Below are 72,089 nucleotides of genomic sequence, written 5' to 3' on the forward strand. Positions count from 1 at the left end.
TGGTTGTGATGGATATTGATTAATTGTTTGTTGGATTGGTGGAACACTCGATATAGATTGGTTAATGAGTGGTTGAGACTGATATTGACTGGATAGTTTATTAGATGAACCACCGTCTAATCTAGGTTGATTAGTAGATATTTGAGGAGTTGAAACCGGTGGAATAAAATTTGATGTTTGTTGGTTATTGGGTGCTTGTAAATTATACTGGCTTGATGTTGTTTGAAGAGGAGTGACAACATTTGATTTAGGTTGATTACTGAACAGCTGTGTTGGTAACTGGTGGTTAACAGCTGATGAAACGGTAGTTGGTGTATGTTGGTTATTAAATGGCTTGAATAAATACTGATCATTTGTTGATTGAATAGGACCAACATTTGATTTAGGTTGATTATTTAAAATTTGTGAAGGTAACTGACTTGCTGCTGAAGGAATAGGTGGAATCATATTAGATATTGTCTTGTTATTGAATGGTTGTGACGCATACTGATTAGATAATGTTTGAAAAGAAGAGGCTTCCGATTTAATTGGACCATTAAATATTTGTGGTTGAAATTGATTAGTAGCTGGTGAAGGCCATGCTGAACTCACAGGTTGATTTACAAGCGCCTTTGCTACGGTTTGATTATGTGACATAACTACTGATTTTGGTTGTTTATCAAAAATTTGAGGAGGAAATTGATTAATACCTGATGATGGTACAATAATTGGGTTTGACTGGTTACTAAACGCTTGTGTTGGATACAAATTTGATGCAGACTGAAGAGGTATAGTATTTGATGTTGATTGATTACTAAACAATGTTGGTGGCAATTGATTAGTGGCTGTTGAAGCAGTTGGAGTTGGATATGAGCTTGATGTGAATTGAGGGGGTGATACATTATTAGATACTAGTTGATTACTAAACATTGTAGATGTCAAATTAGTTGACGTTGAAACAATTGGTGTTGGATATGAACTGGATACAAACTGAGGAGGGGGTACACTATTAGATGTTTGTTGATTATTGAACATTTGTGGTGGAAATTGATTTGACACTGATGAAATTGATGTTGTAGTTTGTTGATTAATAAATTGTTTTGTTGTACATGGATTTGATGCAGATTGAAGAGGCTGTATAATATCAGGTTTTGGTTGATTACTGAATATTTGTGATGGTAATTGATTTGAAACTGATGGAATTGTTGTTGGGGTTTGTTGATTATCAAATGGTTGTGTTGTATACAAATTTGAAGCAGACTGAAGAGGCTGTATAGTATTAAGTTTTGGTTGATTATCAAACGTTTTTTGTGGTAACTGATTAGGTGCTGAAGAAACAATATTTAATGTTGGTTGATTAATAAACGGTTGTGTTGTATACGGACTTGAAGCTGATTGAAGTGGTTGTATAGTATTCAACTTTGGTTGATTGTTGAATATTTGTGTTGGTAACTGATTAGATGATGATAAAATTTCATTTGATGTTACTTTATTACTAAAATATTGTGAAGGAAATTGATTAGCTTCTAGTTGACCAACTACCTTATTATCTGGTATAATTTGATTACTTATTGACAGTGGAGAAACCTCATGGTTTATTGGTAAATCTGAATTTAATGATGCTAAATCTGTTTGTTTACTTTGTATTGATTGGAATTTGTTAACGACTTCTAAATTAGGCTCTGAACTGTTATTGTCTAGTAATGTAGTAGAAACGTTTTTAAATTCAATAGGATGTTCTTCTTTATCAAGAGATATGTCTTTTGTAAAGTAAGAAGTAGGTGTTGATTGTTCCTGAATATGAATTTTATTATCAGATATAATTTGTTGCTTATCAATAGCCATGTTGGAAAATTGATCATTGGGTATTAAAATTTCATTATTTTCTAATGACTCAAAATTCAAATTATTTGATTGAGCTGAAAAAGATTCTGAAAAATGTAAATTTTCCTTTGATGACAGATCAGAATCTAATTTTAAGCTTTCAGCTATTTCTGATTCACTTTTCTTCAACAATGGTTGCTGATTTGAAGACAACTTTATTGAGGTATTTTGTGCATTAGAAAATACTGTACAATTGTTTGATTTATCTGAAGTCGGAATATTTGAAACAATAGGTTTATCCTGTGTGTGTATATTTTGTAATAGACTACTAGATTGCAAATTAGATGACTGTTGATTAAATAAAAATGTATTATTTATATTTGATGAATCAAAATAATGGCTAACACTGTGACTTGTAGTTGGTACAGATTGTTGTACAGTCACATTTTGGTTATTAACTGATTGGGAACCAACATTTAAAGGTTTATTAGAAAATTTTATATTATCATCAATTATAGATTGTTGAGGTATAAATTGATTTTTTGTTTCTAGTTGAGAAGTCATACTCTTATGATTAAATAAATCATTAGGCTGAGTAACATAAGAAATAGATGGTAGAGACATTGATTTTACTTCATCGTGTTGATTTTCGTTTAACTGCATATTTTTGAGTTTAATTTGATCATCTGTTGTTTCTTGTTGATTTTCAAGTATGCTACTAATTGGAGATTGTGAAAGTTTAGTATCAATCTCAGATTGTACAACTTTTGTTGAGTCCTGATTTAACAAAATAGTTGGACTATTTTTAGCAATATTAGATAAATTTGATAAATTACTACCCTGATCATCAGATTTTTGATGTTGTGTATTCTGGTTATCTTGAACTTCTCCTTCAGATACAGAAAATGAACTTAAAGGAGCTGCAATGGTAGCTGAATTCGCCGAACCAAAAGACTGAGTAGATATTAATGATGAACTGTGAGCTATAAACTCTTTGCTAATTGTAGGTTGACTATTATTCAACAATTCAGATGCAGGCGGTTTTGAAGAATTGTACATTGATTGCTGGCTAATAGATTCAATAACCTGTTCATTTTGTTGATTATACAAATTAGTAGCACAAGAATTCATAGTCTGGTTTTTTAATGCATCAACACTTGAAGTTTTTATTTCATCATTTTTTAAAACTATTTTATCTTGTGTATTACTATTAATATTGTATTGTAATACAGAATCAACTGGAGGAACATTTGATTTTTGAATATCGTGTTGAATGTATTTGTTTTGTTGATTAAAATTTTCTGAGTTAAAATCATCATTATAATTTTGAATACTTGATGATACGTGATGATCTTTAAACAGTTCGGTATTGTCATAAGGAAATATTGCTTTTCTTTGTGAGTGTTGTAAAATTGAACTATTTGATGAACTAGGCTGAGTCAAAGCATTTGCTTGATTAAAATATAATTCTTTATTAATCTGAGAAGAATTTTGAGCGTTTGAAGATTTATCATCATAATAAGACGAGTAGTTATTCGTGTTACTATAAACAGAAGAAGATAAACTTTGTTTATTTTCATAGTTATATTTTGTCTGTTCAAAATTTTCTTTAGTAGCATACGATCCAAATGTTTGAGCTCTTGGCATGTTTGAACTTTGTTCATTAAAATGAGATTCAATATTTTCTTGATTTTCTAAGCCAGGTTCTATTTCATTTGGATTAATATTATCAAATAAAGGAATGTCTTCGATAATTTCATCATCTTGATTATAAGCACTATGTAAGATGGAATGTTGGTGATCATCAACACTATCATTTTTCTCAAGATTAAAATCAGCAAATTGGCTAGGTACAGGAAACTCTTGATTTGGAGTTGAAATTGTTTTTGATTCCTTCGTAACATGACACTCAGTACTTTTATTCAATATATGCCTAGGAAATATATTATTCGGATGTGTACTTTCTGAATCTTGATCTGTACTTTCAGAGTATAATGAAGAAGTATGTTGAGGTGAACTTTCAGTAGATGTTTCTTCCAAATCATACTCAATAATTTTGGGCTCAGGATAAGGTTTATTTGAAGAAAAATAATTTGTATTCATATTTTCTGCTATGGATCCTTTACTAGTATTGTATTTACCTACTGGATACAATTCTGGTACTTTTTTAGATTGCTGTGGTAACAAAGCAGTAAGATGAGGTTGAAGCTGAAAGTCTGGATTTATTGTATAGTTGTCAGCATTATTTGATTGAGTAAGACTTAAAACATTCTGAAATAAAAAATTTTTTAGATATAAATGAAACTGAACCTAAGAATAAAATATTACAATAAATAACAAAATGCCATAAGTTCATCATAAATTTATGTTTAGTTCAATCAATTTAATTTTAGCTAACTAATTTTAATTTTTAATTAACTAAGATAAATAGTTAAACATAGTTCTTTTTTAATAATTTTAAAATTAATGTAAACAGAATTTAACAACCTTATGATCAAAAAAATTATATCAAACTATTATTATAAATCAACTATTACTTTTAAAATTTAATATAAATACTTTAGGATACCTTAATAGTACATCAACTGAGAGTTTATTTAATATGCATAAAATATTAAATATATTAAACTAGCCAGGATCATAAAACCCTGAGGCTAAGAACTAGGAAAATAAATAATTCTATTCCACTATTCATAAAGATTACCTAGTAGTGATATCACTAATATTTGGATTCCAATACTATTCGGATAACCTGGATATTTTAAATAGTTTCTTACTAATTTTAAATTTAAATATTTGTTATTTAATTTATAGATTTAAGACGGTGTTTTATTTAAGTTAGTAAAATTTAAAATTTAAAAATAATAGTTTGACGTATATTTTTCACCTTTAGAAAATTTGAATAATTCATAGAGATAATATTATTACCTAATGGTTAAAATTTATTAAAATGTATTTAATAAAAAAAAAAAAAAATGCTTAATATGACATTATTCATTTATGCACTTATTTATTAAGTTAAAATCAGTTTAAATTCAAATAGATAAATCTACTCACTGAGATTGAAGACTGAGTATTTTCATAAATTCCTTTAGCATTAGTCCTAGGTGGCCCAGATGAACGTGGTGGTTGATTAGCAGAATCCATTTGATATAAATGATTATTCATCAATGGAACTTTATTAGGATTTGAATGCATTTTTTCATGAAATGGTGATTGATTTGAAGGAGAAGTGGATGGTATGCTTCCTAGAATTATAAACATTTATTTAATATAAGTTATTGCATATAAGAAAACTCACAGAACAAAATATAAATGTTTCATATATAATTGATGGTAAACTAAACAGGTACTTGTTATCTAAATCAAAAATTGTATTATGTATTCATAATTTTGATAGGTTATCAAAATATAATACATAGGTATAACTTTTATTTAATAATTGTCAATATTAATTAATATACTTATATTAAAATTAAAGATCATGGATATGCAAAATAGTCAAAATAAAGTGTATGTTGATTAAAAATGTATTAAAATTAAAATAGACATATTATTTTAGTTATTCTTTTTATAAAATTATAATTATTATGGTACATTTATTATTGAATAATTTGCTTAATTTCTAGTTAAAAGTAATTAAATACACTGTGGATATTTAAATACTTATATAGGTATTAATAAATAAATATATGGTTATGTACCTTATAATTGATTTAATTAAAAACCCAGGTAAATATTTAATTCATTACATATTTAATAAAAATAATTAATTTAAGTGATGTCAATAAAATAAAATAAAATAAAAAATAAAAATATCTAAGTATTAATTTTAAAATTATAAATTTAGAATCTACCAAATTAATTATTTGAAAATTATGGTATTGTACTATTATTATTAGCTTAATTAAAAAAAAAATTAGAAAGTAGACAAAAACAATTTAAAATATATTCAATGTTCAAAACATTTTTTGGAAATTTGTCCTTGATAAGTGATAAGAATAAATTGAAAGTAAAATTTTTTATTTGCAAAGCTATGATGTGTATACTTAACAATCATATCAAATTACAATGAGAAAGAGCATATTTAGGTATTTAGTATATTATTTAATTATTACCTACACTATATTAGATATAAGTTGTAATGCAATTAAAATTTTTAATATGTATAACAAAAAATTGGCTACATAGACACTAGGAAGGTATAAAATTATTTAACGATAATAATTACCTGAGTAATTATTGGTTGATTGAATCCCATCAGCAGACGGTCGGTTAAACGCTGGCTGTCCATTAACAAGAGAATTGGCTGTGTAAAAAAAAATAAGTTTTGATTTAATGAGCTCAACGCCAAATAGCAGAAGGCATTATGGCTTTACTATAAGTTTCGTAACATCGGATAAGTACACTTACGGTTTTGCTGGAAATAGTTGTATCTGTGTTCCATGGTGAAGCCAAGATTTAAATCGTAAACCTGAAAAACGTCCAGGGCATATGAACTTGACACAGTTTGTCAACTCGGTATGTAGCTCAAGGTTCCTTGGTCACCAGAAAGGAGAGAATAGAAAAAATCTAATCACGTAAGCAAAACACCGTATCCGTCCACCAACCACTCGAATATATATCACAACATGCCTGTACTCGAAATTTACACGCACCGTCCGCTACCTAAACCGTATTATCTCCGTTCCGTCACGATGATAATGACGAAGGGATGTGGCAATTTTCTGTTTCCCGGAATACTGTACGAAAACACGTCGGCGGATGTCAACGTCTACACGGTCATACGAGTACACGGAGCGCGAACAATTGACGATGGTACGTTAGATCAAACGTATCAGAGCTCCGCGCGTACAGCAAGTGCCTACGGACGACGACGATTTCGGTGACCGTTGTTTAATGTCGAGTTAAAATAATGTACAATAATGACGGAGATATTTTTTGCGGCAACGTCATTAAACAGTAAATACTAAATACCGACTACTGTAATATTCGTAAATGGCCTATTTCGTTTGTCGCGACATAAATTATTGTTACGATTGCCGATTAGGATTTTGGACTCCGTTTTGCGCTATCTATTTTCTCGCATTTGTGTGCGTGACGTGCGTGTGCGTAGACCATAGATTATTATTTCTTTATCTCTTTGTAGCATAGACACGTCACATTCACAAATCACAGGCTAGTTGTTGTTCACTGGTGATAAGAGTGGCGGGTTTACTGAACGCGTCCGCAAGCGATTACGTGGAACCACTTTAGACATAATTCATATTTAATTGTAATGAAGTAAAAAATTATATAATCACACACGATTTCTTCATAATTTTATTGTTCACGGCAAATATACATAACGTAGATAGTATGCCCTTCTTTTTTATGTTTAAGTGCAGCTTGTAGTAATGTAGTAGTTCGTGTTTTACCTTCTACGAAAAAATGTCTAACTTGTGCATAAGATAGCGCTCATACCACTGATAAGAGATTGGTCGATTTCAGTTATATCAAGTTGCAATTTTTACTAAACGTATTGGTATTAGGCAAATTTAGGTAATATTAAAATAAATATTTACATTTTATTTATAAATAATTATTTTTATTTTTGGAAAACATTTTATTTCCCATCGCTGTATCTACTATCTACATTTTTTCCAGTGTCAATTTGCTTAATTAATTGTTAGTTGTTACTAATAATTGACAACCATTTACTAACGTTTAATGTTTTGTATAATTTAAATTATTATTTATTTATTAATAGTATTGAATTTAAATTATAATTTTCAAAATATCTTATAATACTAATGCCAGTAGGGTTTTGATTTTAACAGTTATATTTCCTAATATAATTATTCAATTACTAAAGATTGAAAACAATAAGAACATTCAACATTTAAGAACAATAATTATTCATTACCTACCTACACGAAAAAAGGCATAAAGTAATACATAATAATATTTAGTTAAAATCATAAATAAATTGTGCAGCTTATTGTAAACTATATTTTGTGTTTTGTGTGTAAGTAATTAAAAAGTATTGCCCAGACATCTGACATTCTTCTAGATGAATTAACTATAAGTTATTACTTTTGTCAACAGACATTGAGATAAGTATGGCACATTTTCAATAATAAAATGCAACAAATTACTTTCTGATTACATATTGTTAACCTCTAAATCATGACCCTGTTAAATTAATATTTACTTCTTATTTCATTCTCAATTATTTATATTTTTAATATTTTATTATGATAAAATGCAATTTCTTTTTTCATCGTGATGCTAAGTACCAGATGGTTTTACTATTAAAACAGATTTGATTATCTTCAACTAATCCCATGGTGTTGTTTAGATAATACATACCCACATCTGCGATGTCTCCAGAGTTATCAAGGGTGGAGTGGGAAAAAAATTCAAGCCAGGAAAATAAATTTCCTCTTGGCCATTCAATATCTTCATCTCTCGAATAAAATAAAAATTTTTTTCTATCTATACTTTTCAGGCCAATGGGCCATTCACTTTCCAAGCCACTGGGATTTTTTCCCGTATCTCGGTGGATCACTTCACTCCTGTGAGCTATGAATATTTTAAAGTTGTAATATTTTACAAATATAATTTACTTTAAAATGAATAATGATAATATCAATAAAATCCAATGAGATGGGCTAGATAATATTCTTAGCTTAAAGTTTGAAAATGGATAAATTTTCTTCAATATTAAAGTTAACAACATAAAATGGATTTTACTTATATAGAAATAACTTATTAAATATATTTTCAAAATCGTACTTGCTTTTTACTGAATGCAAGTCCACTTGTCTGACATGATTATAGTTGTCAATTTAATCAAATGTTTGATATTTTCAGTACTTTTTATTACTAATACCAACCCAACACATCTTGCTATTTTTATTTTTTTTATTTAAATGTTGTTATGTATATAATTTGTTTTGCTATTTAGAATATTATTTTTTATTATCAGGATAATACTGTTTAACATGTTTAAGAATATTAATTACTGTACTAGAATATTATGACTTTTGATTAATATTCTACGATAGATAACACATATAAAGGTATTCAAATTTCAAATATTGTTTTTTTACCATTCCATGCTTAGATATACCATACAAACGATTTTAATTAAAATATATGGTCAGATACTTGGATCTTTTGAAATTACATGTATGATATTTAATTTGGTTTTTAACTTTTCAATATATCTGGATTATTAATTTAGTATATATGATTTGAGAATTAAGTAATTCATAAAATCAAATAAATATATCATTACCCTCTCTTCTTTCAAGTAATTTAATTTATGTATTTTTTTTTTTTAATTAAAGTTTTGTAAGTGAAAATTAAAAATAGCATTAGATACCTGTTGAAATAAAACTTATTAGTAATAAGTTATTACAATACAATAAACTATCAAGAAAATAATCAATTTAATTAAAATTTAACAATATCACTTTAATTGCATGTTTAAATATAAACTATACATAAAAAAAATATAAATATAATGTTATTTTATAATAATAAAAACAATTTTTTTTATTTTGATACCATAAAATTTATATAATAAATACATTAAAAATATAAAATATCTTTAATAACAACAACACACCTATGTTTTGTCATAATAAGAATGTTATATAAGATAGATCACACTTCATTATAACACTGAACATCCTAATTGACTAATAATAGATGGTATGAAAAATATATAGGTAAATGTATACAATAATATGAAATGCATAGTTAATAAGTGATTCACAATTATTCTATACTGGGCCCTTTTAAGAATTTCAGAAACACCAAAGTTTCTTAAGGAACATTGTTGAAATACTAAAAAAAATCTTACAAATAAATCTTAATAATAGACAAAATCCATTAATTTTTTAAATAAAATACATATTTTTGGTTCGATTTGTTGGACTTAACAGGAACTATAAAAATATATATATTTTTGTCTATAAGATAAAAAATAAAATAAAAAACAATTATTTTCTTCCATATTTGGTCAACTCATTTTGAGCTCAAATTATTTTTGTTTTCAGATAATAAATATATAAATATTAAATAAATTTAACCATTACAAAAATTGTAAATACTGTTTATAAAAAATAGCAAACTTAAATTTTATTATGTTATCCTTTGGCGTTGGCTGCTACAGGTCTAGATCTCTGTACCAATCTTTTACGTAAGGATTCAGTGGGTGCATGTTGGGTAGGCCTCAATAGTTGTCTGAAGTCAAACCCTTCTGGCAGTCTATTAATGTCTGGAGGATTTAATCTTAAAGTATAAATAAGGGAAAAAATCAATATCATTATTATTTTATAAATATTATACAAATAACTTAATGCCTTCTTGTTATTACACAATATTAACTTACCTTAATGGAGAGACCCATTTTGGTTTATTTACTGGTTGGATGTTATTTGTTTTAGCAGTTATTGAGCTCATCCTAAAATACATTGAAATTCAAAAATAAAAAATAAAGTTAACTAATTAAACTGCTTGATAATTATTTTACCTGTTTTCAGAATCAAATTTACAATAATTTTCATTCACAAGCTTTTTAATGGCATTATGCACCAAACCCTTCTGTAAAAGAAAGATAATTATTTAATTATTAAATCAATAATATAAGATATTCCAAGAATTTGTAATGTATATTAGATAATAACCTAATGAATATTTTATTCATTTATTTTATTTCATACAGTCAGGAAATAATGGGTAATAAAATCAATTAAAAGTATAAATCCAAAATATAATCATTATAAAAAATTATGAATGGGAAATAAAAAATAAATATTTTATGAAATAGAAATACAGTCAGGTGTTTAAAATATTCTTATAGTACCTTTACAAACAAAATTAACACAATAATATATAGAAACATAAATTCTCAAGATAAATAATATATAAAAAAAAAAAAAAATGTTTTGGTTTTATTAGTATCACATTAAATAGTATGTTTTAAATAAATGGATATTCCTATTTTCACTAAATACATTTTTAAGTCAATATAACAAAGAGAAAAATAATAGTTCTCATTTACATATAAACTTATGAACAATAAAGAAACTAATAATTGAATAAGTAAAATAGAAAGTAATAATGATCAATTGTGTTGGCTTACAAACTTTTATACAATTCCACATCTATAAGTTTAATATAGTAATATCAATGCATATTTTATCAATTTAAATGTCAATTAAGTCTTTAAAATTTAAGATTTAAATCTCCCTTTCAAACACACATTTACATTAACTCTTTTTATTATGAGTATAAAAATTATTACCTCAATTATCAAATTATTTTAAGTCTTAAAAAATAGCCAATACAATTGTTATTTGTTATGAATAACTTGAAGTCTACTTTTCTAATTGCGCACATACTACATGCGTGAAATGCATCTAATGGAATTATCAAATTGTACAAGAGCGTACCTGACCAGTTGTATTAAAATCTTTCAAATTGTTCAAACAAATAGAAATATTTGTTTTCTTAATGAACTTGTAGAATTCTTTGTTGCGAGCGTGAACCTTTTATTAGTCACGACATATTATAAAATAATAAATGTTAACCATAATACTTTCAATAACAAATACTTACATTTTTTGAGAAATCAATCAAATGTTTTTCTCTTTCTACTTTTTGTTGAACTTTACACGGCAACACCTTAACACCATTTTGCTGAAAACACATGAATAATGTAACAACTAACTAAATTTACAATATTTGCACTGCTTACTTGGATATAGGTTTTTTTATTTTCTGCCACAATAACAGGACTGACTTTATTTTGATTTTTGATTGGACCATCATTTTCTTTGGGTTCTTGTCTGTATATTGGGGCTACTTCACCAACAGGTATTTCTCCTTTTGACTTTTTTTTCTTTTGTCGTGCAAGCCATCCTCTAGTATGTTTCTGTAATGTTAATACTCCCCATGACATTTGCTTAGCCAACAAAGCTTCTCTATAATGCTTCATTGCCAGCCAACGTCGAACACAACTCTGTACAAATATTATGTGACGTAGCTAAGAATAATAAACGACAAAATATATTAATAGGTATATCGGGAAAATGAATGCTACCAAGTATGTATTATGCCTTACTTGTTTTTCATGTAATTTAGTTAAGTGTTCAATATGGTAATACTTTAAAAATACTTTTGTTTTTCCAATAGCCCAGCCATCTAATTTTAGCTTAACCAACAAGTGTCTACAGTTATCTCTAGTTGGAGGGACTTTCTCATACAATCGGAATCCTAAAATTGCATACCTATAAATCAAAAATAAATTACAAATATACATTATTTTTACTATACATAATATTTATAATAGTATTATTACACTGTTATGATTAAAATTAGTCTGAAAGACATAACTATTTACCTGTTTATAAAATCTTTGAATAATAATCTATGCGAGTATCCATTTCGTCTTATTCGAATTGTTTCCATGACTCCACTGCAGCGTAATTGTGCAACAACTTTAAGTGGATCAAACTGTTTAGGTTGCCGTTGATCATTTGGTTTGATACAACGAACAAATCTAGGCAAACTTACACCTGAATTGTTACAACCCATACGATGTAACAGTTCAGCTAGTGAATGTCTAAAATATGTTGCTGCAGTTTGTTGTCCTCGAGATTGTGAAGCGAGTCCAACTAACCCAGTAGATGAGTCCTGAAATTAGATGAACATTATTTATTTACTTCATACTGTAAAAAATTTTGAAAATAAAATTTAAATATTATTACTTGAGAATAAAGATTGCCAGTTTTGGTAACTGGACTTTGGAATAATGCTCGAACAGTTTTGTTGCTGGATTTTCTTAAAACCTGAATAGCCTCTATAGCTAAAAGGTGCCTATTCTTTTCAAGCATTCCCGATGCTTGATAAGTAACATTGCCAGCAAAATGTTTCACTTCAAATTGCAAAGCATTAGATTTTGGTCTTACATAATAATTACATTTGATGTTGCAATGGAATTTTTCTAAAAATTAAAAATAATATAAAATAATAGATTTACAGAAATTTTAAATTTAATTGATTAAAACTTACCAACTAGTGATCGATCTGTTGCTCTGGGAAAACGACTTTCTTCATCGAGTAATGCCAGTAGGCCCATTGGTCTACTTACAAGCATATCTAATACAGGTCTGTTGTCACAAAAGCCAACATGTTGAACAGGGACACCCTCTGATTCATATTCCTAATAGTATATAAATAATATACATGATATTATTCCACTGACAATTATAATTATATTTTGACTCTATTTTACTTACAGCTTGCTCTAAGGCAAAAACATGCTGGTTAAAAAAATATTGAAGTTGCTCATTAGCAATATTTATACAAAGTTGTTCAAAGGAATTATATGTGAAATTTTCAAAACCGAAAATATCAAGTATTCCTATCACATTGTACTCTTCTCTGAAAAAATAAATATAAATTTATTACCTATCTATTTAGTATTTATTATTTAATATTTATTGGTAAAATCTATTACCTGGTATTATAAAAGGATAATAAGCTATTAATTGAGTTAACCAACCAATCAAATAATCGACTGTACAAAGCTCGAGCAATTGCATCTCTTGTAGCTATAGCTTCTGATACAGAATTATTTCTTTGAATAATTTCACCTCTAGTTACTACACTGTTAACACTCAAACATTCTAAAAGGTCTGAACTTTCAATGTCTAACAAACATGAGGCTAAATAAAAATATACAAGTATGCAATTTGTTAATTAATGATTTTATTTTAAAAATTGTTGAAAAAATGTAATTACTTCTATGAATTGGTGTTAAATCGATAACAGTACTCTTATTGTCTGTATTGTTGTTGGTGATAATTTCTCCAAATTCTATATCACCCAAGTGTAAGATGGCTGCTAAAATGCAGTATATAGAATTTACTTCTTCGTCCTTAAAACCAACTTGTTCAAAAGCATTTTTTAGTTGAGCAAACTTATCCACATTATTCTAAAACAAAACATGTACAATAAAATGTATACCTATACCAGATACTAAATTAGGTAAACTAGTAAATATAAAAAATCCTAACTTGTTTTGTTTTGTTATCTTGACGATCAGATGGAAGATAACTATGCATTTGTCGTAACTCACGATCCAAATGAAACTCTTTGAGTCGTTTATCGTGTTCTAGTCCATCGTAAATGTAATAAAAAGCATGGAAATTACTTTCTCTACTGAAAGAAAAATAAAAAGATTATTTTAAGGTATTATAGGTTATAATAATAATAAAAAAATTACTTTGCTTGTTGAATAACTCTAGATTGTTCTAGTAGGTAAACTGACACTCGGGCTCCCGTTAATTGGCCGCTTTTGGTCATGCTTAGCTCTAAAAATTTTCCAAATCTTGAAGAATTATTATTGATTCCTGTTCTTGCATTTCCGAACGCTTCCATAATAGGATTCATCTGGAGTATTCTTTGCTCCAGGTTTCTGTTTGGTGCCTGTGATAAACACATATTTTAGTGAATAGTTAACATTTTTTGGGGGTTACAAAATTTATTTGAAAATCTAAAGCAAGCTTAGAAAACTATTAAAAATAAATTAATGAATTTTAAAATTGAATAATGACTAAAAGTGCCTGAAAATTTGGATTAAAATTATGTTTGTAGTATCTTACAAAATAAAGTAAATACGTTCTACATTACATTGAGAAATGATTGAATAAAATATAATAATAATAATATGGGCATTATATTAAATGGTATACTTTATAACATTTTATAATTTTTGTACATCACACTTTACATTTTTTATGTCACACATCTGAAGCCATTAGTTCCCTCCCTTTCTAAACTTGCTTATATTTGGAAAATACTATGCAGATTTTCATATTGGTAAAAAATATGTTTAATCTTTTCCAAAAATCTAATGATAAATAAGCACTTAGAAGAATCTACATACATACGGTAGATAGATAGACTCACCTTTCCAAGGTACACGAGTTGTTTAAGCAACAGGTTACCAGATTCAGTTTTTCCAGCGCCGCTTTCGCCACTGATCACAATAGATTGATTGGCTTTTTCGTGGAGCATAAACTGATACGCTGAATCGGCGATCGCGAATATGTGTGGTGGATATGCCGCTCTCATTTGATTGCAATATTTCTTTTGCTCCTGCATAAAACTCATATTATTTACTTTTTCCATATTTAATGATATTTACTATTCTTTTGATAATTTACCGCTGATGTGTATAAGGGAAGCGGCGTAAACGGATTTATGGCCAACAGGATGTCTCCAATGTACGTATAGATGAAATTCATTTGATATCTTTTTTTTAATTGATTAACTATTCTTTCCTATATGAGCATAATAAATAGAATAAAACATTTAGCATTCACCATTAGTATAAGCGGAGTAAATACTATACTATATATAATTTAATATGGCATACCTCTGATAGACTATCTAACGCGGCCAAGTCGTCAACGTAAATGGTAGTAGGAGGATTTTTGCGTTTACTTTTTAGTTTACCATGTTTAGTGGTCACGTCGGGATGTTTTTGTACTCTACCGCAGACTTCTCTTTGATAACGTATTTCAGCTCTGAGTTCTTCACGTACCTGTAAATAAATATATTGAATAATGATAAAATATAAAATATTTACGCCATTTATAAATGTATAATACAACTATAAATTCTCTACAGTTATTATTCATTTTTTAATTAAAACGAAAATTAATTATATCAAAAAATGAATTTTTTGTCTAATTTTCAATTTTTTTACTTTTCTCCTCTTCCAAGCAATAACTATACCCAGTTTATTTTACTGAAAGCCACCCTCAAAGTAGACGATTGAGACTTTTTTACTTCTCCTAAAGGTATTATTATACAACATAGTAAAACCAATATGATAATCACTTTATTCAGAATCTAAAACTAATTTACTAGGTCAAATATATTATACAAAACATCTTAATATAATTATGTAACTAAATTATTAAAGAATTGTTATAATTTATAATCTTAAAAAAGTTAATTTATGTAATTTACCAATCCATTTAAAAAGGTCTGATTGCTATTATTACAAAATGATTGGAAAAAATGATTTAATAAATAAAATCTAATAAAATCGGGTAATATACTTTAATATACTCGTACAAGATTATTATACGTGTAATGACAAAATACTGATACAAGCCTACAAACCAATAGTCTTTGGGGAGTAGAGGCAAAAATAAAACTGATATTTTTAACTAATGTTAGCCAATATAATTTATAAATATATTAGGTATACTATAAGTTATTAATTGGAATATTAGTAATCCTAATTGAGAATGTAATGCGAACACTTTAGTGAAATTTTTTTATCATGAAATAATACAGTATATAAATGCTAATTGAAAATACTCTATAAATTATTTTTGCGCAAAGCCGCATTCAAATATGCTTTCTGTTTTTTTAATTAATGTTTATATTTAAATTGGTTATAGGTTATTCACACATTTACATGCAATAATTTTTTTTACTGTTGATTATACATGTATGTGCATTGTACACTGTATGTGTAGCTATAATGTTATATATGTTAATAAAACAAAGATACTAAAATATTAGCATTTCATTAAGAACTGGAGTTTCTGACTTTCCAATTAATTAACAATTTATATACATATAGATAATAAAATAACCATAGGAGCGTACCCTGTGGATGCATTTGGACCCGTGAACGATGAAAGGGTCATGTATAAGTATGGCGGTGGTTGGCCGCTGCTCAAAATCTTTGATCAAACATCTAGACACAAAGTGCGTTAATTTAGGTGCATCCGGTCGAGCCGACAACGGCAAGACAGGTGGAGGTTCGCGTGGTATTTGAAATAAAGCCCTCATTGGATGTAATCCACTAAGTGGAGGATCTCCAGTAGCTAATTCTATGGCTGTTATGCCTAACGACCATACATCACATCGACTGTCGTAGGACGAATCTCGTTGTTGTTCGCAAGCAATCACCTGGAAAATAAATCAAGCGGTTTATTAATATTATTGTTATATCCACGTTTCAACAATATTATTATATGTATTTCAAATACATATTATAAAAACAACAGGAGGGCTATATTTGATGGAAAATAATTGGTTGAAACATAAAAATTAGAAAAATATTTTTTATTAATCGTATTTATCTAAATCTGTATTGATTTCGAAACATACTTTGTTAGAATAAAATTGGCTCAATAACGTATTTTGTGGGAAAAGTATTTTAGTAGATAATAAGTATTTCATTATTTTTATATAATTTACGTCAAAATAAAACAATATTTTTAAGTTTTTAAATGACAACATACATTTTGATTTCATATCCTGAAACAGAATATTTTTCGGAGATTTTAATACTTAAAAATCGAAATTCAGACGAATAGTTTTTAAATTATAACTTATAAGAATTTAAAGTTTAGATGAGTGGAGAAGTAAATTCAACATTTTGTGGGATAATCCCGTACCAATCTACTTCGCTAACTTCAATTTTAAATACTTCAATTTTTATGTATAAAAATATTTTTCTAAAAATATTCTGTTCTTTAATTTGAAATTAAAAATGTATGTTGCTTATTGTTACCACTCAAAAAAGTAAAAATTCAAAATAAATATTACGACAAAAATTATTAAAAAATATTGTTTTATTTTTTTTGTAAATTACGTAAGAAAAATATTTTAAAAATCTTTATTGTTTTATGAAATGAGTTTTGTTTGATTAAAAATCACTTTGTATACAATACATTTTAAAACACTTAAATAATATTATAATTTATAATCAGTAACTAATAAAAAAGTCAAAATGAAAATAATAAATAATATTATGTATTAAAATTAAAATTTGCGGTTGAATTGAATCATAAAAGGTAGGATTTTAGTAACATGTATATGGTATAATGATGTTATAAAACATTTTTATGATATGAATCACGTTAATAATAACCTATGGTATTATTTATATACAATTTCAATATATATTTACCACATTATATGATCACAGTTTAAACAATTAAATTATTTATATACTTAATTATTTGATTATAAAAAAAAAAATAGTTGATTATAGCAAATAATATATGATAAACATGTGTATAAGATAGTATTGTGCATAAAAGTGAAATTTAATTAAAAATTACTAGTTTGACACGACGACGACAACGACCTCTTCTAATAAGTTTATATTAAATATTATAATTTCAACTATTTAATTTTCTAATAATTATACGATAGCGTTTAAAAAAAAAACTGGATAACGATATTTATGATGACTCTCGTTTTAAAAATTAATTAATAGGAAGTAAAGTGTTGTATGGTTATATCGATAGCTAGTAGGTAGTATTAATAAATATCCAAATAATTTTTACAAAAACAGATTTCTTTCTTATTTCTTTTTTCATAGATAATTTGTTTACTAGGTACATATAATTCACTATTTTTATTTATTTGGATCTAATATCACAAATATGGATTACACAAAATATACATTGCATCATATATTAATAATTTATAAAAACACTGAAAAAATACATTTAAGTAATATTGAATACCTACAAAATAATTTTTTATGGATTTTTGTGTTCGAAAAATGTTGTCCCCTTGTTGTTTTATTAAACAATATGCATACTAAAAACTAAATATTGTTATCACGAAAAATATTTACACATAATGTACAAAAGATATGGACATAACAACACGACAATTTTATTCATATATTTTTATTATTATATATTAATATATTAATTTTTACAATCTGTATTTATATTTATAAAATAAGCGAAATTGGTAGAAAAGAGGGTATAGTGACATGATATGCTTAGGCGAGGAAATTACCCATTGATACCTTATTATACATAAAAATTAAAATATAGACATTTTCCTTATCAAAGGACAATCCGAGAAAAGATATTAATTTTTTAAATTAAGAATTTCGGATTGCTACTAATGTCCATAAAATTGCAAAGTCAGAAAAGGATAAGTTTTTTTATTAGGACTTTGATATAGACAATGCATTCAATACAAGCGATAAATACATTCAACCGTAGACGGTTTGAGACGGAATTACAATATTAAGAGGACGTATATCCGTAATGTTGTATTCGTCTTAAACTCTTACAAGTGCATAATATACCAACATAGCAAATATAAGTTCACGTTTAGCTTCGTTAGTTTTACCTTTAGAGTGTATTGACCTATTATAAAAACTAATAACATTTCTACATTGTCATTCGTCAGTGATTTTTTAGAGGGTTTGTTCAAAATTTTATTTAAAGAAAAAATTTTAAAAATGTACAAAACGTTGTAAATACGTATAAATCTATAAATATATTATACTTTGGTGGTCAATTACAATCAATGTATAGTCACTAAAGTTTAAAAACAAATATGAAGTTAATCATCTACATTTAATTCACTATTTTAATGATCACTGATGATCAGTAACGTAAAGTATTAATAAGTTTTCAATTAATAAAAAAAAACTATATAACGTTACATATTTCAAAACTAGCCGGTGCATCATTTTACGCAGCGTTTATAAGATCACACAAGTTTCTCTAAACAGTCTAAACCATGAAGTATCGCGTGCTAATGATGCCCACATTTGGCATTAATAATGAGTTATCGACGATAATATACTTAAGTATATGTGTAACTAAGTAAACGTGACAAGATGAACCTTTTTTAAATAGTCAATACTTAAACTGCGACAAAAAAAAGTATGGATCCTAAATAACTGCAATTAAATATATAGTAAAAATTAATAAATTATACAGGTTTACCTATTTCTAAATACTCGTACTATTGGTACCTACTCATACCTATTAGAGCCGGACATTCAGTTACAAGATATTATCAACTTATAACAACTTATCCAAATGTTAGTTACTTTTTTCATAATTATTTATTTCCATACAGGTACCTATTTAAATTTATATTAAATATCTTATAAAATTGTATTTTATTTATACACATGGCCAATCATGTAAGTATATTGCAACTTAATACATTTGTAACCTGTCGTAGCTTACGTTTCTAATATCAAGAAAAAATCGTAGACATATGCGACATACGTTGCTCTAAGTACATCAGTAATTACTACTTATCATACATATCAGTCCATAATTATACACTAAATAAAAACTGAAACTTAAGTTAAACATAAAAAAAACAGGCATTATATACTCTATATAGTTGAAAATTGTAGTACCTATTTAATATAATATTTATGTACCCATTTTATAAGTTTAATTGTTTTTTATAACATTTTACTACAAAATGTGTACGATTAGGTCTGGTTATTTTAGCATATTAATACAGTGGCTTTTTTTTTTTATTTACCAAACGTCAGTTTATATAAAATGTATATACCGTTATAGTTAGAGATACATACGGAATAATTCGCCGACAGAGTAACAAGCATAATGAAATCGTATCGCGCACACGGCCTACCTATTTACTTGTGGTAAACGGTCACGAATCTTTTCATTCGATTTTCAAGGGAATCTTGGGTGCTGACAGTAGTTATTCATGGTCGATTATACAGCGAACGCGATATATTGTTATTATTATTATATTTTATTACGTATAATAAACTATGTTGTATATTATTATTATAATATAAGTATACCTGTTATATACACACGTGCATTAGTTAGTGCGCGAAAGCGATGAGCAATTTTCACTCAATTATCCTATCTGATAGGTCCGGGAGAACTTCACTTTAGCCGATATTCAAATTAGACGGCACGCACGCGATATGAATCATAGAGCCATGGAAGACGTTATTTAATTTGTTCACGGCAGTCGCGGCAGCGGTTAAAAAAATAAAAATCGTATCTCTCGCCGTCGCTACAATTTGCAGTTGGTCTGCAAGTCATACGTGTATTTATATATACGAGAACGATATACCTATATATACAATATACTACAGTAAAACGTGTAAACAACCATTGTAGAAAGTAGATACAAACGGGAACTAGAGAAAAAAATTTGTTTTTGTAATATAAGTATAATATTATGTATACGCACATATACCAGAGAGTCGCGACGTTACGTATGATGCGCAGTGTCGGTGCACGGGTCCCATCCCCCGGCCATAGGTATTAATCGCCAGCCAAACTGGTCGTGGTACTTGTTATAATATTCTACATGGCGAATGATAAGCTATACGATACGAATACTATACTCTTGATGTCTCTGCTACAATCAGAATTCTCGATTATCGTGTTTATAATGATAATCACTTAATTGAGAATATGTATATTTTTCGGTCGCGATTGACTCTCTCGCCGAAAGCCACTTCTTAATAATATATTAACAGCGACGGCCGACAGAAACCAAAAAAAAAAAAAAAAAAAAAAAAACATTAGGAAACTAATTATACCTTACAGATTTCTATTTTCTCTCAAAATGTTTTTTTTTAATTTAACATCATATCACTATTTTTTCATTCCTTCAAACAACGAAATAACGACCTTACACAACAACTCGCGAACAGCTATCATTGCAACTCGCTGTATTATTATACGGCTGTGGACCGTGTACAAATAATATACTATCGAAAACTTATTAATATGTTACAAATATTAAACTCTAGGTAAGTATTGTATTGTGAGTATATCATTATTGAAGGTGTGGAGGAGTTAGTGAAAACTATGTCGGTAACCCTAGCAAAATGCAGCGGCTGTAAATACCAAATGAAATGGAAAACGAAACGGCCGAGTGCATATATTTTTTAGATTATTATTAAAACAGTTTTCATCGCAAGTCAACCAAATAACGACAATAATATCAAAGAACACGTAGGTCAAAGTGCATCGATGCATACTCATTCCCACTTTGCATTATTGTTCATAAAATCAAAACTGTATATATATATACATATATATCTATTTAATTTTCTTTAAAAAAGTTTAAATCTTAAAAACTGATTTATGTTTTAAGACACTTTAAAAACAGACCTGTTGACGTAGAACGTATTATATTTAAATAAATATTTTATTTTTTAATTTTCAAAAAAAAAAAAAAAAAGTAGAAAAGTATGATTGTACATAATATATGTCTGTATATATGTACAAGTATGCAATTAAATTATATTTTTAATAAAGATACAGGTTTTTGTATTTATAAAAAAAAATATAGTAAATAACATTATTTTCAACACGATTTTTATTCACATTGTCAATATATGATATGAAATACGTCAAACAGTCAGGGAATGTACAAAGAAAGATTCTATAATAGTAAATTGCAGTAAATTATTTGAACCTCGTATAGAAAAATGACGATTAATGTTTTTTTTTTTTTGAAGAGTCATACTCGACTTTTACTATTTATGTCAATTTCAAGAAATCACCGTTCCCTTATGTGAACATTCAGTGGTTATTATTGATTGATAATATATCTAACAAAGTATATAGGCATTTAAAAATTATTATTCAATATAATGTAAGTATAATTAATTAAGGGATACCTATTTATTTATTTTTAAATAGAGAGCATTAAAAAATCACCCTAATCAGTAACTTACAGTATCTTAATTGTATTCGTACCTACTTTACAAAAACACAAAAATTCACAAGACATTAAATAAAATAGTTATTTTGTTTCAGGATTCACTGAGATAAAAACTATCATTAAAATAATTTGTTTTTGCTCTTTAACATTGTTCACAAAACTAAGCATATTATTTAATTATTAAAAACTGTTAGACATAAATATTATTTATTGTTGTAAAAAAAAAAATTACTGATCAGAAAATTAGTTATTTTTTAGAAAAAATTGGCTGTTATCAGTTTACATTAATATATAAACATTATTATTTATAAAATTTAAGATTATCATCATAATTATACATTTAATTTACACAGAAATCAGGAATGTTTTTGAGTTCACGTAGTTCATGAAGAGATAAAATCGATAATGATATAGTATATAATAAAACACATATTATTATAGTCAGTACAATTAAGTACTAAACAACGATGGTTTAAGAATTCGTAATTTTTAAATACCAATATTATAAAGACTTAGACATTTTCTCTATAATTAATTAACAAGGTGCAATATGATAGTACTTATTGCATTATGATGTACAAAATATCCAGTGATAAAAATATAGGTAGAATCAAATTATTTCTACAATTACCTATAATTATTGCTAAAAAAAACGATTGCTTATGTTTTTAAAAACGAATTTTAAAACAGCTACCTATATTTAGAAAAAGATGATGGGGAAAGATTTACTAACTAAAAATATATTATAAAGAAACAAATATATAGTTTTATTAATTTATCTTAAAATTTGGTTTTTCAAACTTAAATTAATTACTACGATTAAGTTTTATACAAAATATTCCTTATAATGTACCTATTTAAGTAATACCTATATTTTAAAACTGTATAATGAATTTATCTAACTTTTATAATATTACAAGAATAGCGTAGCTAGAGTATAACTAAATGGCTGCTGCCTCTGAGTTTTTTTGTAGCAGTGGATAGATGAGTAATGGCTAACAAATAAAAATTCAGTATTTTAGTATTTACTATGAATAATAGTTAAAAATATGACAGTAAATATCTTTATTAGTTTTTGAGTGGGTGAGTTAGTGGAATATTAAACCTAAGCAACTGAAAAACATTAAGTTAATTACCGATCTCATACTTGATTAAATAACTACAATATTATAAATACCTAATCAATAAATACGATACTTAAATAGTTATTAATTCATAAATAGGTTGAATTATATCATATAACTCAATAATATAAAACTTAATTATGTATTATAAGCCCTGAAAAAACTTCAAAAAATAAAGCTGATTTCAAAAATAAAATTATTAAAAACTTGGCGTACTATTTTGTATGAAAATTATACAAAAAATTAATACTTATTTTATTATAAAATAATTTTTCAGAGAACGATGTATTTAATAAGCGTAAAAACATAACAAATAGTTTAAAAATAAATTATTCTAAAAAGTATAGACCAAGTATTGACTGTATAAAACCTAAATCGTTTAATAATTTAAGTAATTGATGTGAATAAATATTTAAAAATAAATACCACAATAATTAAGGCTAATAAAGATTTAAGTCATTCGTTATTATCTATTTGTTCAAATCTATTATGTAAACATATTGTATATTTATGTATGTCATAATATACTTGGGTAATGTATTTTTATTGTATTTAAGTATCTATTGTAATTATAATATAAATATTAACCATAGAATGTTGTGTAAAATTATTTTTAATAACTCTTTATCTCTAATTCAGGTTATGCTTGTGGGAGGTAGAAAACCTTATTGTGCTATACTTGATGCAATAATTTTTAAGTTTAGATGTAATATTATTGTAACTAGTAGATAAAACAAATTTATGCAAACCTTTATTTCAGAACTACATAGTTAAATAGATAATTGTTTTGTAACAGCAAAATATGTTTTACAGTCTTATTGATTTATTTTATTTTTTTGACAATCAGGAATTGGAACTTTGGAAATGAGTAGGTTATACCTTATGTATTTTAAAGTTTATAATAATAATAATTTATAAGCAAACAAACTAAAATAATTACAAATGTATTATAATGTTTATGTTAACAAATAAATTGTATATTATTAACTTAGTTTTAGATTCAAATATAGTAATCAGAGAAAGTTTTAATGCTCAGTCATATTTTCCGATGTATTTTAGCATACTTTGAAATCTACTAACCTATATATAGTGTTTTAAAAATGCATTTATCTAAAAAACTATATAAAAAATAAGAAAAAGCTCTTAACTATAATCAACAATTAATAAAGTATAATTATGAATTATAACATGAAGGTTATATACCTTTTAGTACAACGCGTAGTAAGTATACAATTCGATTTCACACTCCACCAATAATTGAAGAAATATCTTCAATGTGGTGAAGGCTTATAATGAACAAAAAAAGGAATAAGTAAAACATTTAATAGTAAGGATTTTAAAAAAATTTGACAAAAGATGATACCCGTGTAATATACACTTATCCATACAATTTTGGATATATTATTAAATACACTATAAGCTTTGATATACATAGATATATATATTTAATTTGAAAATACAGGAGTAGAAAGAAAAATTATTATTTAAATACTTAAAAAGAATAATACTACTTAATAGAAAATAATCGGTCATAATTTGTCAATTTAAAGACTGATTAATTTATCATCAAGTATTAACGTTTAATTTAGATCAATTATTATTTATGATTCTTTATTGATAATCTTATTTATAAGATAGTATTCAGTTTAATTAATATATTGTGTTTATGTTTATTTATTATGGAAGAGTATAATTGTTTTTAACTTTCTTTAGTTCATAGTTTGCATAAATTATAAGAAAGTCTGATTTTTGGGTTAAGCCGGTCAAATATATACAATTATGAAAAAAGTAACAAACCATAAAGCGTAAAAACTGTCAGTATATTATTCAAAAAACAATCTTATCAGATAAATTATTAAAATAATCGGTGGACCTTATCTTAATTATCTAGCCTTATGGTTAAAATAAGGCTACTGCAATAAGAACAGTATTTAGACCAGTTATTTTAAAAATTATAATATGTTAAAACTATTTAACTTATACTTAAGTAGTTAAGTATAAGTAAATTTTTTTAAAACTGTATTACACATTTTAATAAAATAATTTTGAAATATCATGATCGTTGGTAAAAAAACTATACGATCCACGCTTAGTATGTATCAAGTACGTAGTACGATAATATACGAGCAAACTAAGTAATTTTTATAATATGGGAGTTACAATGTCCAAGAGAGGAAAAAATATATTGATTTTTATAGTTATAATTGTTATAAATATTCTGCTTACTAATCAATGAGTCAAATTCGTTGACGATATGCAAAGGATATACAATTTTATTCTATAAATAATAACTGTTATATATTTGTAGATTCTTATGTTTTTATATTACCTATTAGCTCAATATTTAGGTACTCTTTGAAAATACTTTTTTTTCTTCTAATTTTTCCATCGAAACAACCGTCAGGTAAATATAAATTGTATTTGTGGCCGAATAATTAGGTAATAAAATGTAAATAAATATTGTACATAAAGCAGAAAAATAAAATGTGACCCAATCACTGACCTAAATCACATTATATTGATATGCAATGGAATTAAAGGAATACAATCGGGGGCTGATTATTTTTTAATAGAGGATAATGATTGACGATAAATGATAGTTAATAAGCAGCTGAGTTAGGTATTTGGATAATAATTGTTAATTAGCACAATGTACACATTTTAAACTAAACCATATACAATATACATTATACACGGCTAAACGGATAACGCGAGTCAAATACTTAATTATAATTGAAAATAACTATAGACATGGGGAAAAGGTGACAAAATCCAAAAATGAAAGTTAGAAAGTTTATTAAAAGTATAGATTTTTTAACATTAGGTGATGAAAAAATAAAAATAATATTTTTATTGTAAACATAGCATAAATGGCCCTTATTTATCCTTAATATATCAATCATTAAATGTAACACCTATTTATTTATAGTATTAATTTCCCGTTTTCGTAAAATTATTTTTAAATTAATGGTTATATTTTTTTTTTTAATGCATTATTTATAATAAATACAAGTAAACAATACTTTTTAGATCATAGAAAATCTACCATCTAATATTCAAAATTTATCCAAAAGTTTATTAATATTCTGAACTAATTTATTTCGATTTTAAATTGTATATAATTTTTTTCTTATTTAGGCATTTTTAAATAAGATAAGGTATTCATTGAACCAGTAAATAGCAACAAAAACAAATTCTTGACCGTAAATATTTTAACGTATATATTAAAATATATATTTAAAAGCGATGCATGACTAATCAGTAATTTTTAACTATGTTTAGTATAATGAATAAGTGTTCTAAAATCATCATAATACCTATAAATGAAGAGGTAACGTATTTTTTAAGCATTTAATGTTTAAAAATATATACAATAAATAAATAAATGATAAATTTTGTTATTAAAAATAATAATAATAACGAATTTTACAGATTACATAAATGATAAAAACAAAAATACATTATATATATTACGGCTAAAAGATATGTTTTTTTACCGCTTTAAGCCTTGAAAATATTGTGAGACAGATAAACGACGATGATATAGGTAGGTAATATAATCCGCAGAAATATACACAACACGGAAAAAGTCACATTCACATAAACAAAGTCGTGTTTAAACAACACAATGAATGAAATATAAAAAACGATAAAAATATTTTAGGTAGAAACAAATATAATGAATGATCAACAAAGGTATTTTATACAGAAATTATTTATTGAAATGTGCCGGGTATACGATACGAAAGACATCAGTTGCTAAGACATCCGTCCGCATTCAACGACTGTACGATAATAATGATAATATCATTATTCCCATCGACTGCGGTCAGGATCGAAGAAAAAGAAACGCGTGGCGGTGGCGAAAACCAGTCGTCCGGAGGCGATGATGTTCTATACCGATTTCTCGGCAAAACAGAATAACGTACAGACGCGAATATTATTTTATTTCCTCTTATTATTATCCATCACCGAAACAGACATCGTAGTAAGACTCGATGACCTGTTCCGATTCTGAAACACTGCCGTCAATTGCACGGCATTTCCGTTCTTCACCACTACCATGCGAACTTATCGTAATTGATAACCGGTAGGTAGTTCACGTTACCTACTGCTATACCCTCCGTTAAACTTAACAGTCTTCTTCGTCATTATTGTTATTATGATTATTATATATATATATATATTTGTTACATATTATTTATACTTATTATATATAACATAAAAGTGTATTCATATTGTTAATAGAGCGAAAACCCAAACAACCGTACTATATGTATGAGTACTGCCAAAACTCTATACGAGTTATAAGTTTTTTAAACCGTTCTCTTACAAATTTCGTTTTATTAAATGGACAACGGGTGTAATAAAAAATAACCAATAATAATTTGGTGCTATACGCGTAGACTTTCTTGATAAAAGTCAATAAAAAATATTTTTCTGTTCAATTTCACTCATGTTATTTTGCTGTGTGTATACATACATAAAGAAGAATTTCAACAATTCCGACAGTACGAGTGAAATTTAATAGATATAGTATATTGTAGATTATATATAATAGGGGCAAAAGGACTATGGAAGTCTCCTTTAAAAACTTAGAATATTACAGAAATTAAGTTCGTTACAGAAACGTTTTAGCTATAAACTCTAACTTAACGGCTGTTATCAAATTCTGACACAAACATAAAAATCGAATTTAAAGATATACTAGTTCCATCTTATATTTTAAAATGAATATACTAAATCCGTCTTGTGTTATTCATTTTGTTATATCAATTAAGATAATAATTAGATTATATTTAGATTATAATTAGTCCGTTTTTAATTTTGCATTATTTATTATATATATATTTTATAAGTAATTTTATACTACGTATACTAATAAATAAAATTTACGACTTAATAACGCGGAATTGAATTTCATGATATTATATCATTTAGAGATAAAGATAATAATGATTTCAGTGATCACACTTAATACATTTTTCAGTTGTTATTTGTAAAAGTCTGTGTCTGATGGAATAATAATTTATATTAAAAATGGATTGTATATATAGTGAAAAAGGTTTATTTTTAATAGTTAAAAATTAATTTTAATTTTGTTTTTACACAGAATTAAAAAATAATATTGAACGCTAGAAGTGTATTAAAATGCATGAATACAGTTAAATCAAATATTGTGATTAGAATTTGTAAAAAAAATATCTTACAGATTTCATCCAATTACAATTTTTTTAAATTTTTTTATTTTACCTAATAATATGATAATTAGATTTTAACTATTTAATATTTATGTACATACATTTAAAAGTTGTATTATATTGCTAGAATGTATTATTATTGAACTTTTTAATTACTTTTTTTCATTTATTTTATGACAACAATATTTAATATTTATGTATATTGTTATACATTTATTTTTGTATTCATTTCATAACAATATTTGAATATATTATTACGATTAAATTATGAAAATGTACTAATATTGTAGTTAACCTTCTTTTTTATTAAGGACGGTACTAGTATATAAAACTTTTTTTAAACAGGACAAAATTAATGTGAAAAAAGGATGCAACAACTTAATTTTACTCTTACTTTTATATAGTAACTTTTCATTGATTTTGATATAAAATATCACGTAGAACACGGTAAATTATATCGTGTGCAATATTAAAATAGGTATTAATTAAATAAGGTATCTAATACTAACTATTATACAACTGAAAAAAGCTTAACACTGAGACATCATATTATTATTCATTCAAATCACTTATTAATAATAAGCGTAAGAACAATTTAGAAAAACTATGTTTAGTATTTACAATTTAACTAAGAAAAGTAAATTACGAATAGAAATTTAATATGCTTTAAGTTAGTCTCGGCTTAAAACAAAACATCATGTAAATATACAGCACGGATTTTTATGCAAAAACATATTTTTCCTTTTCCTTTTTTTGGATATTTATTTTGTTAGTTATCTTAACAAATCATAATAATTTGAATCTAATGGTGAAATTTTTTTTCATATTTCTGCATATTAATGGTTGTTGCATATTTTTGCATACTTTAACAAAATTCGAAATGTACCTATTGCATATTTTCACAAAATTCGAAATGTATTGCATATTAAAACAACATTTTTGCTTTAAATATTTAAATAATTAATTATTATAAGTTGCTTAATTTGTTAATTTTAAATAAATAAAAACAATTTCCTTGTATATTTTTTTACATATTTTCATGATATTTACTGCATATTATATGGAATATTTCGATACTTCTTAGTGCATAAAAATCCGTGTTCTACTTATACATATATAACAAAATCCAAAAGTAGATTATTAATATTTGTAGTTTTCGTATAACCATAATGAAATAAATGGAAATTTATGTAGAACTTGACATTTTATTACCTATTCATTTTAAAGTTTTTTTTTTTTAACTATAATGGAATAAATAATATAATTTTTATTAGTTGCAAATTAATTAAGTTTCATAATGTTGATAAAATAGTGATCTATTAAATTGTATAAATATATTACAACAACAATAAGAATTTACAGTAATGTAATTCACAAAGTGCAGAAGTGCAGAACACTTCCGTCCGTAGTTATTTTAAAATAATGTTAAGCGTATGTGTACTAAAGTATAAAATACAGGTCAGCTGTTAATTAATAAAAGTAGGTATATACTAAATATGTGTCATAATATAAATAACCATTAATCAATCTTTTGGACTGCATACATTTAAAACCCTATATCATTTATATAGTAATTAGATTACAGTTTTAAATTCTTTATGAGATTAGATAAATAAGTATTATCAATGTGAATATATGCCGCCACATTAAATTTGAAAGCCAGTATTAAATTTTAAAACGAATCTATTTATTTATTTATTTTTTTTTTAAGTATAGGTATTACGAATTGAGTAATTCAAATACGCCCAAAGTACCCTCTGCAGTGTCAAATTTTCAATTGATGATTAATATTTTACTTATTTAATTTAACATGTTTTACTTTTAAACGACATACTGCTTTCAATAATATAGTATATGTTAATTATAATGTATACAGTAACATTTATAAATATATATATATATATAATACTAACAACATTTGGCATTATTAAATTAAAATATATGATATATATAATGAGCACTTAATTGCTATCGCTGATGTAAATAATTAATAACAAAAAAAAAAAAAAAAGACTAAATAAAATAAAAATATAAAACCTAAACGAGAAAGTCATCATAACTTGATTGACGGTTAACAAAAGACATAGCTCTCTTTATAGAGTAGTCTTCTAAATAATTTCTTGTCACTAGAACTAAATAGTAAAGGTTTCATGAACGGGTTATTCTTAGAATGCGAAAACCTATTCTAGACAATAGGACCACAAGCAAAGTGAATTAATCATGACAGAAACTAAACTATTTAAAAATTGAATATCGTTTATATTTTTCTTTTTGTTCGGAGTAGATAAATTAAGATTCATTAAGACGTATTAATGGTCATGGGGTTCATGATTAATACCCATAAATCGAGAAACCATCTTTAAAAAAACAATGCTAAACGCGTTCAATTTGAGTTAGTTGCGTTTAGTTCTTTGGGACCATACCACAGACCCATACTCTACAATTGATCTAACTAGAGAGGTGTATAATACCAACAGACATTATCCAGAAATGACTGACCCCGTTAATCGTCTAATAAATTCTATAGCTTGCAACATTTTGCCAACCATCTAGTCAATATATGGTGCAAAGAATAATGTTGAAGTAAAAATAAAATCTAAATCCTTAACTTGGTTTATTTGATGAAATATCGCATTATCAATAAAATAGTTAAAATGAAGAATGGAAAAGCTTCTCGAAAAGGAGATATTATATATACTATGTAACTTTAAAAGTATTTTATACATAGATACCTATTAATACTGCCCATAATCAGTTTTAGACGAAAATAAAAAAAAATTAAAGGTAATATCATTGATGATAAATACTGATATTTATAATCAATAGTAATATCTATCTACCCAGCTGTTTTAAAATGAATCTAAATTTATTTTTAGCTAAAATATAGAGTAATCGGAGTTGTAATTTTTTTTAGTTTTTTAATTCTCAGAAGTACTCGTTTAATTGTCTAGACTATTTTAACTAAAATTTTAAATTAAATAAATTATATTTGGCGTTTAAGTTTTCAATGATGTTAGTATACATTATATCTTAAAGTGCAATTGAATTTTTTATCTTTATAAATTTATCATCATGTTGATCATACTCAGATTATTTCTACATAATTTAAAAAAAATAAAATTGTATCGTTTCATGTCAAATTTATTATTTTACAAATGTATTAGGGCAGCTAGATAACATGCATTTTTAACTTTTATTATTTATTATTAAAAAAGAGCATGATGTCTAATAGTATAATTTACTACAAAATACATTTATTTTTAACGAAAATGAAATAATAGATTAGAGATTAAAATAATACAAGTTTTAAATTACTTGGTTGGTAAAAATATGTTTTCCATATTTTAGTAATAACATTGATATTGTAATGGTAAGTAAATTAATGAAAAGTAATACCACAGAATATAACAATACTAAGAATTTCTAATACTTCTTAATGTTTCTATTTTTTAATAGAACAAAGATTTGATGGGACCCGCTTAGCTGCTTGGACGTAATACGTACACCTTGTAAGATTTAACTTTTGTAAAAATATCACACGTTGATCAATTTTAGTTTATCATTAGTTCTTCGCTATATATAATATAATATATAAATTAACATAGTTAACTATTTTAATTACTTAAGTTATAAGCAGGCAGTAATAGATACATTTTAAATCTGAGGGAAGAGAGGAATTTCAAATCCGCAAATTTATTACTCTAATTGACCCGAAAAATATTCAAATTCTGTTAGTTTTATTTCTAATAATATCAATTACAACTATAGTTATTAATCATTTTTTTTTTTTGATAATTACAATATAGCCATAACTATTATAACTAATTGGTAATAAAAAATTGTCAAAATTGTATGACTTAATGATTTAAACCTAATCTTCTATTTATAAACCTATAGGTATACATTTTAAATTTTTAAGAATTGAGTTGTAGATAATAATGTATGATGGTAACGAAAATCAAAAAGAGAATGACAATCTACCAATCATCCCTCCCTAGATATCCTCCGCTGACAACAGTATTAAATTATAAAATTAATCGAGAACTCAAGTTTTAAACTAATGAAATAACAAAATTAAATTATTGTATAATTAAAAAAAAAAAAAAAAAAACAATATAGGCAAAAATTTTGTAATTTTCGAAATAAAAATAAAATGATTACTGTGTACCTAAGTAAATTAAGCGAAATAAAATAATGTCTCAGACTATCAGATATTATTATGGTATCAGTATTTGGAACGGCGCAACACATAGGCAATAAAAGGGCATATTGTATTACATTATTACTTGTCAAGATCTTATCGCTGAAAAAAGCGAGTTAAAAAAATAAAAAACTATTTTAATCACTCTCTTCTAAACATCTTTACTTAAATTAAAAATTTCATTTTTATATATTGAAATAAAAAAAAAAAAATAAAAAAAATGTATGACTCAAAAAGGTAAAAACTAAAAATCTAAAAAATAATACTTTTTTTTTATAAAAATATAAGTTATTATTTCAAATTATTTGTTGATTATCATTATATTATTTTATTTTGGTGTATTTTTTTTATTTATAAATGTTCAGAAGCTCTAAAACACTTAGTTGTTTATTATTATTACAGATATATGGAATAATGATTAATTAATTTTTGTTGTTTTTAGTGTAAAATAAAGTAGGTAATACAGTTTTAATGAAACTGATATGTTGCATTCCAAGTTTAAATTAATAATTAAAAAATTAATTTTGCATGCCTTGTACTTAATAAATAAGAAAAATATTTATATACATGCTGATAGCTAAATATTTGTATCTGTATTTAAATACAATTTTAAAGTATTTTTTACTAAATTTCCATTCATGCAATGACATTAATCACTGTATATAAGTATTAATAGTATTATGGATGCAATACCTAATTTAGGTGAGTTATTCTGAGCAGACAAATATAGTCCATAGGATATAAGTATACAAGTTACAGATATTTGGATGTAAATATAAAAATGTATCTCTTATTTTAGAGTAAAAAATGCACTGTTTACTGATACCTTTTATCTCGGATTTTATTTTTATATGATACCATTTGAAACTGACTTTGGTGTAAACTGTGTGTATGTATTCATTGAGTTATGCTATTTACATGTCAGTACTCACTAACACTAAGGGTATTGAAGCAAGTTCACAACAAATTTGAAATGTTTCTGTATTTTAAATGGAATAACTTTAAAAAAACATTTTTCTGTACTTTATTTACTTATTAAATCTATGTAATGTATAAAATATTGTATAACTAAATTTTTGTTATAAGTTTGTAATACAATTCATAGATATATCTATGGATAGTTATTTAAAGCTTAATAAAGTGCTTATATTAAATAACCATAGAAAAACAGTTAAATAGGCCATATACACCAAATATCAGAAATTATCCAAATTATTATTAATTAGATGACTGAAGTAGTATAATAAGCTGTGTTCTATAGTATTAGTATTTCACTCCAGATATTATTAAACTATAAACTGTATCGACCGAAAGTCCCAAACATATAATTTACCATTAAATTCATATCATTTTTAATTTTACTTAACACTGATTGTTCAAAATTGACAGTAATAAGTAATAAATTATAAAAACTGATGATTTTTTGGTACATTGTAACATGAATTTGTAATATAATAAATTACTTTTGTATTTTATATTTTTGTTAAGGTACTTAATCAGTTTTGTTACATTAATTTCTTAATTTCTTCAAGTAAAAGATGTCAAAAATTTTTTAATTTAAAAATTTATCAACATACTAACCCACACAAGATAAAAGTATACAGTATTTTTTATAAAGTATACACATATTTCACTATGATTGATTACATTAATACTCTATAATTAATCCAAAAAATTATTATTCACATTAACAACCTAAATAACACTTATAAATCAACTTAATAAGTTCTTCAATACTTTTCAATTTTGTTTTTAATTTTTAATGATACAGCATACTAGCTATGTTTAATGTCTTTAGCTACCATACAAAAAAAAAAATATTACTACACATTTATATTAAAGTGAATTCTATGTTAAAATTAAAGTAAAGTAACATCTAAGATCATAATTAAAGAATACAATAAAAATTTAATTTTTCCCCTAATTTTTCATGATGTATTTTCATTGCATCAAATAATAATGGAGATATAAAAATAATAGTTAACAAATGAAAATATTAATTCTCATGATACACCATTTAATTTTTTTTTAATTAAACATCATGCTATAAGTACAGTTTTTTGTTTTTTAATTTACTGTTGTTTTTAATTTTTATAAAATACCTAATAAAAATGTAGAATAAAAATTAAACAGTTGATTGGATGAACATTTATAGTATAACTTTACATTAAACCAAATCAAATTAAATAGCTGAAATACATAGAACTACCAATACATTAATATCATAAATATCTAATAAATATTCAACATTCTTATAATCTAAGTATTTATTTTTTTTATTTTCCTAGTTTGTAACAATTTATTGTAATATAAATAAAATAATTTAACAGATATTAATTTTTATGTATTTATAAGTGTTACCTTTTATAGTTTTAATATTGTGAACAAAAAATAATAATAAATATTTATAAATTGGTATTGGTTTGTTATAGCCCCATCCAGGTGATTGAAAACTTTAAAGCCCAGTCACTTAAGTTTGTTATTTTCTTGCTATTTATAATGATAAATACATTATATAAATTTAAAATAATGTATTTATTTAACAATATAATATTAACTAAAAATGTTTAGGCTTTTTTTTAGACAGTATATAAATGAAAATAATAATAATTATTATTATTATAGAACCATATCTAATATGTTGGTTAATAATATGTATCAATGTTATTTCTGATAGATTTCTGAAACACTAATTATGAAAAATTCTATAGTTACACAGCATATACTATTGAACATCTATTGTTGAGGTAATATACGTCTTCCATTATTCTTCTGGTGTACGAAAAAAACTTTCATCTGTTTCATCTATTAAATTTAGATTATCTACTTGATTATTCTTGCCCTTTTTGCACCAAACACAAACTACATGTAAACAACCACATTTTTTCCAATATCTAATTCACGTTTACAATATGCCACTGAAGTAAATTCATGAATCCAAGAGAATACACAAAATCATTTATTGGTAATCTCAAACTATTCAAACAATAATTATCTTTGATACCTTAATATTATAAAACAATTCCAAACAATTTCTTCATTAACATTGCCATCACAACCCTTTTAAAAACATTTTGTGGCCATTTTCATACATACTTGTCATTTATATAATATTTTTGAATTGAAAAAATTGAATTTTAATATTAATATTGGGGACGCATGTTAATAAATATTTAAAATTAATTTCAATAATAATATATTAAATAATAACTAAATCATATTTGAAAAACATATTTTCATGTTTTAACCTAATAGTAATAGTATGTTTTTTTGTCAAATTATTAGATTATTTATAAAATAAAATAAAATATTATATAAACTCATTATTTTCATTATTATCATTTATATACAATTTAGAAAAAGCTTAGACATTTTTAATTAATATTATATCATCAAATAAACATAACATTTTATATTTACACAATGTATTTATTACTACAGATGGCAGGATTATAGAATAGACAGTAGTCATGGGTAGAGCTATAACAAACTAATATCTATAAATTAAATTAAAAAATTAACTCTGTATAATTTTGTAAATGATAAAATTTAAAAATAAATATTTTCAATATAAAAGATTTTATTCAATGTTCAATAAATAAAAATTAAAAAATTGTAATTAAAGAAAGTAAGCTCAATTTCTAAATTTTAGACAGCATTTATATAAATGGCTGTAAATATTTAAAATTTTAAGTTCAGAATTTTTATTTAGATGCTACTAACCTCGGGAGCCATCCAATAAGGTGTTCCTACTGATGTATCACGTCGCCCCATTGTAGCTCCTAAATGTGAAGAAACTCCAAAATCAACTAATTTAACTTGCCCATCTTCAGTTAAAAGAATATTATGCCCTTTCACATCACGATGCATACAGTGATTACGATGTAAAAACGCTAGAGCCTTATAAAACAAAATAAATACAATCAATAACTTTATTTATAGATTAGACAAAATGGGTAATATTTAATAAGTAAATTGACTATAAAGATTATCTTGAATCAAAAAAATTTACCTGTAAAGTTTCATGTAAAATATATGCAATTTGATCTTCAGTTAATTGTTTTCCTTGGGCTTTTAGTCCATGCACCAAATCGGTCACTGATCCTCCTTGACATAGCTAAAACCAAATTTTAAAATAATGTAATCTTTATTAAAAAAATTAATTAAATGTACTAAATTAAAATAAACACAACATTTTCTCATTAACTTTTTTTAGTAACATTCATAACTTAGACTAGAAAATATGATGATAAATTACATTTGTGAACCATCGATGACTAATAAGATAACAATATATTAACGGTATTTACCTATAGTTCATATTGAAATAAATATATCTAATATCTTATTTGTTTTAATAATAGTTACACCTTTGGATCAGTACATATACCATTTTAATAAATTGTTAATTGACTTATTAACTGCTAAACTTTAATAAGAGAATACTATTTCCAATTTAATATCAAGTTTATTTAGTTATTTCAGCATAAAGTGAAAAATATGTATTAAAAACACCAAATTGTAAAATTTAAATTGAGACCTATCTATACAAATTATTAGACATAATATATTTATGAAATTTCTACTAGTTTTAATATTAATCAAAATAATCTATATTTAAATTTGCTATTAATTATTATTTACTTGTATCTATAAAATGCAAATTTAAGACTAATCAAACTATGATTTAGGTGCTAAATTCAATTTATCATAATAAACAATAGTTTATTATAATATTTTTGAAATAATATTGATTAAGCATAAAAGATATGATGTATGTCAGCAAATTTGTGATACACATCTAGGTGGTATACCACTGCATACTCTATCTATCGTTTCTACTTCCATAGCAAACTATTCAATATTCCAAATTAAGCTGCTATTATTATGTTACATACCAACATATTATTTTAATTATCAGTCAAACTACAAAACATAATTTATCTAATTATTTACTGATTATATTTTTGTATTTTAATCTCTATAAACTATATTTGACAGCATTATATGTAAAAATAAAATTAGTACTTTCCTAATGTTTTATTTATGTAATATCTTATTCCTAATAAAGCACTTTACATATCATTACAATATATATAGCTAAAACAAAGTATATAGGTACTCAAAATAAGACTTACTTCCATAACAAACCATAATTGGTCATTGAGCTGTTTAGAACCTTTAACAAAATAGATTCCATGAAATGAAGGAATGTTTGGATGCAAACTAAGGTCTCTCAATGCCAAGTACTCATCTTCAATTTCTTCTTCATTGCCTGCAATATCTTCTAATATTTTAATGGCAACAAACTCCCCTGTGATAAAAAATTCAATTTAGTACATACAATTTTTTTTAATTGCACATTACATTGTACAAAACCAGTAAAAATGTGTAATAAGGTTAAGTATTACATAAATTCTTTGATATTGGTATCATTTAAATATTGTACTATATAGATGTGCGCAATAGGTAAAAAGTTCTGCCTAGAAACCCTCAAAACTTTAAAATTGGAATCCTTTATTTTATCTATTGTTACTAAATAAGGTACACATTTTTTCTAAAATAGGTATGTTACAAAAAAAATTAATAATATTATGATAATTATTCTGCGTTATCAATAATTCATATTATAATTTACAATACTGTACACATTATACATAAAAAAAACATTGTTACATTATTATGTAATGAGAGAAGTATCATGACCTAAAAACATTAAGAATTATTTTATTTTATTAAGTTCTAAATTTTAATTTTGATTTAGTAATAAGCGAATTTAATAATTTCATTAATATATGTCTGTCATTGTAAATTTTATTTTTTATTATTGTTATAATTACATATTAATATAATACATTTTATGAAAGTTAATTTAAATAATTAGGAATTCTATCTAAAATCATATATAATAATTTATTAAAGTTATGTGTCTTTCAAAGAGAATAACAAAGAAAGGGATACAAAGCACAATAGACACCACTTTAAATTCAGGTTTAACCATTCCTATAACTACCATATTCCATTTTTATATATTGATTTAGGTAAACCTTTACCGGTGGTCGTATCTTTGGCTCGAAATACTTCGCCGTATGTTCCTTCGCCAATGAGCTCGTCAATAGTGAACCGACCATCTGGACTGGGCACCGAATTCAAGCCAAAACGCTGGCACATCCTGTAATAGTCCATCTCGATATCCGCTGCAAAGGACGATAATCATTTAGTACGACAGCGAATCGTATGCTACGAGGCTGACAGAATGCAACGACTACAACCAGACCCAAATAGGACTGGCGATTTGAACGACGATGACCATTGATCGTAATGACATTAACGATTTAATAAAATAAACAATATGTTTATTTTAGTAAGTACTCGAGTACTGGAGTTAATGGTAATTTACAACAGGATGAGATCGAAGAGTCACAAGCTTTCATTTGTCACGAGATACGAGATCATGAACAACTAAAACACTTTCGATATTTAAGTGATATTAAATAAATGTATATTATCAGACATTCGGACACGATATTATTATTATTATTATTAATGTACTCTCGTATGTGTGTTTATGACGGTCCCGCGTATTTAATATAATTGTATCAACAGGAGGTTTTGAGGGGATATTGTAAACAAAAATCACCTGGCCAGCGCGCCTGGTCCGACTGCGTGCGGTGTATACGTATATTACGGTGTGTACTGCGTTGGTGTGCGTGTACAACTTCGCGCAGTCGCACACTCGCGATGCACATTACAGAAATCAGTGGTGTGAAACGCATAGTGTTGCCATAGCGCCGGAAGTGCATTGTACGCGTTTTGATTTTGTTTTGTTTATTATATTTTACCGCGAATAGTACTTCCCTACTTGGCCGTATTATTATAATTTTTTATTACCATACCAATACGCTGTACAGCGTTCAAGAGTATTCTCAACAAGTCTATCGTCTATACTGTTGCTGTACATACAGTGTGATTTATTTTTAACTAAAATCGACCAATATCGTATTATTATTATTATTATTATTATTATTTTTATTATTATTATTATTGTCTCCATAAACACTAGTAGCTTTATTTTAATTTTTTTAATTTTTTTAACCAGATATTGACGTATTATCTAAATTATTCTACGTTTCTTGTACACTGTTTTTCCTAATAATATTGTATGCTGTATCGACATCTAATTTTCAGACTATACTACAATTTTAGTTTTAATTTAACAATTAAAATATTTTATAAAAAATATTGATTAGATGTATAAATGTAATTTCGGAATAAAAACTATAATTTACTTAGTTTTAACAGAAGTATTAGTACAGCCTAAATATATATTTAAACTTTTAAACAAGGAACCATAAGGGTATTAAAAAATATAATCTAAGTAGGTACTACTGAAGATGCACTATTCTTCATTTATATGGTTAAAACCTTAAAATTTAAGCTGATTTAAATAAATATCAATATCCCGTAGTTCAGATAGTTCAATATAAGTGATTCACTTATGTAGGTTTACCTATTGTATGCATTGTAATTATCAGAAAATGTAAAAGTTAAAACTAAATTAAAACTATATCAAGTTAGTAGTTACTTATAAGTTTCTAATACTTAAGAAAACTAAAAGTTGATATGCTGTTTAGTGTTCACATCAAAATTTAAAAAAATCTGGAAGTGGGACCATATAGTTAATATAGTTATGAAAAAATATATGTTTAACACACAATAAAACATAAACTATTGCATGAATTTCAAATTTATTAATAAAAAACAAGTTATAAAGTTCCAGGAATATTTTTAAACTCAAATTAACTAAATAATAATAATAAATAAGAATATTCATAAAAATATTATAATATAATTAAGTTTCTATTATGTTAGTATTGTTAGTCATGATCACCATTTACTTCACCACACCAGACACCAATAAAACGTTGTTTTATTTATGCAAACTACCAAAATTCTCATGGCATGGTTTCGTTTTGACAAGCCTTAGTCCTTACCTACTCTTTTATGACTTGACAGCGATCATTTTTTTATTTTGCGTTCCAATTCTGAACAAATGAGTTTGTCAGGTTTGTCTGACATTAAATATGTATAGATTCTTACACGATATATCAGATTATGTAGGTGTATCTAATATAGCAATAGCATATACAAATATTTTTAATGGGAGATTCATTAAAAAGTTATATTTAATATATAAAAAATATATATCAAAATATATATGTATTGTACACAAAGATTATACATAGATAGAACATAATATAATTTCCTGGATTTTCTTCCAATTTTTTAATGGCCTCTTTGTATAACTTTTTTTACTTTAATTCATCAAAAATTATTCCATAACCATTTTTTTTATTTTTCGTGTTTCAGAAAAATTAACAGCATAATATTATTTTAGAACGTATTAGAAATTTCACCCCCTTCCTTGCTGAATCCGCTACTGAATATCACTAATATCTACGATAAGTGAATTGTTTATAACAATTATTTATAGAACATAATTTCAAATAAACGATTTCTAATAAAAATCCGGAGATGACGGTAACATGACAACTTGTTTTTTTTTAATTTTAATCTATTTCTTTTATAAATATATTATGAAGATAAATTATCTAAAATTTTTAAATTTCAATTATTTATATAAATTTATATATATATATATATATATTATGTATGTAAATAAGTAAGTAATACGTATAGTAAAATAAAATCTTAAAGTTGAAAAACCCTCTTAAACTTGAATACGCCACTTCAATATAGTTAAATAGTTATTAGTGTTGATAACAATAATTATTTTAAGTAGCCCACGGTATGTATGTAGGTTGCTTATATTATCATGTATTTTTGTATGACCCAAACAGTAAACACACGCCTACATCTACGTGAGAATATTATGTAGATAAACGCACACATACCTACTACATTGAATTCTGACAATTCTGCATTAATATGAATGTATAATATATTATATTAAGATATTAAGTATAGCTGTATAGCTGTATAGTTATACAAAAAACACAATCAGGAAGAACGTTTTTTTTTCGATTAGTGTAGCTATAAAAATAATAACTTCATTGTTTTCTAAATATTTAATATTGTAGGTATCCATCTTCAAGTAGCGTTGGCATAAATAATAATTAAAGAATAAAAAAAACACACATTATAATATACACATATTATACATGTCTTATATAAGACAAAATTTCAATATGGCAATAAGGTATATTTTCAATATCTATGATATTTATCATTTGGCCACTATGGCACTGTATTAATACCTATATAATACTACTATAATATTTCCCAAAATTAAACTGATAATAACTTAGTAATATTTAACTATTGTTACATAATATTATCATAGACTGCACTATCAGTACTCAACTAACTAAATATAGGTATTGTAAAATTCACATGCAGAATGCAGTTTTATATAAACTTCGATAATAATGTGAAATTACGCGCAATATATTTACTATTAACTATTCAAAAATACGATTAAATAAGTAGTATTATTGTATTAACTATAAATTACCTTTTAACTTTTTAGTGTTAAAATGAAAATAAAAGTATGAATATAACTATATATATAAACTTGGTGGAATACTACATCATAATATTTAACTGTTATGAAAACAATATTTGATTATAAAACCATACGTTCTAAGGAGCAAGAATCATAATTTATTTTCAGTCTATGTGTTGATAATCTATTAAAGTTTATAATGTATAAGTAAATATGTTAATATAAACTAATAAATAATAATAAATAAACCTTTCATGCGGATTTTAAACCATAGCAAATAACTCATTTATTGACGTTTAACGTTAAAGATAATCTTTATATGCGTTTTTTTGTAAAATATTGAATAATATATTTATATTGATTAATATTATATACTATATAGGACTAATAGTTAACCAAAATCCAAAAAGAATTTTCTTATATTAATTATAATATAATTATATCATTATTAATGAAAACGAAATAATTTGTTAATTGAAAAATGTAATCAATTGAAATATTTTAGTATAATTATTAACTAATTAGTTACTCTATATCTGCTATTTGGTATATAATGCAATTATAAAATAAAAGCTGTATCACTGATAAATCATTTGAAATAGTAGAAACGTTATAAAGAAAAGTTATAAAAATATTCATATTCGTAAATCATAACTCATAAGAGTACCTATAATTACTATAATAGAGGTAATTTAAATATTCAATATAGGAATTTTTAAATGGTTCAATCGCAATAAATAAAAATATTGGAATATAAGGTACCTATTTACACATGTCTCATAAAATATAACCAAATATTTTAACCAATATGTGTAGAATATAATTGTTTCAATAATATATAATTACAAATTATAATAACAAATTCACACTTGATATACGTGTCTCAATTCAAAATTAAATACTTTAATTATTTAATCACATTATAGTATTGTATAAAAAAATAAAATGTTAACGAATTTGTTCGAAAATAAGTTTTTATATTAGTCTTGCATTAATTACAAATTATTTATTCATTAATAAAAACTTATAAAATAATTTCTAGACTACATGTCTAAATTAAATTTTTAATTTATTATTGTTTTGAATCTGTTCTAAGTTTTAAAAACGAGCTTGTAGATAGCTGAATCGGTTTACAAAATATATTCTTAGTACTACATAAAAGCAATATATCAACAAGTCCAGATGTAATGAGAAAGTATCACTTATTCACTAGAGATATTTGATTATAATTTAATGCAATATATTTATAATATATTTATTGGAATATTATTACTGAATACCGTGTATAATTTCAGTCTTGTGAATTCAATTATTTATTTTAGTTGTTATTTGAATCAATTAAAGTTAATTGTATTTATATACTCGTATAGTGAAACTTGAAATTACAATTAAATCTTGAATCATTTTTTAAATTATTAATATACCTATCCTATTTCTAAAAAAAAAAAAAAAATGAATACATACATTAACTAAAAGTTAAAACGAGTTTTCATAAATTAAGACTTAAATTGTTTCTTACGAATGGTATAAATTATAATTATATAAAAAGCATCAAGACATAATTATTGTATTACTATAATGCTGAATACTCACAATTTTGAAGCACATCAACGTATGACATGTCGCAGAAAATTCATAAATTTTTCAGGAGTATATAATAATCTGAGTTTTTCAGAATAATTTTATTATTCATTTATTTTAACATTCATTTCATAGCCTAAAAAATTAAATAACACTCATATAAATGTAAATAATATATATAGGAGCTTTTGTGAATTATTAAAATAAAAAATATACATTTAATAAGTAAAATATAATTTAAACATAAATATATGTTTGTAAAACTATAAACAATAAATTAGATACTGACAAAAAAAATTTAAAATGACACAACCACTTTACTGTTATTATTGAAGTTCATTATAATATTATTGATATGCATGGCTGACGTTCTGCACTGATAAATGATCTGTTCATTTATAGTAAAGATTATAATATTTACAAAATATAAAACAGTAATGATTACTTTATTTTAAGTTTAAAAATCATTATAAAATGTTAACTTTGCAAAGTTCATACAAAAAATGTTTTGTTTGGAAAAAAAAGACATTTGAACTATAGACCGTAACCTATTTATTAAATTATCGTCAGTTACAAGGCTGCACTTCTATAAGAGGCTTATTGTACCTAAATACTGTACGCCATAGCAACAGTAGTCTGTCTTATAAAATAGTTCCAGAAAATAAAAATATATAGGTAAGTATTATCACTATTATCTGTCTAAATAAAAAACTTACGAGCCCAATTGGTTCAAAACTTGAATAGTTAAACATATAATATATAATTATATAACTATTACACATAATAATGCGCACCATCAATGGAAGGTAATTAAAACTAGTCTTGTGAAATATTTTTTTTATCATTGCCACATATTATATGATATATATAATCCAGTTTTTTTTTCATATAATCAACCCACAATTTCTACAAGTTATTATGTCCCTAAGATCCGAAAATAGGTTTTGGCGCCAATAATATCAATAACATTTTAAATTCCATACCTGGAAGTCATGTCATTATTTTTAAGCAAACAATTTAATAGATCTAAAGAAAGATATGAGAATCCGATAATGATTTTAAGCTATGAGACATGGTCATTAGTCATTACTCATTGACCATAATAACGTCGATTGTCGAGATCCAATCTATCAGTCCAATTTATTTCTTATTTCTATTGATAGTTGGATAATACATTATAGTTTTAAAATATTAGCAATATAAATTCGAAACAATCATATGTTAAAGGAATTAAATATAAAATAAACAATATAGTAATATTTTATATTTTAAATAATATTTAAAAAAAATACTTGATTATACTAACATAAATAATTAATTTTTAACCCATATTTTATATCTTAAAAAAATCATGGTAGTAACGTTCTACAACAAAATATTTTTAACAAAAATTTGAATCACCTAAGTATGTTGTATTTCATTATCATAACAGGTAATAAAATAACAAAATATTTTAACAGGTCTTATTTAGTTTTGTTAGTTTAAATATAAAAGTAATTTTACTTAAAGATATCAACATTATGTTGTTCGTTAGGAGCTTTTTCGATATTGAAATTGTAAAACTATACACGCGCTTCTAATTCGTTTCAAGTTTAATATATTTAAATAAAAATTCCAACAAACTACAGATTATGTCGTTACCTTCAAGTTAAATAATAAAAATAATTACCTAGCATTACTTATGCTCAGAATATAGTTGAGAAATACCAGTATGATGAATAGTGAAGTCTGCAATATAGAAAAAAATATGGCATCGCCAATGAAAAGGTAGCGAGAAAATGTTCGATTACCTACTGGGAGACATAATATGCGCGTGTGCTGCCTAAATGACCTTGAATATTGTTTTTAGAAGGGATAAACCGTATATAGTATGTACGTATTGCTTATGTGTATTGAGTAAACCTTAATTCAATTAAGTGTTTAGATTCACTGTACATATGACACAAGTATTTAAGTAAACATTGCACTTAACATGTTAATTGTTAAGTGAATAGTGTAACTTTTACAACTATACAAACTACATAGTATAGTGTACTTGTTGTTTACATATGTACATTGTACAGTGTACCAGTGGCAAGTATACATTGATTTTTGATTTTTTTACTCTGGGGGTAGATTCTAATAAAAAATGTAATCTAATTTATAAATTTAAAAGGTAAAAATAAAAAATGTCCAGTTTTTTTTCAAAATAACGAGAAAAACAAACAATTAAAATAAATTTGAAAAAAACGTAAGATTAGCTTTCGACAAAATAAATTTTGATCAATTCATTAATTATTTATGCACACATTAAAATACCACTCTATTGAATGGTAGGTGTTATCGGTATCGATTGGTTCACTGCGATACCTAGTGTGATGGATGTGTTAATTTGAATTCAATGGTGTATCATTGTACGAGTATATCTAGGAAAAACGATTTTGAGTGAAGAGTAGAGACGATCTAGGTACCAGCATGTTACTAAGAATGTGCCATATTGTTTTTTGATGTAGATAATATATATTAAGTAAAATAATTAATTTTATTATTAGTAATAGAGTAAGTCAAATTGATTTTTGCCAAAAACATTGCATTTGAAAATAACATTGTGTACTTAATAATTTATATGAAATATAATAATAGTATACATAAAAGTTATATGCCCTCACAAATGTTTTTGAACTATAAAAATTAATGAACATCGTTATTCCCAATTTAAATTTATAATATCATTCGAATTTCAACTTAAATTGTTTGATTATAAGAAAATTATGCTTTAATATATATTTTTTGTTTTCGTATAAGCTACTCATGAGTAACTTTGTACTGTAGGGATAGTTCTAAGGACTTGATTAGGAAGGGGGCTATAAATCATAATATTCATTACAATATTATAATATAGCATAGGTACTTAATATCATTAAACTTAATTTAGGTATACTTCATAATAAGATAATAAGAACATACTTTTAACTACATATTTATACGTGTCTTTAATAATATAATTTTTTTTTTTTGGAATTTTGCTTTTAACAATTAACAATTTTTTTTATGAAATATGAGCTTGTAAAATTGATAAATTTTATTAAAATTTGAACTTTAAATGCTTATCAAATTGTTATGAAAATGTATTTTGAATTTATATATATATAAACAATTAATGGGAGGCTTTAAATTCAATTTTCAAGTTTTTTGACCTAGCAAAAAACGTTTAATCGTTATTTATAGAACTAAAAAAATGTAAGATTTTAAATGTTTATTTATAGTTAAAAAGAGTCAAAATATTAAATACCTACTCTTAAAGTTGATAATCAATTCATTATTTTTATTATTTATTGTTTTTTTCATATATATAAAAACAAATCAATTATCAAAAAATTAGTAAAAAATCTATGTACTTACCAACATTTTTATCGCTTCTATTAAAATCTAAAAAATAAATATGAAGAATCAAAAATTAAGTTAAAACTTACTAAAATCATTTTTTTTTTTTTAAACCAGTTATGTTTTTCTACATGGCATATGAAATAATTTTTAACTATCATATATTTTATTTTTTATTTATATTTAATACAATTTTACTAAGAATCATTAATTATTATTAAAGTTGATAATTGCGATTACCACAAATCATAACCGAATATAACCTATGTGTAATTGTGGTAACATATATTCTATTCTATGCACACGTCTCTTCACATTTAAGTCTTATCAATGTGTACATTATCTATGTAAACATTGTAAACCACAAATTATATTAATATTTTTGATTATGTGTTTTAAATTGTGGTAAAAATTAAAATGTAAATACTAAATACTAAAGACTAAGGAGTAAAGACTTTGTACTAAACATATATTCAGTGATCAATTAAATCTTTAAAAATTAAAACATAGTACTAATATTATTAAATAATTTTAATGTTTATGTTCTATTAAACATTAGTGCATACAACATTACTTAACTACATTGTCACTTAGATACTGAATTAGTATTTAGTACACACAGGCTAGCATATTGCAGCTGTTCTGCACCATATCGAACGATTTAAAATTAATAATCTTGATTTGTGGTGCATCGCTTGTAAAACATATCGTTCTACGTCACATTGGTAAGTTAGTTTCATGACTGATTTTACACGATATTTTAAAAATTGTTTATAGGTTCAAAAGTAATAATACAACCTGATACTAGAGCATTAGACGTAGTGTTTGGATTCTAAAACTAGGAACACTGAAATTCAAAAGAGCTCCAAATGGCTTGGAGATCTCACGGACGAAATAATATTGAACTTGTACAAAATTTGCGAGGTAAATAATAATTGTCATTAATTATAAGATTGTTAAGATTTATTAATGAAACCAGTTATGTTATTTTTATTTAGTTTATCATACTATTAAAATTGTCTTGATTCATTTTCAAATTAAATTATGTTTTTAATTCTTAAATGTTTTGTATTATTCATAATTTCATGTTACTTGGTCAATTTTATAATTTTATTTTATACTTATATTTTTAAAGAAATAATAAAAATAATCTGTTTAATCTCTCAACTTTACGATCATCCTTAAAGAATTTAAAATTTAAACAAACAACAGGGTATAGAAGTTATGATATAATATTTTTGGTTAAAATACTGGCAATATTAATTATATAAAATAATGTTGATTATTTAAAATATTTTGCTAATTTTATTCTATTCAAAATAATATTATACTAGACATTGGACATAAATTGTACACATAACTGTTTCTACTCTCCTACTCATCATCTTTGCTTGTGCAAATATGTGCTCTTGTTCTAGATAGAGTATAAATTTAAAACATTTCTACTATTTTAATTTGTATTATTCACTAACCAACAAATGTTAATTATGTCTTAAATTTTTTATTTTTTTTTAGCTAACAATGTAATTAAAAGTGATAAAGTAGAAAAAATAATGAAAGCTGTTGATAGAGGAAATTATGTATCAACTTCACCATATTTAGATCAACCACAAAGTATTGGGTATGGAGTTACAATCAGCGCACCTCATATGGTATTATATAAGACATATTATGTGTATGATTTAACTTTAAATAGTTCTGAAAGAATATTGAAGTTGTATTACTTTCAACAATCTCTATAATAAATGCTCAATATAGGCCAAGATGTCAATTTTTTTATTTTAGTATTGATAAAACCAGGGAATTATTAATACAAAAACATCTTGTTATATATAGAAAATATAGATATTATTTTAAATTTTATATACTTATAGCTATAAAATTTAAAATAATTTATTCATTTATTAATATTATGTTCATGTAATTACTTAAATGATTTTATTTATTACCTATTTTATTTTAGCATGCATATGCTTTGGAACTATTGAAAGACCAATTAGTAGAAGGAGAACGAGCCTTGGATATTGGTTCTGGATCTGGATATTTAACTGTTTGTATGGCTATTATGTTAGGAGAAAATGGTAAAGCTGTTGGCATTGATCATATTCCTGAGCTTGTTGAAAAATCTTTAGAAAATGTTAAAAAAGATAATCCTGAACTATTGAATTCCCAGAAAGTGATTTTAGAAAGTAAAATATTAGAATACATTTCAATATTGTAATTATAAATTTAATCAAAGTATATAATTGTTACAGCTGGAGATGGACGACTAGGGTTAGAAAAATATGCACCATATAATGCAATACATGTTGGAGCTGCAGCTGAAAAAATTCCGCAACCGGTAAATAATAAATAATTAATATCTCTATTGGTTGATATTTGATCATAAAAATATTTAAAAAAACATATTAATTGTAAAATTAACTCTTTAAAATAATGTGTTTCTTATCATACTTATTGTTTAGCATTGGTATTATGCTTCTCCTTTTATTTGTATGAATTTTTTTCATGGAAAAAATAGGTGTTCATATTTTAGTTTTTGAATTAATAATCTGATACATTGACATAACCTTTTGATATACATTTAAATAGCAAATAATAATTAACTATCATCTTATTTTATTACATAGGATAGTTAGGTTATTGTTTTTATATTTTATAATACTCAAATTAAAATATTAGATTTTTAACATTTTTATTTGTTGAAATATAGTACATATTTTTATAGACATTTATTAAAAAGGATGTAATTTCATATTTCTCATTACATAATTAAGTAATAGATATTTATTCACTATTGTATTTACATTTGTTATTTTTATTCTTTAAAAGTGTTATTTTAAGACTAAGATTATTTTTCATCTAAAAAATGAGTGCCCATAGTATGCAAATTCATATCTTGCATACCCCGAAAACACATTTATATTAGGAAGCATGTCTCAAAATAATTTATGTTGGATAATTATTGCTGTTTTGGTATTTTACTATTTATTTAAATTAGTTTATTAACTTTTTGAAATACATCTATATATGTATGTATATTATAACTTATATTTTCATGTTTTAATTACAGAAAATTTAAATGTATTATTTTATTTTGAATAATATGTGTTGTATTCTATTAGTTAATTGATCAACTAAAACCTGGTGGACGTCTTGTATTACCAATTGGGCCACAAAATGGAGACCAAGTGTTAGAAGTGATTGATAAAAAATTGGATGGCTCATTATCCAGGAAAAAACTAATGGATGTGATTTATGTTCCTCTAACAGACGAAGCATCTCAAAGAAATAAATGGAACCATTGACTATGTACTATTAATTTCATCTGATAAAAATTAAATTACTTAATTAGTTCTGGATTATTAATTGATAGTTTTTATTAAACATGTACCTAAGCAGAATATTACTGTGAAAATTTTTTTAAATATTGTTTTATTTTTATTCCTAAATGTTGATATTGTTATTAAATTATATTTATAAATTAAATCATTGTGACATTAAATTAAAAGTTTATAAATTATAACACCTTGAATAATTAAAAACATTGCTTATTATGTTCTATCAGCTACTGTATTGATTTATATTGTATTTTGAATTGTAATCTAATTATAGTTCATAAATTAAATAATCGTGAATAAAGATTTCAGTTTTCAGTGGTTATATTCTATTATTGTATCTTCTTAAATTATTGAATACTTCACTTAGTAATTTTAAAATCTTATTAGGTAATACATTTTCAATTTATTAATAGGTACTTGTGAATGTACTTTAAAATCACAGCTTAAATTTAAAGAATATATATACTGTATTTAAATTTTAAACACTACTATGAAAATAATTTGTTTAGCATCATAACTGTATTTTCAAGTATTATTTTTTATTTTTAGTTCTATGATTTTTGGTTTATTTTATTAAATAATATTTACCTGAACAAAAGAAACATTTGAAAAAAAAAATTTATATTTTTTTTAACAGCTCTAAAATGCATAGGACCACTAATATTATATTTTAATATTGTAGCTTTAGATAAAGGATTAACATGGGCCCACTATATTAGAGCAAAGAGGCCATCATTAAATAACCGTTTTCATATTCTCAAACCTTTAATTTCTAATAAACATACCTCCTCTGATATCAAATTCCTCATCTAAAAAACCTTACTGAAACCAATCTGGACTTATAGCATACAACTAATGAGAAGTGCAAAAAAGATAATTTTAAATAAAATTCAATCTTTTCAAAACATAGCGCTAAGAAAATTAATAAATGCCAACCCATACATATTTAACTATACTCTCCACACAAACCTGAAATTAAAAACAATCCACGAAGAAACCACTTTTACAAAAGATTCCACAACCTACTTTCTTCCCACTCAAACCCTTTAATTAAAAACCTTTCCTCCCTCACAATCTCCAGCAGTTCTAGATGCTTAAAATTTAAAAGGTGCAAGACCTTTTACAAATTGTAATATAAAAAAAAACATGTCTAAATAAATATTAATTTCACAATTCTTTTTTTTAAACCAATATTGAAGTATCATTATTGAGTGGCTTCTTTATTCAATGTTTAAATTTTTGAATGATCATGTTATTTGTTTCTTATCATATGTACTTATTATATAATCTGATATAGATTGTATATTTTGACTTAAAAAAAAAATGTTGTAGTTGGTTAACTAACAACTAGATGTCATTTGATAATTAATAATTAAATTAGAGTTATATATTTATCATAAATGAAATGTATTGTTTAATATTTAAACTGCTAAAAATAGAATTACCCTTGGAGTCTTGATTATCAAATAATTTTGTATTGAATGATTTAAGGGCTTAAGGCAATCCTTAAAATGAAAGTAAACAAATTTAAAATATCTTCAGAGTGCCGAGAAGTTTAGTTTAATTATATGTGTACGCCTCGCCGGATTACTACTGCAGATAACTTGGCTACAGTAGTGTTACCGAGGCGCGAATAAGTTACTCTATCGTTGACCCAACCCGACAGTGGTACACACATGGCTAAGAATCGGACTAACCGACGCGTCGCCAACTAAGTGACTCAACCGGGTGCCAACGTTGGGGGGGAATTAATAACCACCACGCACGGTTTCCACATAACTGTCAGTGGGGAGGTGACGGAGATGTGAGCAAATTAGAAATGCTCTACGATCAACATCACGTGAGCACAGCCAGGACGTGGAAACGCGCTTAATCACCGCCCGTTGTCGGACGAGATACGCGGTTAGGTTGAGGATCCTGGTTCTCTAACCATCACCGATGATGGTGACTACCAGGACCAATTCTAATTAAATTCAACGGTGCTTATGTGACAGTATCCGGGTACATGACTGCGTGATATTCGTGTCCCGAGGATGCAACATACAGTGATCAGGAGTCATTTCTGGTCGGTTTAAATTCAAGCTACAGTAACACAATCCTTAATACCGGAGCAGCTCTGGCTACGAAATTAGCGATTTCAAGACTGCCCATGCCGACTATCCTTCGTTTAGCGACGATTATGTGTGTATTAATGGAAATTTCTTGAAAGCGCTATCTGCCAAGAATAAGATATTTCGTATTCACGAATGTTGAGCCGCGAGAGGTCGCATTTTCACAAGTCTTTCTATTGACTATCGTACATCCTGAAATCTTAAAATATTTCAAAACTGTTATTTTGATCGTATAAATGTATACCTAATACCTATGATATTTGTTTTAAAGTTTTTTAGTTATGCAATTTTTTACGCCATAGATTTCTATAGATATACTTCAAAATATATTAAATCATAATGATTTATACACATTTAGTACGTAAATTGAACGTATAATTAAATAAAAAATAACGATATTTTCCTCTGATAATTTAAGTGATTTATTTTGTTTTTATTCGAGAAATGTTAATCGTAGAGACTTGAAACATTTTGTTAATAATAAACATAAACGTAATGAGTAATAATTAACAACATAAATTAATAACAATAAAAAAAAATAATTTTTTTTATATACAATAATCATTTAAAAATAAAAAATTAAGTATTATTTAAATTATTTATTCTACAATTGCATTTACTACAAGTTTTTTTTTCAATTTAACTAATTTACAAAACATCTATACAGTTATAATTATTTAATGACGAGGTAATCTGCTATAGGAACAACAGAATACAGTGAAGCGAGTTTCTAGTTTATTCAATTATTATTTTGTCAGATTAATAGCTGAGAACATCTCTGTTATGATTTTTTATAAAATTATGAATTTAAAAATTACCATTTAAACTTTTAAGCTTTTATGTGCGTATAATATAACTTAGAACATAAGCGAATATCCCTTTTGATCATACCATCGCCACGTGCCCACACCACTATGAGTTACATTCTTGTATTACAAGTTCTCTATGCTTATTAGTTATTCTAAATTTTATAATACATTTTTTTAGAAGAATCTATTTTACAAAAGTATATTTAAGTCTTTAATTATACATATGAAATACATTATAATTCAAATTTTGTGCACACTTTGTTTATAGATATTAAAAATCAAAAATAGATTTGCTGACAAAATTTCATTTAGTTCTATTAGGTATATTTATTTAATTGATTAAGTTAGCTCTAGTCTATCTATCCATATGTTGTCTATATTTTTAATCCTTGGCTTATTGTTGAATTATATAATTTTAAATTTTAATTGTTCTCTTTTTTTCATTTTTAAAATGGAATACGTTGGTTGTGTATAGTTATCATATAAGCATATTAAGGTTAATTTTATTAACTTAAAAATACAAAATATATTAGGCATAATGTTTCAAAGTGAAAAAAATAGTAAATAGTAAATTAATAATATTGAAGGACATATTATTAACTAAACAGTAACAACAGAAGCACTGTTTAAAGTATGCACTGGTGTGTAGATAAATTAAATATGTTGGTCGCTTTGTTAGCGGGGTCATTGAATTTAGTTTTTTTTTTGTTAAAATATTGTAATAAATAAATAGTATGTTTAAATAAAAAATAAATATTATTTAAAAATATAAGAAGCATTTTAATTTTCACTCTACCAATATTTAATTGATTTTAAAATTTAGTTGGATAATTTAATCATGATTTTTGATATCAATTAAAATTAATTTCTTCAACCTGAGTATAATTAATTATAATACTGAATTATTTAAATATACTACAAATATAACACAATTATGATTTTAATTTAGGATATTTGTTAATTTATATATGTATATATATATATATATTAATATTGTAGAATATGCAAAAACAACGTTAATCAATGTTGAAAACTTATAACTAAATGTTTTCTTCATAAAAATATAAGAACAAATAAGAAGAAAAATAATCTATACTACCTATAAATGTTTACTAGGTATATCATAATAATATTTATATGGTAATTACTACGAGGTTAAGAAATTAAAGGATTTTGAATGTTTTTCAATAATCATTCAAAACATAGCTAAGTAATATAGAACTTTGTTTCTTAGTACTAGAGTCTAGAAGTATAAAAGCAATAATTTTTACTTTGCATATTTTGTTATATAGAGAATAATATTTTAAAAGTATTATACAATATTTTATATTAATTTTCTAGAAATTGAAAAAAATAGATTAAAATTATTTAATATAAATAATTATATAATCTATCTACCATTTATTTTCCCAATTATTTATGTATTGTGAAAAATATAGTTAATCTATAAGGAATACGTCGGACACGGTTAATTGTTGTCAATTCGTTTGTTAGTATCGTATGTGTTTTCGTCTGGCGTCAATATAGTTAGTATAAAAAGTATGATATGTCTAAAGTCTTAATTTACATATTTTTATGTTATTAGGAGTAAGTGTACTAATGTATAACATATATATAATGTTTCAGAGTTAGTTAAATTTTTAGTTTAAATAATAAATATAATAATTAATAAAAATCAAGACAATAAGTACTAATATAATTTAAGTTACAAGTTATAATCAAGACAAAACAAGTACATTATTTTTACATTTTCAGGTATATCGTATATGGTTACCTACTTCACTGATTTCAATATTTTTTAAATTTTTTTGTTACAAAACGCGAATTAAAAAAAACTGTAATTTGTAACAGTAAAGTTTTAATTATTTAATTTATGTTAACAAAAATTATTGTAAAAACATTTATTTAATTCAAGTATATAAGATATTATAGGCACATGAAAACGTCATAGTAAATTCACTAATTAGTGGAAATATGAATTAATATTTAACGAGACTAATGTGGGAATATCTGAATAAATGTAAACATCATATGAAATATTTATTAACAAAATGTAGTAAACTTTCAATAGGAAAACAATCATTTCCAATAAAATTAGTATTTTCTTTAATTGAAAATAATGTTTGTGTGTGTTATTGTCTAATAAGCCTAAAGTATAATAACTCTAATAATATGTAGGTCCATAATTTACATGTTTATTGTATATTTATAAAATACAATTTCATCTATTTAATGAATATTTAAAACAAATTAAATTATGTAAATTTAAATTCAACAATAGGTAAACAGGTAATATATAATAACTAAAATAATTGATGTTCAACTATAATATTATCAATAGGTATTAATATTAATTTAACTACCAATTCAATAATTTAAAATAATAAAAATAATTTACACATGCTATAATTAGACCACTTAAATAGAGGCCTAAGTTAAATTATATTAAGCACTAATTTGTTTGTATTTATTTTCGTTACTTGGATTGTTGATAAGGAGTATATTATACTTAAATTTCAGTGTATATTAGAATTTTTTTTAGAAATGATTAATTTTTTATAATATATTGTAGGAACTTATTTTTGATTTGATGATTTACATTCGTCTCGCATGTCTTCGTAGGCCGTAGTTGGTTTAGTTTCCGACAACCGAATAAAATCTAGTACTGAGGTCAACTGTAATATTATGATCAAGGCCTGTATACAATTTATTTCTTACATTGATAATATGTGTATTGTCATAATATATGCATAATTCATTCAAATAATAAATAAAAATTTTCAATAAACGATGATGTATAGACATAGGGTCATCCATATATAGAATTACAAAACCCTCTTCGTCGTCAAGGATACTTAAGGATACTATTTGTCAATTATACCTGGTAAGTAAGTATATATTGAAAAGGGTGGTGATTTTAAAAGAGATATAAAAAAACCGATTGTGCTACCTACTGTATAAAAACATTATAATTCAATTGTTATTTATTGGCATCAAAACTGATGTGTGGTAACTAGGACGAGGAATATTGTACTCTGAATGACAATTGGGCGTTACATGGTCGAATTTTACTATATAAAACGACTGATTGGACTTAAGTTAATCAGTTCATCATTTTTCTCTAGCAGATACACAAGCTTCTCAAGTCATACAACTAAACAGCAATCAACTAACAACGAACATAATCAAAATGAAATTCCAAGTAAGTGTTAATTTACAAGTATTCGTTAAGTAGGTAGATTATATTATATTCGAAAAATAAAATGCATGTTTTAGAGTAAAATAAATGTTTTGAAGTAAATACTGGTGAAAAATCTTATTAAACCATGAAAAAAAACATGTAATGATTGTTTTTAAGTTAAATTGTAAAAAATCAAACTATAAGTATAAATTAAAAAATATAATATACAGAAATTTAGTTTTTATAAGCACGCATGAAACTGATTTCAACCTTTTTGATTTAATCCGAATTTTGACTATCATCATATCGTAATAACATGATGCCTATACAAATTTCTTATTAAAAATGTTGTTTGCCGTGTCAAAATCGCTAATCGACCAATGGTATGTCCAAATTTACGTCATAAAAACTTCTTCGATGCGTCATCTATAATTAATAAATCCTGTTTGGACGAGACACGTTTATTTTTTAGTGACGCACGTTAATGAGCTGGAACTTTGTTGCAATGACATAATTTACGATTTTACGGATTTGAAAACGTGTCAGAATTGCATCTAATTCTTTGTGATTCCACAGGTATCTTTCGCTCTACTCGCCGTCGTCATGTGCTTCGTCTCTGCCTACGCCGCCGAACAGTCAGCAAAACAGTCGTCTCAATCAGCCGCCCCTGCCGCCGCCGGAGACCGCAACAAACGTGGTCTGCACGCTTCGCCTTACCTGGCCGCCCCGTACGCCGCATCGCCATACGTGGCCTCACCATACTTAGCCTCGCCGTACGTTGCTTCGCCGTACGTGGCATCGCCCTATGTAGCTTCCCCGTACGCCGCCGCGCGGTACGTCGCTTCTCATCACCCGTACGGCGCCGTGTCGTCTTACGCTACTTACCCGTACGTTTCCAAGACTTTCGCTTCACCGTACGCTTATTACCCATGAGTGAAGACATAGCATCGGCGCGATGGTTCTGCCGCTACACCAGCATCACCATGTGCGAGCATTAAACCAATACCAGAGTTACCATGGCAAGAAACGTGTATAATATAGGTACAGCTATGCATCAACGATCCTTCTATAATATAAGTAAAATATTGTAGCAATATCTATGGTTTTATATATTTTATTTATTGTGAATTTTCATAAGATTTTCGACGAATATAATATTAATATTATTAATAAATATATTTTCTTTTACATATTAAATAATTTTTTATTTCAATATTTTGAATACTACTTTTGTTGAACAATCTTTGAACGTTTATATCATGGTATATTGGTATGATAAGTCGATGCTGCAGATGACAGATGTGAATGTAATTTGTGTGTGTACGGTGATCATGTAGGTCAAAATTGTACACCTTAATAGATAAATATTACGGGTATAATAGTAAAAACTATACCCGGGTTATAAAAAAAGTTGGCTTAGCTATAAACGAGTAGATATACCTATTACATTGCATTCTACGTTACATAAATCTTAATCCGAAGAGGCGTATTTATGATTTTCCCGTGTAATTGGACGAACGTCCCACGTAAATACGTTTTTATTTTATTTACATAACAGATGAAGTGATAACTGATAACGAACAATCGAACATCGTAAACTGTTAGAAATTTGAATTATTATGTTTCATGTACACGTACCTATGTAATATTAACGCGAGTTGCGTTAATGTTTAAACCAAATAGATCACGTGAAAGAGAGGTGTTATACCTATTGCAAACGTATTACAATAACCAACAACGTTATTGATATTGTTATCACTTTTATTAGCAAGGTCGCACAGACTATTAAGAAACAAAATTGCATATAAATCATCTGATTAAACCACAGGAAGACTTTAATACATATATTATACAAATAAAAGAACCGTAACAGGTCGAGTCATTCCAATTTCGGGCATACAGCGCCACAGTGGTCTACGCGTGTGGCACGTGATGCAACAGACATTTCCAAGACAATATACGGACTGAATGATGAACGAGATTCGTGTGTGTGTTTTTGACGTGCTCCAATATTTGAGAGCGTATAAATGTAGGTAAACTGCACCTATTACTGTTTTACTAAAAAAGTCTATGGTTTTATTGAGTTTATTTCACAGTGGGGTTTTCAAAGCACTTTAAGTTCTCAACCTATAGCTAGATATATTTATTACACTTATAGGTATTTATTATATACGTTTCTATTCTTAGTATATTATTATATTAAATTAATTAATTTTGATATTCATAATAGATTATATATTCATAAGTAAAGCAAAGGCCATGGCCTGAATCCTCGGTTTTCTAAGACCAATTTTGGAACAATATGAGATACCTCATAACAATCAAAAATTGTTTTTAAAACAACAAAACATTGTACTTTTAAACGATTACTAAGAAATGAATCTTGATAGTATGTTACCTATATTATATTATATAAACATATAAACTGATTATTTTAATTATATATTTTTTTTGTTTAACAATATAACAATTTGTTATCAATATATTGAATTCATTTAAACAATTATATCGGCCAGGAATGAATAATATTTTATTACACATTGTATGTGTATAGATCATGACTATCAGTATACGATAGGTGAAAATATGACATTATTTCTAAATTCACTAAGTAGATTTATTTTTTTTTTTTTAATACTAAAATGTTTTTATAAATAATTTAACAAAGTATTAGCAAAGTATTATCAATTTATTATTAAGGTCACGAAGATTTTTTTTGAAGGTCTTCTATTATTTCAGAGATGTCTTTTAAAGAATTCATCACGATATTATCATAATCGTAAAAAAAAAAAATGTTTAAAAATTCATAATTAATAACATATTGCAGTATTTATTATGTAGATATATTTTGTTATATTATATAATAGGTAAATGTTAAACACGTTAGACACAATGAATGGATATTTTTTACGATTTCATTTTTTGTGTCAATTGTAAAGCAATTGTTGAGTTGATCTTGAAAAAGAATAATGTTTTAGAAAAGTTATTGAATATTCAGACACAACTATTTAATTATAAAATGACGGAACTTCCTACTTTTTATAATATTTCTTATCATTTCAATCTTGTCGATTCATTATATCGGTGTATCATATAACAAAACAGAGAAATACTTATAGACTTTAAGTTCAATAGGCACCAAGTAGTTAAGGTAAACGGTATAAACATTAGAAATTTCACCTTTCCACTTAATTTTAATTTTAGTAGGTAACAATACTAATAACACACACACACATCTACTTATTAAAAAAAAAGAAGTTAACTATATATTTATGTAAATATAGAATATATTAATTATAAAAATAAAATGTATAATAAACTGTTACTGAGCGTAGTTATTTGTATATTTTTAATCTACAAATATAACATTCGTACTTTTTTTTAGTTCATAACTTACACTTCGTTAAGTAGTTAAAATATGTTAAATGTATACATTTATTAGAAATAATTTTTATATTTTTATAATTTAATGAAAAAAAAATGGTAAATAGTTTTATAGAATCTCAATTCTCATGTTATTTAAATATTAATATAATATTTCCTATATAGGAATCCTTAGTAAATGGCAATTATACAAAAATCATATTATTTTGTAGTCTGCAGACTGCATGGTGTTGACACGTTAGGAACTTTACGATTGTCGTTGATAATGGACAAGTCTTGATGCTAGGTATATGTCAATACCTACTGCGTAACACTTAACTTGTTAAGAGTTAATTTTTTTTCTATTGTGGGTACCTATTAATTTCATTATTACAAGATAGCCAAATGATTCTCAATTTAGAGTCAATTATAATTTTGACAATTATGATCATTAATATTATTAATACATAATAAATAGTAAATAAGAGTATCTTAAACATTTCGATAATAGTTTCTAGTCTCTACCTATAATATGAATTATTATAACTATAGTTAGGCATATCAACGTCATACATAACTGCATTCTATTATGCTAAATATCACACAAGCTAATATTAATGTTCTGTATACTTATTAAATATTTGAAATAAAAATAAAAATATTTATGAATTATTTTGTTACATCAGGCCATTGTGTATGAATGTATGATCATAAACACTATAAGTTTGTGTTCATATTTGAGCACAAACCCGTCTATAGTTGACAAGAGTAATAAACATTTACGATCTATCGAGCAATATAGTGTACACGAACATAATGTGTAAAAATTATATAATTTACAATATCGTTTCTATTCATTCGGTGAGTTTAGAAATGCATGTGTTTGTATATCGATGTTTAGTACATTCGTATATTTTTTCAAAAAAATGAGTTTGAAATATTATTATTCTTGATGTTTGTCTGGAAAAAATATTTATTTTTTTCATTAAAAATATAGAAATATCAACATTTTATTTCGACGTATGTTGAGGTAATAGATTTTTTTTTCGTGTTATTTTTTCCGACCAAAAAGTTTAATATTTATACATTTTTCGACTACGTTATTAAATATGATATTTTTTATATATTTTCCAGTTCTTTTTGTAAAATTTATTTTTTTTATGTTTCTGAGATAAGTATGTTGTATTTATTTGTATTATAGTAATTTAGAATAATGAAGAAATTTATTAAACTCACACATGAAAAAATAAATACTATCGTTTATCTGTAAAAACTAATTCTAAATGTTATGAGCTTTAAAAAAGAAAAACGTATATTTTTTAATTTGTGATATAAGTGATGAGTTAAACTAACTTTATGACTAAAAAAATAGCATTATGACTACGATAAATTATATAATACAGAAAAAGTAAATTACTTACAATATCATTCATAAGATATCAAAGAAAATTATAGAAATTTCGTAAGATAATAATTATTTTAATATTTTTTAATAATTTTAAAGTTAGAATAAAAATAACTCTTAGATACAACTGTATTTTGATACTTAATATTTTAGTTTAAGCAAAACATATAATTAATTAATACATTTTTATCCACTATTATTGTCTATATATATTTATAAAAGGTTTGTTACAGTTACTATAATACGTGGGTTTATATTTTGTATCATGTAGAGTTGAACAACTTCTTAATGATATGTCTAATATACTTGTATCATAATGAGTAGTTTCTTCGTTCACGTTTCTAACAGTAAATCTAATTATTTACACAGAATTAAAATGGCCACTAAACCTAATGGGCAATAAATTACTAATGCAAGTTAATCCCGAAAAATATTTTAAAATTTTATAATAGTCAATAAAAATTAAATTACTTTTGCTATTATTCTTAAGATAAATTTAATAATAATAATATTCTTTATTACGGAAATAATATTCCAATTTTGTTGTGCATGATTGATAGGTAGTTTACCGTTATGTTATATAAAAATAAAAAAACATAATTTGTGTGTATAGATAAAGAGTAAGAATAACATAATATAAACTACTATATCCATACAATTATATTAATTACGTATTATCATTGTAGCGTAGAAGTTCAGTATAAAATATAAACTCAGATTTTTAATTTGTATAATTAGCATGAAAAATTTATATAAGTATCTAAGGTTGATGATTTCATAAAATGTTTATTAGATAGATAAAGTTTATTTTTAATCCTTTTTTTGGTTGAAAATTAAAAATATCTTAACACTTGAATATTTTTTTTTTAAGAGGCGTTAATATTTTTGACTAAAGAAAAGTTAACACAGAATAATAAAATTAATGATTATCATATTTTTTTTACATTTTCTAAATTTAATAGGATTTTTTTATCATAGCTCTTGGTATTCAATCATGAATTCGTGACTAGCTATACTCATGCGGTCACTAGATAGTATATTATAATAATTTTCTATTAAATTACTAGTATATTAGTGTTTTATAAAATTAAATAAACAAATAATATTCTGGAACAAATATCAAAATTGAAACAAAATGTAATAGATAATATGAATCAATTTCCCAACATAATTATATTATAAAATAAGCAAATATCTTATTTTAGTTACTACAGTCTACAAGTAGTATACTGAAATATATACCTCCTTATAGTTTTATAATTTTTTTGAAAATATTAGGAATTTCTAGGGTACCTATAATATAAGTCAGTTACAATTTATAATGTATAAAGCTGTGTTAAGTATTATATATTCGAATTATTGTAATTTATTAAAGAAATAGATGCGCTTTGTCTTAAAAATAAATATAATTCAATAAATTTAAATAAATAAATAAAACACGAATCTTAAAATTTAATAAGTAATAACACATTTAAAAGATAGTTTTATAATACATATCTAATAATAATATAAAAAATTAAACTATCTACCTTTATACTTGTATCACTAAACTGTTTAAATTTAGAAAGAAACTTTCATGAATAATATAATTAATATTGATGTAAATATATAATGTTAACATTATGTTTATAATGCATACAGGGGCTTACAAGAAATGTTCGATACGATATTTTTGATACGTAATACACACGTTTACCTACAATTAATTTTACTTTTTTTCTCTTTACTCTGTCAACAAATGTTTTCAAAAAAAGTGAAAACATACGGGTAAATATATTCAACAAGATTATAATTATTTGTTATATATATATACAAAATACCTCTTATCTAATTATAGGATCAGCAACTTATTTATCTTTATAAAACCATCTTAAAAATTATTATATTTTATGTATATATAACTAAATCTTATAAATATCACATTTCGAGAGTTAAAAACTATATAATACTGTATGTATAATTTATATTTTGATTTAATTATTTCAATTATCTAACATGATTTTATTTAAAATGTATAAAATGTCTATCTATCTAAGTATGATTGTATATTTGAAGTTGAAATTGTTTAAACTTTGAATATTATAGACATGATCTTGTACTCAAGGATATTAACAATGATCGTTTGAATTAGAGAAAAAAAAAATTTAATATACAATATTTGTACTATTTTACAAAATCTAGGTATGCAAATTATTCATTGACACTAAGACTTTCACGGGCAGTGTTTACTTCCTTTATGTTTACCGTTTACGTGTCGTCCGGTTGAATTTGGCCCAGAGCTGAAGACCACAGAAGGACGACTGCTGCAGCTAGTTTAAACTAGTCAATCCACACCGTTAAAAAAAAAAACAGGTTCAAAAAGTGAAATGAAATTGGCTATCATGGAAATACGCTCATCGCGAAAGTAGAAAAAATATAGCACCCACTTCAGTAATAATTATTGTCAATGCACGTGCAATTAATACGAAGAATATATGGAATATATCAGAGTATGAATATCGCTTTCACTTATAAATACCAATGGGGGTGTTTGTACGTTTCCTAATTATATATAAATTTTAATAGAAATGTTTAATTTAATAGTATCAATATAAAATAAAAAATGGAAATAAATAGGTATGCACAGTAACGTTCCGCAATTACAAAATATAGGTAGTATTTATTTGATAGATATTATATTGACTGAATTAATGACTTCATTGTTAAAACTAAAATAAAATGTATAATTATAATTTAAGGGGATTGGAAGCGGCGATTTTCTGTCTTTGTCTAACACACGTGTAACATAGAATTATAGACGTATTCTATTTCCAACGTACCGATTGATATAATGAAGCGATAAAATTATGAAAACAAATATGAATTTGTCGTCAAGTCTACTTTAGATCAATTTTCTCACATTTTTGATTTTTGATTTAAACTTCTCCAAAAATTGTATATGACAATTTTTTAATATATCATTTTTAGGATTTTAGGGGGAGGGGATAATATCAAAAATGTGAGGAAATTGATCTAAAGTAGACTCGACGAAAAATTCATATCTGTTTTCATAATTCTTATCGCTTAATTATATCAATCAGTACGTTGGAAATAGAATACATCTATAATTCTATGTTACACGTGTGTTAGACAAAGACAGAAAATCGCCGCTTCAAATCCCCTTAAGCTTTTTTCAATTTAAACACAAAGTACATAGTTACAACTTATAATATCATAAATTTCCAAAGATATTGATATTAATCAAGAATATGTTTTCAGTATTATAGTTTTCAATATATATTAATTTAAACGTATTTATCTAAAATATATTATATGTAGACCATTTAAATAATAATATACATATATTTAATTGTTCATTTTAGGTTGTCTGATGACAAATGAAATAATAAATTTACTAACTATTAATAATTAGTCATCCCTAAAAACCTGACGAAATACGACATGTATACACATGTCAGAGTGAAAATTATAAAACGCAAGTACATAACAAAATATAGTCATTACTCATTAAAAAATGTTATATAAAAAATACGGACAAGCGATCAACGTAATAATAAATTGGAAAATAAATATCTACGATAAGCTACTGTATGTATGTTATATTAATATACCGAATAGGTATTATATATTTTAATATAATTATTGATTAATAAGAAATAATTTAGAAATTGGTTTTATAAGATAATAAATATTGTTTTTTAAGCTGATTTTCTGTATCGTTTAATTGTGTAGATCAAAAATAAAAAATAATTGAAATTAAAAATATATATTCTTTTTTTTATATAATTATTACTAATAGTTAACATAATCACCAAAAAGTAATGTGGTGTCACTAAATTATTAAATATTAAAACATTTTAAGCTTTCTGTAACGTCATTCTATGCTTGATGGCTAGAGTACCATGGGCCATGACTAATGACATCTTACGTGTAACCTTCATGTGCCAACAGTCAGTGAAATTCCATCAACAAATTACCAACGTTTCTGTATGCAACTAGGATATACAAAACATCGGCCACCAAGTATTTCATTTTACTTACCAGTCACATATAATAGATAACCTTATAAGTTATAATACAAAAATAGTAAAAGAAAAACATGTTCAGTGACAAGTTATTTACTTTAGAACGCAATAAATGCATAGATCTTTGTGATTTTAAATAATAAATTTTTAGTAAAATTGCCAAATAATTATTTTAATGTTTAGGTTAATCATTTAACTATTCTTCATTTTAAGTTCAGTTGAAAATGTTGGTTATTTACAGTTAATAGATACCATAAAGCGATAATCATTAAAAAAATGGTAAAAATAAATTTTCAAAACTTACAATTTACTACCATTAGTTGTAAAAAAAAATTGAAAAGTAAAATTTATGCAAATATAATAATTACTATATCTCAAAAGTCAATTTAAATTACAAAACAAAATATCCTGAAGTAAAATCCCTCAAAAAAAAAAAAAATAATATTAAAAAAAATATAAAAAAAAAAAAAAATTATATTTTAACTACTCAGATATTGTTGGTTTTTACATTTAATAAATTGCAAATACTGTTCAAAAAATTGAAAGATTTAGGATTTTATTCGATGGAATTTGTGTGTGAATTCACGATTATGTAATATATATGTATGAAGGTAAAACGTTTGCTGGATTAGTTTATACATTATAAGTATACAAATATATTTTACTTAATTAATAAATCATATTATCAATTATTTATTATTATAAATACACAATATAAATTAATATATTATTTTGGTGTAGATAGTATTTTTGATTTTTGTTATTATTGTAATAGAGTATTAATAAAAATATTTTAATTATTGCAAAAATATATACATACATCAAAATCGATATTTTTATTAATTTTAAATTTTAAATTGAAAATATCCATATATTTCCTTCTCTAATTTATTGGTTTTTAATGCAGTTGTATAGGTACTGCAGTAAAATTCCACATTTTTCTTTCTTATCAATAGTTATATACTTATGTGTATGTTTACCTGTTAAGGTATATTTTCAGTCATGAATAATATTGTGCTATTAGGATAATTGTTATTATATAGATCCATGGGAACAAATCCATTGATCATTATTTAATTAATATTTAGTTTACATACAAATCAATGATTATCAGTTATTAATGATCATGAGTCATGACTATAAAAATGAACCGCCTTTTATTAATTATGTTCAATGTAAAACAAAAATAGAAAAGTTCTATGAATTTCTAATATTAAATCATAAATCAGAATAAGTTATATTTCATATAGTCTTAAAATTTAGGTTTTGTTAAATATGCGAATATTCACAATTTTTCACGTGGTAAAAATAGTTAACAGTTTTTTTGTAAATTTAAATTATTATTTTTTATATTGTTTATTCAAAATCAAACAATTAATATTCGATTATAAAATCGAAAAAATCAAGTCTTCAAAATAGACGGACTATGTTATATTAGTATTCGACCTCAGACTACTTAGCTCCGGATATCTACAATAATCATAAAATTGCGCAATAAAAGTAAATAGTCAGATACTACCTAGTTTATGTGCCTGTGGTCGACAAGCACGCACGCTGAATTGATGTGAAAATGTTCGAGTAACATCACAGATTGCGTTATTACAGGAAATTCGTCAGTTTTCTTTGGATTGTTAGTTATTAGACGAAGGGATTATCGTGTGCCAATGACGTAATATGTGCAGCAATCGGATCTGGACCACAATTATTGTGTAGACCGAACATCGAAAGTTATCGGCTGTTATGCTACACTTTTACTACACATAGTTACACGACTATAATATCGAAGGGGGCGTGTTTGGTCTGTCTGTTCGCAAGGCCTATAGACTATATTGTTCATTAAAATATATCATAACCCCGAGTAATAAAAAATATTCGTGCCTATATAATGTTATTACACTCTGATGCCTCCAGTAGAACAATAACATACATAGTAATAATAATAATATTTTTTAACGGCGCGAAATGTATTCGGCCGTGATAGTACATTGGGCCTGCGGAAGAAAAGAAAGAATCAGAGATAAAAAATAAATAGCTAAATATTAAATAATACTACTAGCATAGTAGTATCTCACTAAACCAACCGAACCGGAACAGGAGCATGCGTGGGCGGGCGGCGGTCATCGCGTGCCGCGCATTACGTGACGACCTAAGGTATATACTATATGATAATAATATTATAATATTATATTATTATCGCAGTACCTTCGTATCATCGTTGTCGCGCCGCTGCGGAGGACAAGTTCATCGGCAGCAGCTTCAGCCGGGTGCCAAGGGTAACCGACAACGTTGAATGTGCTTATATCCGCAGTGGCGGCCGAGAGTAAAAGTATAAGACGTACCTATATCATAATACTTAATAGGTACCTACACATATATACCCGCAGCTATTACACACGCAGAACATTATTATTATTATAATATATAACATGCGATTGTCTTTATAACATGATACGGGCGCGGTGAGGTGCGGACTACGGTGCAAGACCGATCGGCCGACTCAGACTTGGCGGGCGGGGCGTTTCGTACCTTCCTACAGGTTACCGCTATATTATATATAACGCGGACCCGAGCAGAACGGTGTGCGATTCATATTGCCGACCGTCCGACAGCAAGAAGAAGACTGTTCACCACATAATATAATATCATCGCTGCACAGCGACATCACAATTATTCTTTTGAGTTTATTCGTTTTTATTTTTTCATTGGATTACGATTTTCACCGCTCGTTGACGATATGTTGCTGAAGATAACGCCGGTAAGTCCTTCAAAATACTATATAAATAACCACAACCAGTATTCATTATGTTTTTAAAACATAATTTTCAAAACACCCTTTTAAGGATGTACTCCTTACTATATATTATAATTAATCACATAAGCTATAGGTAGGTATGCTGAACGGGAATAACTTTTTATGTATGGGGTACGTATCAAGAGATATTGTTGAATGTTCTTCTCGCATTTTATCTAGCATCTAAGAAATCACGATTTTTACGATTTTACAAATTTATGCGCTTTTCATTTGTTTTTATGATCAAATGTTCGTTACTGTAAATTAAAATCACTACAAAATCTGAGTATACTATTGATTTCTATTCATTGTTTAACGCCATGATCTATGTTATCGGATACCTATAACTATATTTTAGTACATAGATAGGTATCAGTAACATTTTATTTGTTGGAATTTATTTAAGAGAAATTAATAATTTAGTAGCACATTCATTATAAAATAAATTATAGGTATAATAATACATCACGTGACTACGTCATAATAAGAGTAAATATATTTAATTAAAGAACTTATCTCCAATTTCGATGTTTATAAGTATTATATTATTAATTCATTACCTATCTATATATTTATGTTATTTATCTAATAAACTTATTGCATTTTATTCATTACTGCCTAATTAATCTAAGGAAAGCATTGTTTTCATTTTTTCTTTTAAAATAATTATATATATATATATATATATAATATCATAAGAATATATAATCTATACCTAAGATCTGTTTCACAGCCACGCGTTTAAGATGATTTTTGATTTACATTCTTTCAGTTTGTACGCACCAACGAAAATAAGTATATGAGATACAATTAAAATGCATTGTACATTGAAAAAAAAAACACATTTATAAATAAGTATACAGATTTTAAGGAAAAAAGTAGCCCATTAAGGACACTCGTACATTAATTTTTTTCAATATCAAATTTAATATTTAATTATTGAATATTCTAAAACATGGATAAATATAGACTATATTTGATTAAAATTAATTATCTTAAAAGTTCTTACGTCTTAAAAATAAATATCTAATCAGTAAGAATATAAACCTATTTGATTTATTTGAAGTAATTTTCTTTGTAACTTTCACTAAAATATGGGACAAAGTGACATTTTTATCGATTAATTACTACCTAACTGTGTAGTAAACAATTCTACTAATTTGGCATAGGCTAAAATGTATGTGTTCCATGAACACATAATTATTAGACTAATATTGAATACTTGAAATGTAGATTATGTCTTAGTTTAGTTAAAAATAGTATTTTAAACTCATCTGCACATGTAGTTTAGGTCTTACATTGTTTTATATTACAATATTTCAATTTTTAAGAGAATTATAGTCATTTTAAAACTGTAATATTTTTACATACTCATCAGTCGTTACTAAAAATTAAAATATTACAAAATTCTGACGTAAGTATGTTAATAGATCAATTTACTTTAGTGTTTAAACTATACAAAAAATTAGAACTGTTGACTACAAATTTGCTATATTCTAAAATATACACACTATATTTATAGTATAGAACTAACTTGACTCTTAAAAAATATGTACCGTTTACTTTTAATGAATATTAATAAATAAATTAACCGTTCATATGTTAATGGTTTTAAATAATAATTAAATATTTACTGAAAAACACACAGAAATCTATTATATATTTTAAAAGTTGTAACTAATTTTATAATAGAAATATGATTCAAAAATACTAAATAGTAAAAAGTGAGATTAAAGCAATTAGAAAACGTATATCTTTTTGAAATTGATACTGTCTAGACATAGATAACTAAAAAACGAATAGGGTACAAAAAATAAAAATAAAATGTTTACATTATGTCTAACATCATAGTTAGTAGCTTCAATTAATTGAATAAATAATCAAGTCAATTGGAAAGAAGAAAGTCCGAAAGTATCTTTGAACATAACAATTGTTTATACTTAAGAGCGTTACATTAAGTACGTTAATGGGTTTATAGATGAAAACGTATAATAAAATCACGATGTTGCAAATTCGCGAGAGATGATTGATTATAGACATTGGTACTTAATATAATATATCATTAGTCAAGTTATGCACATAATCAGTTAGGTAGATAGGTAAGGGAGTAGTTATTTTAGTAGTACAATATAATTAATAATAGTGTAAAAACTAAAAAAAAAACAACATAACAAATAGAAAGTTTAATTAGAAACAGAAATTGTATAATTTTAGTCATACTATAGTTACAATACTAACAATATTCGTAATTGAAAAACTATATTAATTTATTTATAACGAGAAACAAACCAAATGCTGAACTTTTAAGCTAATGATTTTAATGAATATATTTTATATTAAAATAAAGTATTAATATCACATGTTAAACTGTTTTAGTTTAAGCATTTATAAGCAATTAAATTTAAGAAAAAGTTTGTTTGGTTATTAAAAATAAATAAATATTGCTAATACAATTTTTTGATTTATATCTATCACTGTAAAAGTTAAACAAATCATTAATTGTGTTATGTAAATTTGTGTAACAAAAATATGGTATACGGTGAAATATCTTACTATTATGAGATACTTTCTATTATTAGAAAAACAAAACGATTTGGCGGTGTTAACACGTTAACGAACAACAATCTATACATAATATTATATATGTTTATCTTACTTAGAGATTTTGTTTGTTAAAATCGATCAGTGAAAGGTTTAAAGCTTTATGTTTACGCGACTGGAATAACATTTGCATTTCGTTTAATAAACCGGAATAGTTATTAGTTGGCTAAAGAAAAAACTGAATGGTTTCTATTTTTTATTTTTATTTTTTGTTTTTGCTTAAACGATTACGTAATGCAATTCTATAGCTATAAAACCTTTGATGAGTTTCCAAGTAAAAGAAAGTTCCAGTCTTAGTGTAACACATCTTTGAATGAATGGAATTTGAAATATAGTAAACTGATTTGGATAACAAGCTACTATTGAATTCAAATAATGCAATAAAATGGTTTGCGTAATATTTTATACCATTATAATATTGTGAACGACTATGACGTGAGCAATTTTATTATCAAGTTAGGTACAATTTAATGAAAATTAATCGTATTATATACACATTTTTATAACAATTTGGTAACTATTTATAAATATGTCAACATTTTAGCATACTATAAATTTGATTTAATTTTTATTTCTTCTAACGATATGTCTATATAAATATAAACATTTCCAAATGTTTTTTTATTTTTTTATAGAATAATATCATGAATGATCTGCACAACATTTTACATAAGTTGCCAGTTTTATTTTGATTAATTTTAACTAATGACTGATTACAATATTACAATATTGTATAATACATTAAAATTAAATAAGTATTTAATCAGTGGACTACGTCATATAAAGTTTTGAATAATACATAATTTAATAATTTAATTTTTTTTTTATCAAGTTTCTGATGTCAAATAAAATTTAAATAGCAAGATATATTATTTGTTTAGGTATTTATTATTAAGAAAAATTAATATAAATTTTATACGTATCAATAAATTGATAAATTGATAAATTGATTGATTTTACAATGATTATTTTTATATTTTTTATGTCCAAAGACGCATTTTATAAAATGCGATGGACATTTTTTTGTAGCAGTTATTAATTTTTAGGAGATAAAATTAATACATTTTATTAGTTTTTAAGATAGGAAAGGAAAACTAAAAAAAATTTTACAAAGTTTTTTTTAAATGTTTC

General features: G+C 25.1%; 5 protein-coding genes across 7 annotated transcripts in view; 3 read left to right on the forward strand and 2 right to left on the reverse strand.

The window, feature by feature from the left end:
* Positions 1–6,915, reverse strand: part of LOC112599374 (putative uncharacterized protein DDB_G0282133) — a 12,931-nt gene extending 6,016 nt beyond the window's left edge. The window contains exons 1-4 of the mRNA XM_025346257.1: positions 6,217–6,915; positions 6,035–6,112; positions 4,861–5,051; positions 1–4,074 (exon numbers count right to left, since the gene is read on the reverse strand). The exon at positions 1–4,074 is cut by the window's left edge and continues 567 nt beyond it. Coding sequence (XP_025202042.1) covers positions 1–4,074; positions 4,861–5,051; positions 6,035–6,112; positions 6,217–6,250 — 4,377 coding nt within the window. The 5' untranslated portion in view covers positions 6,251–6,915. The remainder of the gene's footprint in view (positions 4,075–4,860; positions 5,052–6,034; positions 6,113–6,216) is intronic.
* Positions 6,916–9,379: 2,464 nt separating this feature from the next.
* On the reverse strand, positions 9,380–44,081 carry LOC112599293 (myosin-IIIb-like). Of its 3 annotated transcripts, none has more exons than XM_025346117.1 (23): positions 43,981–44,081; positions 38,915–39,058; positions 38,000–38,175; positions 36,874–36,978; positions 36,585–36,761; positions 16,492–16,797; positions 15,242–15,409; positions 15,030–15,146; positions 14,773–14,961; positions 14,087–14,289; positions 13,878–14,019; positions 13,603–13,795; positions 13,319–13,526; positions 13,098–13,242; positions 12,871–13,021; positions 12,567–12,802; positions 12,200–12,492; positions 11,921–12,086; positions 11,555–11,842; positions 11,416–11,496; positions 10,328–10,398; positions 10,187–10,258; positions 9,380–10,086 (listed from the first exon to the last, which is right to left on the reverse strand). In XM_025346117.1, the coding sequence occupies exons 1-23, from the start codon at positions 44,006–44,008 to the stop codon at positions 9,942–9,944; spliced, it is 3,804 nt and encodes a 1,267-aa protein (XP_025201902.1). In that variant the 5' UTR covers positions 44,009–44,081; the 3' UTR covers positions 9,380–9,941. The 3 variants fall into 3 exon arrangements, with proteins under 3 accessions (XP_025201902.1, XP_025201901.1, XP_025201903.1); XM_025346116.1 differs by having other exon boundaries at positions 13,878–14,022; positions 43,981–44,080; XM_025346118.1 differs by lacking the exons at positions 9,380–10,086; positions 10,187–10,258; positions 10,328–10,398 and adding an exon at positions 11,024–11,345 and having other exon boundaries at positions 13,878–14,022; positions 43,981–44,008.
* A 3,650-nt stretch (positions 44,082–47,731) lies between these two features.
* LOC112599318 (protein-L-isoaspartate(D-aspartate) O-methyltransferase) lies at positions 47,732–50,759 on the forward strand. The gene is made up of 6 exons (XM_025346167.1): positions 47,732–48,056; positions 48,109–48,255; positions 48,847–48,983; positions 49,295–49,520; positions 49,587–49,672; positions 50,457–50,759. The coding sequence occupies exons 2-6, from the start codon at positions 48,201–48,203 to the stop codon at positions 50,637–50,639; spliced, it is 687 nt and encodes a 228-aa protein (XP_025201952.1). The 5' UTR covers positions 47,732–48,056; positions 48,109–48,200; the 3' UTR covers positions 50,640–50,759.
* A 5,927-nt stretch (positions 50,760–56,686) lies between these two features.
* On the forward strand, positions 56,687–57,874 carry LOC112599354 (serine/arginine-rich splicing factor 8-like). The gene is made up of 2 exons (XM_025346227.1): positions 56,687–56,794; positions 57,350–57,874. The coding sequence occupies exons 1-2, from the start codon at positions 56,783–56,785 to the stop codon at positions 57,704–57,706; spliced, it is 369 nt and encodes a 122-aa protein (XP_025202012.1). The 5' UTR covers positions 56,687–56,782; the 3' UTR covers positions 57,707–57,874.
* A 10,257-nt stretch (positions 57,875–68,131) lies between these two features.
* LOC112599366 (DNA-directed RNA polymerase II subunit RPB1-like) overlaps positions 68,132–72,089 on the forward strand; it is a 6,259-nt gene continuing 2,301 nt past the window's right edge. The window contains exon 1 of the mRNA XM_025346246.1: positions 68,132–68,321. Coding sequence (XP_025202031.1) covers positions 68,301–68,321 — 21 coding nt within the window. The 5' untranslated portion in view covers positions 68,132–68,300. The remainder of the gene's footprint in view (positions 68,322–72,089) is intronic.

The sequence above is a fragment of the Melanaphis sacchari genome, unplaced genomic scaffold (assembly GCF_002803265.2).
Source record: "Melanaphis sacchari strain LSU unplaced genomic scaffold, SCAv2.0 Contig50_pilon_pilon, whole genome shotgun sequence".
NCBI lineage: Eukaryota > Metazoa > Arthropoda > Insecta > Hemiptera > Aphididae > Melanaphis > Melanaphis sacchari.

Excerpts from the sequence above, each read along its gene's own strand:
- LOC112599293 (XM_025346116.1), bottom strand. The coding sequence starts at position 44,008 with ATGTCATACGTTGATGTGCTTCAAAATT. Across the intron at positions 12,803-12,870 it reads AACAGATCGATCACTAGTTG|AAAAATTCCATTGCAACATC; the intron begins GTAAGTTTTAAT and ends TTTAATTTTTAG. Across the intron at positions 11,843-11,920 it reads CTAAATTACATGAAAAACAA|CTACGTCACATAATATTTGT; the intron begins GTAAGGCATAAT and ends TATTATTCTTAG.
- LOC112599318 (XM_025346167.1), top strand. The coding sequence starts at position 48,201 with ATGGCTTGGAGATCTCACGGACGAAATAATATTGAACTTGTACAAAAT. Across the intron at positions 48,256-48,846 it reads ACTTGTACAAAATTTGCGAG|CTAACAATGTAATTAAAAGT; the intron begins GTAAATAATAAT and ends ATTTTTTTTTAG. Across the intron at positions 48,984-49,294 it reads CAATCAGCGCACCTCATATG|CATGCATATGCTTTGGAACT; the intron begins GTATTATATAAG and ends ATTTTATTTTAG.